The following is a 60,948-nucleotide window of genomic DNA, read 5'->3' as shown; positions in this document are numbered from 1 at the left end:
AGACCAAAGGAAACCAGGGCGTGGAATGGGGTGGTCTAACAAGGCAAAAAGGAAGAGACAGATTGGAAGGAGAATGAGTATTAGGAAGGAAAAATGCCAAATATTAAAAAAAAAGAGGGGAAAATAATCGAAAAAAAAAAGGTGCTAGGAGAAAAGGAAATAAGATAGCAGGGGAACAAAAGACAAAGAATAATGACTAATAGTCCCCAACAAAAGGTATCTACTGAATAAGGCAGAAAGTGTCATTCAGTCTGTTCTGATAAAATAAGCAGCACTGTGCAGTCCTTCCTGATACCCATTATTGTACCAGTGACAAGACATGACAAGAGCTGCTTTGTCTTCCCTGCCTGGTGCTGCCCTGCTGGGGCAGAGCTGGCCTTTGAGGAATGATGTGTATGAGGTCAGTGTTAGCAAATTTGCTTTTTATCCTTGGTCACACTTTCATCAACAAGGCTTTATTTATGCTGAGGTTTTTTTTCTATTTTACTATTCCCTAGCCCTGACAAGAATCATCAGTGCTAGTCCTGATGAAATCACTGCTGTAAATGGCCTTCTGGTATTTTTATCTCAGATTCATCAACATCTGACGTGAAAAGAGTAATAAATTTGTTTTGGAGAAGTCTCCCATAATGCTTTTACCACTGCAGTTACTGATTGACAGAGTTAAGACTACGGTGAGGCTGATATCCCAAAGCATTCCTATTGCCCTCCACAACCCACGAATTAAACCAGGCAGCATTAAAATTAAAAACCTGAGAAGCAACGTGAGAAAAGAATTCCCCTGTTTTCAGCTTTGATGTCACCAAAAAGGTTTTTCTCTTTTGGTTGTAATAATAAATTCTGTTACAATAAAGAATTTCATGCCAGTATTTTGTGCAAGTAAAACCCTTAGTCTGGGGCAAAGGTGAAGCAGGAAATTCTGTCTTTCTCTTAAAAAAAGACATATTAACAATTGGGAAGAATGATAAAAAAGGATTCTCTCAGAATATTCTCTGAAGTACTCCACGTTTCAGCTGGTTTATAAAGAAGAAGGGACTGAAGTTTAGGAAAAGAGATGAGTTCAATTGATTTAAATCCAGAGTAGATAGCTGAAATGCTGATTAGTCTGTGACTTATTTAGAAATATTTCTATGCATCCCTGTGAACCAGGGAAAGAGAAAACTTCTTTATAGGCTCTTTCCTGGACAATCCTATAGGAACTGTAGGAGAAGCAGTCTCCTTTTGCACCCTTTTTTAAAGAAGAATTTGTGTAGAGCAATGATTGCCTACATTCTGTTATAGAAATATGATGATTAGGTTAATAACAGTACACAATCCAAAGGAGAAGAAAACTTTCAAAAGGTTCAGAGCTCAGAATAAGTGAATTTTTCATATATGTACATGTATAATATATTCTTTCCCTTACAGCTTCTTGGCAGTATTTCATGGCACTGGTGAAAAATGAGGCTTTAGATAGTTCCACTCTCTGAATCAGTGTGGCTGCATATGGACATTAAGTCATTCATGGCAAACAAAGACAGTGTCTATAATGCCATGTAAATTAAATTTAAAAAGAAAGAATCTGATTCTTTCCAAGGGGAAGAAGTGTGATGAACTGCATTATAATATATATGCATACATATAGTCAGCATCTGGTGCAAAGAGGCCGGGATTTTTAAAACTATAGAGTGAACCTTTTCAGGATCCCTGCAGTCTGAAGAGAAATCCGCACATCCTTAATATTTGCATATCACCCCATTATGCTTTAGAATTCACAGAAGTCTATTCCACACTGAGAAGCAGGTATTTTTTTCCTTTTCTAATGGAAATTACTGTTCTTCAGAGTATCTAGAAGTTACTAGGCACACACTGTACTAAGCTATGTTTCTCTCTCTTTATATTATACATTTTCCCCTCTTTGTTCTTTTAATCCTACAGGTCACATCCTCTTCATGTTCCTAAAGAAATATGATCAGTTTGAGAGTTATCCTTTGCTGTAAAGTTATCTTTCTCCATAAGAGGTAAAAGGCCTCTATTGCTAACTGAGCTTTTTAGACAGGTTTTATAACATGGTTTTGAAGCCTTTTTCTCATTCACCCTTAATCTTCTGAAAACATTACACTTCAAAGTTCTAGCTTTATATAGAAATAAAAGGTAAATGTTGATTCACCTTTTAAAAATGTAATTATCTGCTCTGCCACCAAAAAAAAAAAAAAAAAAAAAAAGGCAGCTTGAAGGATCTGGTGCCTTAATATTGTTTCAGTTAGCAGCAGTAGAGAAAATTTAAATGAAGTATGTAAGGAAATAAAGTATTTTCATCTCAAAGATGAAACAAAAGGAGGAATCAATCCGTCAGTGACATACAGAAAAGTTAGTCCTACTGACCACAGTTTGTCTGCAAGATGCTGTATTTGAGCTTCACATGAACAGTACATGAGGTTGTTTGAAGGAAGTGAGAGTAATTAAGTGTAGAGAGGGAAGTCGAGAAACTTCTCAAAAATAAAAAAGTGCATGAGGAACAGTTCTTCACGCTTTTAAGAAAATACATACCAGCTAATGAAATATCAGAACTACAGCTCTTGTGTACAACGCCCGCCTCCATTGAATCACTCCATGATGAGTCATAAAGTACAGGTAGTACTATATGACACGATGCCATGGAGTGGAAAGCCTTTAGATCTCTGCAGTGATTCTCTGATAAAAGCCAAATATTTCTTAAATTGTGTGGCTTCTAGTTTTTCAGGGATATCACGCTCAAGCACAGAGGAACTGTTACTAGCTGGGTAATCCTCGGCCGAAAAGAATTCCTAAAAATATGTACATAGCACCACCTACTGACATTATGGGTCTTTGCAAGTGGATGTTTTTAAAAAAATCGGAAGACTTATGGGTTACAATAGTGTAGCGGAGTTCCCCTAACTGGCACAGAATCGGTTCCTCTTTCTACTTACAGCTCTGTAAACTCAGGAGAATGCTGATCCTTGCTTCAAGAGTTTAGCAGCTGAAGAAAACATGGAATCTGAACAGAAAAAATAAGGAAAAAAGAGAGGAAAAAGGAGCCCAAAAATGAGTAGCCGAATGAGTCAAAATGTGTCCAGGAGCAAAAGTTAGATGTTGTTAGTAAAGGGAATAATTTCTCAATATGTCATTTGAAAGCACCAAGACTATCCTTTCTTTTGGCCTCAAAGTCCTGCATCCTCCTTTGGGCTATCCATACAGTTTATCAGAGTCAATGGAACTCACTGTTAAAACAGTTTTCCCCTTCTTCATCCTATGTAATTTTTCTGCTGGCGAGACAGGTTGACAGGAGTCAGGACCAGCTGAAAACCAGAGTTGGTGTAGACAGCCAGGTGTGTGGAGGAGAGTAAGAATATGGCGGTACCAAAGGGCTGTCAGATTGCCTCAGTTACAACATGTAATTTCATTTTTCCTGGGTTATATTTAGTTCATTAACTTGGTTTATTATTGTTATGTAGACATAGAGGAGAACGTGCAAATAGCCAAGATGGAAACTCCTTAGGTGGGGTGAACTCACCTGTCAAAGGCAACTGTGATTCTGCAGCTGCTGAGCAGGTTTTTTAAGCTGAGTCTTGACAAAAGAACACTGAGAAGAGGTAGTGCTGTTCTCCTACCTACTAGCCAGGGTGTCCCCATGGCATATATGATCCGTGTCTCAGCTGCTGAAGCAGAAACAGCACGCAGCAAGTATTGCTCTGCCAGCAGGGAGGAGCATGGGGAGAAAAGTAGGGCAGGGCATGGAGCTGTGATAAGTTGATCAGGGCAGGGCGAAAGATTAATATCATGGATAGTATTGCTGCTTAGCAGTTTTGGTATCAACTTTTGTTATCAACTTTTGGAGCCACAGTACTGCTGATGCTTTGGAATATCATAGAATCAGAGAATCATAGAATGGCCTGGGTTGGAAGGTACCTTAACGATCATCTAATTCAAACCCCCTGCCATGGACAGGGACACTTTTCACTAGACCAGGACCATCATGAGGCTCCATGCTATCCAAAACATGACCAGACTGCTCCCAGAGCCACACTGGAAAGCCATAAAACATTTTTTGGTAGATGCAACTGAGATGGTCATTCTGCTGGATTCAGATCAGTCAACTGACCTACTTAGCTCTCCCTGGAAGAAAGAATTGTCTTTTTATTCCTTATGAAGCCTTTTCTCAACTCTTTGACCTGGGTTCTTTGGTCCTACTGAAATGCATCAACAATAAATAATACACATTGAAAAAGCAAACTCAATCTGTCACCAAATTTTATTTTTGTGGAATATTTTTATTTTTATTTTTCTCAACCCCAGTAATAAGTCAGATGTTGCATGTGTCTGTATAAAGACAGAGTACATACATGAAAATTGTTTTAAGAACAGCTTTTAAAATTATTTACTAAATGCATATTCAAATACCTCTTTCAGCAGCACTAAGAACAATTTCCAAGAGACAATTTCTGAATTCCAAAGCACACTGCTTAGAAAGCAGTACAGAGCTCAGAATGCTTTATCTTCACTTATCTTGAGGCTACATGAGCACCATTTCTCAAGGTGTAGTTTCCCGATTGGCTTAATTCCATCTAAATCCACAGTGCTACTGTGGCAAGTGGTAGTCCTGTCCCACTACTGCTTGTGTAACTAACTATGGGCTTGGCTGTGGAACAAACTAGGATGGAAACTGCAAATTTTTTGCAGGATTAATTTGCAGGCGGACTAGTGCCCTCCACTGTCTTGACCGCAGGCCCCTGGAAGTGCTGATGTCCATCTGCCCGCATCCCTCGGCAACGCCGAGATGAGATTATGCTGATCATGAAGCCCCACCCTGAGGCTGTTTCTTGGCCGTTCTAGCTCTGATTCACACAGAAATGCAGTCTCAGGCGTGGTCTCCCTACCCTCCACACTTCCACTTGTTTTAGTCTGTGGATGCTGACCTTTTCCACTATCATTAGACACAAGGGCATTTAAAGGCTCCATTCCGAAGTCTGAAATAGGCAGTTGTCAATCTTAGTCACGTAACTACCCATAAATCAAAGCCATATTATAAAACACTTAATTTCTCGCGCTGTGCCATTGCACAGTTTCACACACGCTGGTACAAACGTGTGGAGCGGGGCAGGGCCGGCGCAGCCAAGCCTATCTCCCACACGGACGCCGTGAGCAGCGCGGGGCAGGCAGATGCCTCTCGGCTGTGAAGGGAGCTCAGGCACAGCAGCAGCAGAGCTCTGCCCGCCGTGCGCGCTCCCGGTGCTCCGGGCAGCCCAGGGAACAAAGCCGCTCCCGAGCGCTCCTGCGCTCCGGGAACGCCCTGCGCCCTCCACACCCGCGGGCCGGTGCTCACCAGCCCCAACCCCGACACCAGAGCAGGAGGAAACCGAGGCGCTGCCACACACGCGGCCGCTATCGCCGCGTCCGGGGGCGCTCCCGCTCCTCTCCACCGCCCCGCAGCCGCCGCCGCACTCCGTCCCCCCTGCCGCGCCCGCTGCCCTCCCCGCTCGCTGCCCTCCCCGCTCGCTGCCCTCCCCGCTCGCTGCCCTCCCCGCTCGCTGCCCTCCCCGCTCGCTGCCCTCCCCGCTCGCTGCCCTCCCCTCCGCTCAGCGGCCGCTCCCTCGCGAGAGGCGCCGCTCGGCGCCGCCGCCCCGCCCCGCCCCGCCCCGCGCGCCGCAGCCCCGCCCGGCCGCGGCTCCGGCGGGCGCAGAGCGCCGCGAGCAGCCATGATGGTGGGTCTGGGGCGGCCGCGGGTTGGGCCGGGGCGGGCGGGCGGCGCGGCCGGTCATTAACCTGTGCGCTTTGTCTCCTCACACCCTCCCTGTCGCCGGCCTTGCCGCTCCGCGCCCCCCGGCCTGCGCCACCGCCTTCGCCTCGCCCCCAAGCAGGAAGGCTCGGACGACGGCCCAGATTTCCTCTCGGAGGAGGACCGAGGTGTAAGTGCCGCGGGGAGGCGTCGAGACCCCGGCGCCTGGGGCTGGGCGGGGGAGGGCAGGGTCGGTCCCTCCGCGGGGGCCTCCGGGCGCTGGCGGCCCGAGCCCGCCGCGTGGGTGCCGGGAGGGAGGCGGAATGCCGGGCGGCGGGGTCGCGGCTGCCTGTCCGCCCGCCGGGACCTGCGCCTGGCACAGCCGAAATCGGCGTCCGTGTGCAGCCTTGGCTGCTCATTGTTCTGTCACACAAGTTTTGGGAGGACAGTTCTTTCGTGCTCTCGTTGGAACGGCTCGGGAGGGGGTTGTGTGTGTGCCTGGGGATCGATGTTCTCTCTCTGCGGGCCCCTCCCGCCGCACGCTCCCGGCAAGGCCGGTACTGCCCAGGCTGACCAGCCCTGGGGAGCACCAGATTCCATCTCCAGCCGTGAGCCAGGGCCTGGGTGATGCAGTCCTGCCCCTCTTCTCCCTTCAGGCCTTAGGGACTCTCCCGTAGATAACAATGGGACATTTACATAGCAGGCACATGCTGCATAATAAACCCTTTATTGAAAAGAAGTTCTGTTGTTGGGACAGAATGCCACAGTTATGCTTCTTACTGAGAAAACCTTTTTCTCTGCCCTTCTGTTTCTTGCCTTCGTTTCTCTTTTGACTGTCACATCCATCTTTCCTTAACTTGCTGCCTCACTTAAGCAACAAATCAGCTAATACAGTATAATTCACTCACACCGATTACCCCTCTTGCTTATTATCTTAAAAAAGACCAACTGAGCAAGATAGAAGAGCAGCTTCAGGGTTGCTTAGGTTGCCTTGGCTGTTGTGGTTATTGAAGTGACTACATACAGTATATCAGTAAAAAATACAAAAATCTGAGAAACACTGTGTTGGTATAAACTTTAATCATGTATGTATGTTGTACTCAGGTGTCAAATACAATTTTAAGTACTAAATTAGTTTTGACTGTATGCATGCGGTAGGAACTCAGTGTTTCATGTTCCAGTTTATGACCAAAAATTAAAAACGGCATTCTAATATTGTATCGGGCCAATTCTGGCTACTAAAAGCTTTTGCCTTTAATTTTGCAGCTACTTTAGTAAGAATACTGGATAAAAAAGAGAGGAGGTGGAAATTGTTTTTGTCCTTTGAGTGTCTTCAGAAGAAGGACCAAAGAACTTGTTAGTTGTGGAATTGTATTTTACGTAGGTTCTCCCTGGTACTTAGGAACACACTCTGATATGCACAGTTAAGTTGTCTTTATCTGAAGGTGCAGGTAGAACACAACAATACAGATCTGACCTCCTTTGAAACTTGTTTGTTGGGTTGGTTAGTAGTTTTCCCTCTAAGGCTAGGTCTTCAGAGTTCACAAGGTAATTTGAAAACCTTAAGAAATCCCTTAGCAGTCTTGTTTGTACTGTTGTAAAACTTACATCATTTCAGTTGGCCAAGTCCAGTCTTTTTTTTTCCCTCCCCCATCTTCATCCAGCACTAAAGAATTAAACCAAAATAGTGTCCTTCTCGTTTCCCTAATTTTTTTTAGGTTTCTTTTTTTCAATCATCAGTCACTCTGGGGTTATTTTTTACTGCTGTGTAAATCCCTAGGGTTAAAACACAAGTTGTTAGCTGCATGATTTTGATTGTGATACAGGAAATTAATCAAAAGCAATATGGCAATCTGTTCATGAATGGGTTTGCTATGCTTTAATCTTCGAAACAGTATAATTTTTTTCTTAGTAGAATAGTAAAAATAGACATCTTTTCATAAAGTGATTCCCTGGTTCTGATTTGCAGTTACATTTCCTCTGTTTGCAATTAAAAAACGAGTAGGTCAAGCCTTTATTTGAAAGCATGGATGGCAACTTCTGGTTGGAGTAGTTGAGCTTTTAGTTTTGAAAATCAGTACTCTTGCCTCTGTGGAATTCAGATATTGCTATGACAACTGTACTTTTAATGCTGCAGGATCATGTTCATCAGCTACAGTTAAGTTTAACCTTGGGGTGATGGGATGAAAAGAGGGCTGGAGTTTATGCTGATGCCACATAGAACAGTAATTCTCAAACAATTGTGTTATACCATATGGAGCCTTTTCCAGAGAACTGTAAAACAGAGCACTGCGAATCATCTTTGAGGAAGTAGCTGTGGGTGGTCTGTAGAAGGAGCTTATTGTAAATGCTCTGCATAAAATGAACTTGTGGGAATTGCTTTTCTAAATTTCACTTAGGAAGATACTATTGAGTTTGCTTGGAGTAACACAGTTCCTGTTGGGATTTTTGTGCTCTCTCTAATGTAAACAGTATGTGCTTTGAAAAGTGGTACAGTATTGCTCTATTAGTACCATCTTGTGTATTTTATATAGATATAAACTTTAGCTGACTTGGCTAACACTCTTGTCTACTCATTCAGAGGAAATGAGCTATCCCTTAGAACAGGTCTGCTGGAAACATAATGCTGTGAAGGCACTTAGGAAGCTTTTGTTGTAAAGGTATTGTTTGTCCCCTTGCTCTGTCTTTTTATCTGCCTGTAAAGAACTCGCTGAAGGAAGGGTCCTTTTTCTCTAACATTTTTGAAAGACCTTAGAGCATAAAAGTTGGTGTTAATGGTTGCATTACCTAGGAATGTAGGGCTTAGTTGTTTTTCCCTTGCCTCTATCGGCTTCCTTCCATTATCATTTGAAGTATAATTGGTTCCTAAGCAAGAGCTTAGATGCTAAAATCCTCTCTTTGCATTGTGTTCTCTTTTAGTACTGTAACATCATTTAGCCAGAGTTTTGGCTTCTGGTATTTTCTAGACCCTTTGAATAAAACAGGGACTTTCTTAGTAAAGCATAGAAAACTGTATAAAGTAGCTAAAACAAATTAGTTTTTGTTTTGCAAGTTGTTCAGCATGGATGTAGAGTACGTATCTAAGCATGAAATTATTATGTGATTTGTATGTATTAGACTTGGAAAGGGGCAAGATAAAAAGGGACTGTATCTTACCTCTGTCTTTTCCATACTTTAAGGTACTTTCAGTTTTCATCCATATCAGACTTCTTTTAGTTTTTCATTTCCTACTTCCTTTATAACTAGAAAACCATCCATTGGTGGTAGTTTTCTTTTGTAGTGATGAAGAGTTTGCTTAAGTTTGTTGTGCAATGATGTTGTTGGTGAATTCAATTTCCAGTAATGCAAAGTGAACCTTGTGTCACATGAATACATTTAAAGTCCTTCAATTTTCTGATTGTCTTTGACACCTTTCATAAATGCTTCATTACCATTGCATACAAAAACGTTCCCCCTTGGCAGTCAGGCTACATAGCATAATTTAACATACGATTAAACTCTTCAAAACTGTTACAGGCTTAACTCAGTATAAATCAAACAGATACTCCTTTACAGTTGTATGCTGTGAGTGAAGTTGTCGTGTTTTGTTCTTAGTTTTCTTAGCATAGATAAGAGTTTTGTATCTAAAGTTGTGAATAGTGCATATGACCAGGGTGCCCTACATACGTTCTAGGGACAGACTCGATCGGCTGTTGTACTGAATCTTAGAATTTTGTGTAGTACCACTTTGTAAAAAAAAAAAAAGGAGGTGGAAAAGTATTTTGGTAGAAATATTTGTGACCTGTGAAAGATTACAAAAATGCCATTTAGATAATCCAGACTATTTGCTGAGATTACCATGTCTGTTAATGTATCCTGGGGGGACTGGAGAAAAACAAGCAGTACCCCAGACTGTGTAACCGCAAAAACCTTTTTTACACACTGAAAAATGTGGTGTCATGGCATACAGGAGACATTGGTATGTCATTATATTTTTCTTTCCTAAATTAGATACTAAGAACATTGTAAACTCAGTAGGAGCTAGGAGATTCTGCCTCTGTGAATTGATCTGCAAGGGACTGTTTCGTGATAATATGCCTTTGTACGAGGCAGTGACCCCCTAAACCTTGGGAAAACAAAACAAAACAAAAGTCAATGCCTTAATCAGGTGTGCGCATATGTTACTGGGTGGTCATTTTAATGATTTCCAACTTTGCTTTAAGGAAAAGCTGTTACTACTTGTGTAATAGCTATTGAACTCTTACATTTTGCTAGCCTAGCAGAATATGCTAGACTGCATGATTTTGGTTTACTTTAATACACTAATTCTAAGATACATTAGTCTGGTTGCTGCTACATAGACAACAGTTGTCCACACATTGAGGTTAGTTAGAGTGGGATCTGGCCATTGTGATTTAAGATAAAGATAACTGATGGAAAGCAAAATGTGGCAGTTGATGCTTCTCCCCTACTGCTGCTCCCGTGGCTTACAGAGCTACCTTCAAAATCTGCTCATGTGTAACCTTTGTACTGTGTGTTGTTGATACTTAAAGCATTTCTGTACTTAAGTATGGACTTCAAAATGCAATCCTGAAAAGATTTGCATGGAAAAAGGTCTATATCTTTGTAAGGCAAAACATTTTTATACTGTAGAACAGAATATTTGTAGAAAAAATGCAGCATGAAAAGAAGACACAGTGTCTCAGTAAAAAGTATGCTTCATGAGCATGACATTGAAATATTTTTTGACAATTATTTCAGAGAAGATTTCAGAGTTAGCCTTAGTACTTGTAAAAACATTCTGAATGTTGGTTGGTCATGATGAAATTGTCATGGAACAAATTCCTCTATAACAAGGGTGCAAGAGCGAGGGGACTTGAATTTCCAGTTGGAGTCTAGAAGCAGTTAGTTGCAGCAAGTACTGTTGAAGCGAGTTACTGCCAAATATTGTGGTGCTCAGATAATATTCCAGTTTTTCTATATTTGATCACTGTCTCATTTTTTTCGATATGACTTTGGAATTACTTTGTAAGAGAGTTTGGGTTTCATGTCTTGTAGAAAAAATATGCGTATTCCTTGCACTTTTGCCATTTTGAAGATACTGAAATCTTGGGTTTGAGTTTTTTGGTTGTGGGGGTTTCAGAAAAATATCCCTGAGAAGACTTAGTTCTGTAAAACTCAGGATATTATTTTTAAGCTTTTTAAATATATTATGAGAAACATTAAACAGAAAAATAGTGTAAGAAAATATGAGTAAATCAGGTCTTTAACAGCTCTTTCTTTGAAAGATAGGACCACATTTCTCCTTAAAAGTACCTTCCCAACTGTTAGTATCTTTATAATTACCTTCACAAGTACATTTACTTAGAGCAGGTTGTCAATTCAGAGGAGTGAGGGGAATGGAGAGAATAATGAAGGAAAAAACCTTCCAAACTTGCTGCTGTCTGTAAATGTACTTTGACTATCTCAATTACTAGCAAGGTAACAATACACAGAAATGAAAATAGTGCACTAACAAGGAGTACTGTAAAGGAGATTATTATTAGTATAGTTATTTGTGCTATAAGGAGTGCTACTGGGATTTCTTTTTTTACTGAGAATAATCTTTTAATGTTGGAGTTTTTTGTAATCTGTCTTCAGCATTGCAGGATCAGTATTCTCAGAGGAGAATAAAGGAAATATAATTAACTTTTTTTTTTTTAAATTAAGCTAAATAGATTTTTCTTTTTTAGCTTCGAGCAATAAATGTAGATCTCCAGACTGATGCTGCTCTGCAAGTGGATATCTCAGATGCACTCAGTGAGAGGGATAAAGTGAAATTCACTGTCCATACAAAGGTAAAAACTTGAATTTGTAAACTCAACACTTTCTTAATTATATACAAAAGAAAGTTTACTTAAACTGTTTATTGAAACAATCACTGCCCTAGTCCTGTAGGCCACATGATTTCTGCTACAAGCCAGAATGTCACTGGCCTTTTTGGCCACCTGGGCACACTGTGGCTCATGTTCAGCTGCTGTCAGCCAGCACTGCCAGGTCCTTTTCCACCAGGAAGCTTTCCAGCTGCTCTGCTCCCAGTCTGTAGCACTGCTTGGGGTTCTTAGGACCCAACGGCAGGACCTGTCACTTTGCCTTGTTGAACATCACAGAACTGGCCTCAGTCCAGGGATCCAGCCAGTTCAGATCCCTCTGTAGAGTCTTCCTGCCCTCCAGCAGATTGTCTCCACCCGACCTGGTGTCATATGCAAACTGACTGAGGATACACTCCATCCTCTCATCCAGATCACTGATAAAGATGCTAAACAGAATTCCAAGATTAAATGGATAAAATATGAAACGTATCTCCAAGGGCAGAGACTCCACAACCTTTTTGGACAACCTATTCCAATTGATTGCTGCACTAATTAAGATGAGGGTAATTACTGCTGAATGAACTTTTTTTTTTGTGTCAAATCCTTACTTGGATGATTCATTTATTTTTACAGGGACATTTCTGTTGTTCCTTTGAGGTGCTTCTCATACAGTAATGAAAAACACTGATTTTTTTTGTTGTGTTTTTTTTTTTTTTGCCCCACCCATAATTCTACCTCCTTTCCCCCCTCTAGAGTTCCTTACCAAATTTCAAACAAAATGAATTTTCTGTTGTCCGGCAACATGAAGAGTTTATTTGGCTTCACGATTCTTTTGTTGAGAATGAGGACTATGCTGGCTACATCGTAAGTACTGGTGTTCTTTTGGTTTATATGCAACATTTTCTGTGGGCTGTATCAAAAGTACTTGAGACTGCTTTTAAATGCCGTAGAAACAGCAGATGTTCATTCCTTCTAAAATCAGATCAGCTTCTCTAATACTTAACTTCATGCAATTACACAAATTTCATGGTTGAAGCAAGCTTGGAGAAAAGTTACAGTAGTTGTAATACTTTCTTCCCTTTTTCTCATAAGGAATGAGTAGTTTCATCTCTCTCCAAGTGCACGTTAGGCTACTGTGTTAAAAGTGTGAGAGATAGTTGAGCTGTGGTATTGTTTTTGCAAGCTAATGTTAGAAGTTTCATGTTGCTTTTGTTTTAGCTAGAATTGCAGAGTGAAATAATTAGACTTTTCCAGTTTTCATTATAAAGATCAGAATCTTTTTACCATAAATCAGAGTGGGGGAAACCAATATAAATATCATGTAGAACTACAGAGAACTTCAATACGCAATAACTTAAGGTTTGAAGTTTATTTCAAGCCTCCAGAGACAAGAGGTCTCAAAATAGTCACCTTATGATAGTGCATATTAAAAATGGATGCTGCTGTTCATACATTAATTGCAAATAGGAATATTTGTCATCTTGGTATGAAAGGTATTCATTTTGTGTTTCGGGGGTGTCTGCTGATGTAGAAGGTAAACAGATATTTCTAATTCATTAGGGGGTACATTATAATGAGTATAGTCTGTGATGTGTCATACCCTTCTTGAGCTAGTCTTTTCTTAGTCAGCAATGCTGTTTGAAGTAACTAGACCTTCAGTGTGTTAATAACTAGCTTCAGATAGTTGACTGTCTAGATGCTGGATTTTTTGTTTTTTGTAATGTGTTAATATAATGGGCCCATATCAGTAAACTAAAATTTAAGCATAGTTTAGGTTTGTTCTGTGTCCCTTTCCTGACAGCAATTCAGGATTAGTTTGACTGTGGTGTTTACTGTGTGCTTTGTTGTTTCAACAGATGCATCTTTAATGTCAGCAGTGCTGCAAGAAAGCGCTAGTGTGCAAACAACAGGGAATGGTTTTCTTGGTTTAAAGTCTCTGGGAGTTAAAAATGGATGGTGTGAAAACAGTTGTGTAATACCAAATAAGCTAAACCAAAACTCATTAGAAAATAATGATCTCAGGCTTTAATTCATCGTCATGGGAAAGCTAGGTATTATTTGGTTTCTGTTGTACTTAAACTGAAGCCATTAGTTCATACTTTAGTAATATTCAAGGACACTTGACCAAAATTGGTATAGTAATGTGGCACTTATAACTCATGAATGAGAGACTTCATCTAGAAATGCTATAATGAATGATGGAAGAGAGAGCCATATATTAAAAGGCTGCAGGCAACCTACAGTTCCTGTACTGAATGGCTGTTGTTTGATTGAGAAGATGAGAGATTAAAAAAAAATTGGATTCAATTCCAGATTCCACCAGCACCACCCAGGCCTGACTTTGATGCCTCCAGGGAGAAATTGCAGAAACTTGGAGAAGGGGAAGGATCGATGACTAAAGAAGAATTCACCAAGATGAAACAAGAACTGGAAGCGTATGTAGACTTGATTACTACTTTATATCTTTATTTATTTATATCCCAAAACTTTTAAAGCCGTTGGCTGTCCCATGTTTCCGATTTCAGCGTAACGGTTCTCTGTGAGATACAGGCTTGAGAATCCAGTTGCTACATAACCAGGGTTAATCTTAGTGATCATGATCAGTGCCATTAGGAAAATTGTAGAAATAATTTCATGGAAGATCTTCTGAAACAGGAAAAATAAATTGGCTTGTTCTTGTACATTCTTCTGTAAGAAAGAACCTAGTTAGATCCTTTTCTTCACAGAACATCTGCAAAGGGTAGAGATAACCTCTATCTATCTTAGTTTTGGTGTTCCACATTTTAAAAGCATAATGAGACTTTAAGTTTATACATGTAGGGATTGACGTAGGGAGTTTTGCATGTGATTGGTACTGGAAACATACATGCCAACCTTCTGTTCCCCAAGAAATACGAAGATTACTAGAAAATATTTTTTGACACTTTTTTTTTTTGTTGCTTTTGCACAAGGAGAATATACTTCCTGAAAATAGTGTTTTCCCTTACTATGAATTTAATTTATATTGAAATATCTGCTCTGAGGCTTCTTGTTCCATATTGAGTTACACAGTGAAGTTTCTCCTTGCTTCGTCCATTTTCCTTTTCATGCATTCACTTCTTTGATCTTTTTCCTGTCATTGGTTTCAGTTTTCAAGTGTATATTTACGCTGCTTCTAGACTGCTTCTATCAAGAGCTCTGAATTGGCAAGAAAAGTACATAGAACTCTTAGAACTGCTGCTTTCTCTCCGAACTTCAGCTGCTGTGAGCAAATGTCTTAAAAAGCTCTGTATTAGTGATATGTACAACATAATTTACAGCAGAGTAGATATACACTTCATATGCAGAAAACTGGAAATTAGCAAAACGCTATAGATTTTAAAGAATCTGGTTTTCCAGCGGCCCTGATCATGATTCTCTTGTGGTCTGGTTAGGGGTTGGATAACACAGAAAACTTTGGGTTTCTTCTACTGCCACCTCCATCCTCTGCATCCTCCTTTTTTGTCTTCACTGAATGACTACTACTCTCACTGAGATCAAACATCTCCCAACACTGGCCCTGCTGGTTTGCTGGTATGTAAATCTTAACCTCCTTGCACATAGTGGAAGGAAAAGTGTTGATTATAATTTCACTGTTTGACCTCAGAACGGGAAAAAGAGCCCTTCCTCATTTTTAGATGAGTTACATCTTATTCACTGAATTTGCAAAGCAAAATGAATTATAGCAAACTTGTATTGATAATAATGCCTTCCTCTTAATTAAATTGCAAGCGAGTAATTGCTTTGAAGTTGAGTTGGCTGAACTGGGCAACTATGTGATTGTTATGGTTAAATGCGATTTTTTTCGGTTGTACCTACCTCTTAATTTCACTTTTAGAATCACTATGAAGCAAGACATTAACGTAAGCTTCGGCTCAAAAAGGCTAGGGACTCTAATGTGAAATAAAAGACTATCTAAACAGCTAACAAAGCCACATGAACATTTAAATAATTAAGGAGGGTGCGAATGGGCATGGGGATGGAGATGGGGAGGAAGGAATTTGCACATCAGTACATAGTGCCTAGTGACTGTAGTCTGTACTTCAGTTTCTTGATTTTTTGGGGTGCTGGGGAAAGGACAATGGCATTAGGTTACACGTTCAGCAAACCAGTGTCTGTTAGCTAACTTTAAAAATCAGACTGTATTTGTTGACTCTTCATCCAAAGTCTCTCTGTAATGTGTTCAGGCTTCACATTTCTCACTAGCGTTATCATTGTACTATTTATTTATGTCTATATCAAATATTGGAGTGATAAACTCTATTACGTTGGCTTATAATTTTGTACCCTTACTGAGGATCTCTTAAAGCTGCTCACTAGGCTTATCTCAAACTTAATTGCTTCATATGAAGTTCTTATGTCTGTCTTATTTCTTGTTTTTAGTGAATATTTGGCAATATTCAAGAAGACAGTTGCAATGCATGAAGTGTTTTTGTGTCGTGTGGCAGCACATCCTATTTTGAGAAAGGATTTAAATTTCCATGTATTCTTGGAATATAATCAGGATGTGAGTATTGAAAACTGAATTGCTGGCAACAGAAATCAAGATATACTTTTATGGTAGGATGGAAAATTGATTAACAGGGCATTACCTCCTGGAGCAAATTACATCAGTTCCTTCATACCAGACATACTTGTATCGTAAAAGTTAGAAATTCATTTAGTCTGTAGGATTTCATTTTCTGCCATCTGTGGAACCAAATGCACTGTGCTCTAACCTCAGCATCAAAAATATTAATGGAAATCTAGTGTATTTTGAATTAAAAAGATGAGCTTTTGGTGGTGATTTCACATGACATTATACTTTTCCACTCTGACTGAAGTTTTTTCTGTTGTTGTGAGGAAGAATGATACAAGAAAGACGGAACACTAATTTTTAGGATCTGGAACTGTGGTATAAATTCTGCTGCCAACAAAACTAGAGAGAATTTCTAATTAAATGTTTGTGATGAGTAAAGCCTTTTTGTTAACAATGTAAGTGAAAATTTGGTTATTTTTTTTCTAAGTATTGGACTAGTGTGGCTACCCACATGTTACCTACTGAGTTGAGATAATGGAGAGGACTTTTTGGATTCATAACTCTGGTGGTGGAGTTGGTGGTTGCTAATATTCTGCAAACAGTTTTTAGTTACTTTTTAAAATTGCAGGAATCAACACTGAATGTTAAAGAAATCATTACAGAGAGTGGCTCAGCTGCGTACATACTGTAATCAAAATATGTTATGAGGTTCCTCTGTTGCTTGATGTAGAAATGCTTATTGCTTCAGGAAGTCAGTTACCTAAACTGGGCGAACTTAGATGGACAGGAGAAGTCTGAGGAGGCTGAAACCGGCATTAGCCTCTGGAAGTGAAAGATCTGTTATTCTACACTTAAGAGTGAGACGTGGTTATATTAAGTCAGCAGCTCTGTGCATGATACTGTATTATTGATTACTGAAGTGTACATCTTGTACATTTGGTATTACCTGTAAGTGCTAGAATGTTGCCGGTCTCTTTCTTTTTTTAATTTCTAGAACAGTATTTTAGGTGATAAAGAACAATCTAGTACATGAGGTAGTCTGTCATTCTGGATGCATGGTGCCCTGTCCCCATTAGTGCAGAGTATAACACTAAGCAGAGAGCAGGAGAACCAGTTTAGGTGTAGCGAATTATGGTATGCAGTTCTATTTAATTTTTTTTTAAAGCTTTTATTGTGACCAGAAAAGGAATGAACTTGATAAATGAATTTGTTTTTCAGTTGAGTGTTCGTGGGAAAAATAAGAAAGAGAAACTTGAAGACTTCTTCAAAAATATGGTTAAATCGGCAGATGGTGTCATTGTTTCAGGAGTAAAGGTGATTATTGCTTCACATATCAAGATTTAAAATGTATTAACATTGTTGTCACCTTTTTTTTTATGAAGCAGAATTTTACATAGGTACAAAAATGGGACTTTTATCGTGATATCTAACTTAAGCATTTGTGGCAGACCATGGGAAAGAAGTTGTGGCATGGGTGCAAGATAACTAAAAGTTGGCTTGTGTGAAAGAGGGCTTTCGGTGCTCTTTCCCCCTGTTTTATGAAACTAAGATTTTTTTTAATCTACAGATAATTGATAATCTGGGGGTTTTTTTGTTCCAACCTGCCATTTTATATAGTGGGAGGGGGAACTTGGTTTGACAACTGCTTCAGTTAAGAAGTTAATAACACAGTGTGAATTTTACCAGCCTAGTAGAATCCTTCTACTGTTTCAAAGCTAAGAGCAGCAGTGGAGGTGATATGATGTTTCCCACTAGATGCAAGAATGTAACTGAGACAAAAAAAAAAAAAGAAAAAAGAAAATTCAATTAATTTTGACTTTTCCAAAAGCTATAAGATCGGTTTTATAATAAGCATAAATTCTGCAGAGGATGGTTTTTGATCTCCTTTCTTTCTAGTGGTAACTTCCATTTGCTAGCAATTTCCAGGAGTTAAAGTTTCTAGTTTTAAAATCTTGAGTTTTGAAGCTGCTGGAAGGTGGATATAACCATGGATTAATTATGACTTGGAGAAAAATGTAAAGTCCAAATAATAAGCATTTTTTGTAAGAACGTTGTTCAAAGCCCATGTTGTAGGCATGGTATTGAGCCCATGGTATTGAGCATCTGTGTTATTTTAGAGGGTTTAAAAAAATTAATATAAACCAAGTATCTCAAACTATAATACAGAAAATAGTAAAATTTACCTGCATTTACCAAACTGAAAAAAGTCTGTCATTAAGATCAGTGCTCTGGGCTAGGAGTTCATATCATCTCTGCTGTAACCACAGCATCTGTGCAACTGGCTGACTTTCATCCTCTCTCCCTCTTTTCTAGGTAGATGTCCTTTTATTAAGTACTTGACATGTATTCTGTTTTTCTGTCACCCTTTGGTGACCCTTTAGAAGTTAGTAGTGAAATTATATCCTTCATGTGTAGTCATATAGACCTTTAAGATGCTTGTTACGAACTCTTAATTCTTATTAAATTCTTAGTAAAACTTCAGCTCATGATGTAAGTGGAAAAGAAGTCAGTTTACATAAATGGTGTTTTAGACAATAAAAATAGATTGCATTTGCATACAACGATGTGTAAATTTACTCTGCAATTGCTCTGTAGAGAGTGAGTGAATACTGGTTTTTTAATTGTTTTTTATTTTTTTGTAGGATGTGGATGACTTCTTTGAACATGAAAGAACATTCCTTGTAGAATATCACAACCGAGTCAAAGATGCCTCTGCCAAATCTGATAAAATGACAAAATCACATAAAAGTAAGTTTTTTTTTCCAGGGTGAAAACAGTACTAGTTAAAGTGGACAGAAGTTGTTCATGAGGAGAAGTAATTTTTTTTCTTTTTGCATGCAAAAAGTGAATTTATTTCTCCAAGTGTAGCCTTCAGATAGTCTAAATCTGAGTTTCAAAGTTTAGGCTTTGCTGTAGTAGACTAGATGGAGTAAAAACAGCCTAGTGTGACACTGAAGATACCTTGACTCTTCATTCTGTCTGCTTGAAGAGAAACATGTTACGTATTATTTTTTGAAGTCTGATTCTTAGTCATTAAGGTGTAGAGGTGGGTAATATAGCAGTCCATATGATTTTACACCTAGTGAAGTTGTTTTTGATTAGATGAGGTTGATTTCATCAGAGTGCAATTTCTTGGCACACTAGGCATTGCACTACTGTGCTAGCGAAGTCACCTTTGTTAGTAGCAAACTCCTACTTAGGAAATGAGTTCTAGGCTGGGTTTCCATTTTTCATCCATTTAGAGTGGAGGCTGGAATGTGTACATTCAGTAGCCTGGTTTGCAGGACCCCTTTTTTTTTTCTACTGAGACAAGATTTTTCCACTTGGCTATTGATTTCTGTTCCTGAGCTGAGTGCTGGCTAATGTGATTTATGAAAGCTCTGGATAGTCTTCTCAAGTGCAGTGCATTTATTTGAGAAAATGAAAAAGCTTTGAGTCAGGACTATTGTGTTTGGCTTAGGATTACTGTGTTTTGAGAAACTCAGAAAAAAATTACCTATGTTGCCCTTGACTGTAAGTTTTTGTGCCTAGATAAATCAAAATTGATCTACTAGATTCTGTCTACTTTCTTGAAGTTTGTGTTTGATTTACAGATTCTGTCTTTGCTATCTACAGTAATATAGTTCACACAAAAGCAGGTCACAAAATCATTTATGAATCTCCATTGATAAGACCTCTGAAGTGGATATTGAATGAGACATTAAACCAAGAATTTACTGAGTTCTTTTGATGCTTCTGTTATTGTTGTATGAAGGCTTAGTCTTGTAGTTTTAGTATCTCTGCTAGGAGACAGAGTGAGTGAGTTATGGCTTAATGAACTACTAAGGGCCCTGTGTCTGCATTCAGTTCCCACCTGAAGAGGTTTCTGGTGTTTTTGTTTGCTTTCTTAAAGTGAAAACTGAACTTCATTCATAGTAGTTAAGTGCCAAGATTTATCTACATAGTGAGGAGGCCTTTTACATTGGTTGTAGAACCAGGAAGATCATTTGAAATGAGGTTGTAGAGGAAAGGATTGATTAAACTCTTGACAGAGCTTCAGTGGTTTTCAAACTGAAGTCACATAGGATGTTTGTTGACAACTTTTATCAAACTGCAAATTGGGACAAATGGCACCTTTTGAAATTCTGGCCAGCAGAGTAAAGCAAAGACCTGGAAAGCCTGTTTTAGAAATGAGCAGTCTGTAGTTTATGGATAACTTATGATTGGCAGAGAGTTGCAGGGCTTGTAAAGACAGTGACTTGCTATTTCCAGCAGAAAATCTTATGTTTATGTTGAAATGGGAGGAATAGAAGGGGAGGTTAATAGCTTCCTAATACTGTTCTTCACTGTAACCAACTGCACTGATGATGTATGGAGTAATGAATTGGGTGGAAGTTGACCCACTCATAATGTTAAAACAAGGTTATGTTATTTAAAAAACCAAAATTCTGCTTAAAGGCACAAATAACAAGCAAATATATTTTTCCTGTTCATTGCTTGGATCTGCGAGAGTTTTCATCATCCACTGAGTTTATACTAAAAGCTCTTTATAAAAGTCATGTGTGCAGAAATTTGATTTTTATGATTACTATGTGGCAATACCTCACTAGTTAAATTATACAGCCTTCATACAAATACCACTTCTAATTTCATTGTTTAAAATGCTTTAACACTAATGCTACTTTACCTGTGACTGTTGATGAGGTAAGGGTTTCCTGAAAACTAGACAGTACTAGAAAGTATGTTGTGCACATAGCACTCTACTTCTGGTAGTTTGGAATTTGTAGTCAGTTTACTGCTCTCAAGCACACAGACTTTTTTTGTTGTTGTTAAACTGTGATTATTATTTTTTTTCAGATAGCTTTAAACTCAGATTTAAATTCAGACTTTAACCATTGAGTTTGTACATCTTCCACCAAAATGAAACCTAACAAAGTTTCACAATAAATTCAGCCAACAGGTTCTAATCGTGTAAAATATTCCTAGGTAAATTACAGGCTGTGCAATTTGGTGAGGGCACCATTTTTATTGTGCGAAGTTATCCTTCCTAAAAAGTGACGTGATTGCAATTTTATTTCTGCTTTTGTGTTAAAGTATGTCCTTTTAGAAAAACTCTTACTCTCGAAGGAAGAGAGGAACTTCAAAATTTTCAGAAAGAAGAAGAATGAAGTATTAAAACAAGTGCTTGTTTGTTTTTCTAGATGTGGCGGATGACTACAATAGAATTGGGTCTTCATTATATGCATTAGGAACGCAGGACTCCACAGATATATGCAAGTAAGATATTGTTAATAATTTATAGGGTAGTTTGATAAGTAGCAGTCTTAATGGTGACCTGCTGAGATTATTAGCTCTTGTTATAAGAAAACCACAGTTTATTACAGCTATATCACATTAACATATTTTTTCTCTAGTATTTCATTTCTGTAACAGGCTGCTTTTGATATTTTTGCTTAAATATTTGTTTGTAAAAATGCTGTTTTCTGCAGTTTGTAGAAAATTCCATAGTTGAGATGGAAAAGTCCTCATAGAATAAGAAAGAAACCCAATGCTTTCACAATTTTTTTAAAATAAGTGCTTTGACGTGTGCAGCAAGCACAGGTATCAGTCTGAGTATATAGATTTTTTTTGAGTGTTCTCTGTACTGTCTTGAAAAACAGTTGTGCTGTTCTGGCACATTTAGGCAAATAAAGGAATCTACAGAGATCCCCAGAACTTTGAAAATAGAAGAGGGTCTTTATGTACAGATGTTTGTCCTTTAATCTTTTAGTGATTTGCTTGAAGATGGAGTTTGGTGTATCTGCAAGTAAAACTTAGTTAACTAACTGAAAGATGTCAGCGTTGTGAATATGCATGCGTAGTTCATTAGTGTGATGTTAGTGTCACTGTGATGACAGGTAGGAGATGAATATGAAAGTTAAATTATTTTTATTAATTTACCTGAATTACAGTTATATACTTTCAAATGTGTTGATAGCTTACATATCAGTTACCTTGTTAAGAGTATTTATATTTGTTGTAGTCTGTTAGGGTCTGTCAGAAATCACATCTGTCTTCTGTCAAAATAGTATAATTTGACTGTAATTTAGTCTGCTGTTAGACTGAAGCCTTGTATTGTCTCCTGTGATGAAGATGTGCCCCATGTTTACTGTGTGAAGAAAAGTATATTCAACTTAAGTAAAGGACACCTGATAAAAGTGTAAGACAGTTAACCAGGGTGCTGGTGTTTGGGCTTTAATTCACAGAAGCATAAAGAATCCTTGAGAAGCTCTGCAATTACTCTTTAGTAAAACCCATCCATCTGTTACGCTTTGTTTGTCCTTTGCCTTTTCGTAGTTGCACAGTTCCTAGATGTTTGAAGTGCTACAGTTTGAAACTAGTGTGTTCTCTGAGTTCTGTGAATTACAATTCTAAGCTGTGCTTTTGCAGTCTTTTTTGCCAGACACAGACTGTATTGTGAGTTCTAGAAAGTAATTAGACTGTTCAAATTAATGTTGTAATATAAGCTATTTCCTTTGTGCAGGTTTTTTCTGAAGGTGTCAGAGTTATTTGACAAAACAAGGGTATGTACTGTGAAACTAATGTCGTGTGTCAATTAGACATTAATATGTGCATGTTTTATAGGTGCTTCTATATGAAGCATTTAAGCAATGTGTGGTAGGGAATGAGAAAGCATAAGATTTCATTCATCTGTTTTGTAAAATGATTTTGTAAAATGAACCTTAGGAATCTTCAGTCTGTTAAATATTTCTTGGCAGTCTTCCTGTAATCCACTAGTACAGCTTCTGTTCCTCTAAAATGCAGAAAGATCTTCCATAACTGTTACTGCGTATCACATGACTTGTTATGGATAAAAGAAATGAAGAAATGTAATCCTTAATCCAAAAAATGGTGGTCATGCTGCTTCCTTCTGGAGCCAAGATCTGTTTCTGCAGTTACTTGGGTTGGAAATACTACTGCTGATGCTTCTAAGCAGCTTTTCAAATATCTTCTCTCTTTTGCCTTATTTGTCTGGTTTACTAGAAAGCAGATGTATGCCATGTATCAGGAAAACTTTCAAATGAAAAATGTGTGCATTTCCTAATACACAATTGTATCTGCATAAATATGTACTTGAAAGAAAATTAACAGAAGTACTTGCTTTGACTCAATGTTGCATTTTAGAAATTATTTTTTTTAAATTAGGGTTTAAAAAATGCACCTATAAACTCTGTTTCTAAATTCATAGAAATATATGTTTCAAATACAAGCAAATTAATTTATTGGTCTTTTTAGAGGATTTAGTACAAGCAGTTACAAAACTAGTCCGGAAAGGTGCCTTAAAAATTGGTTTTCCTTTGATCTCAGCAACAACATAAAACTTCTTGTGCAACTCTTAATACAAGCTTTTGTTTCTCTGAGGTTTTTCTAGCATATGATCTATATAGTTGATATTGGGGGTAAAATAAAGCTGTGTGTAACATAGAAATCTAGTTGTCAATTACTGCTCACACAGTAGGTTATTGCTTACATTTTAATACAAAATCCTAATACTGCTTCTCCTTTTGCATGTTTTCTGTCAATAATGTCTGATCTTAGTTTTTGAAAAAGACAATCTGTCATGTACTGTATATTTTACATTGAATTTGTATCATACAAGTGAATACCCATGTTTTTAACTTGATGCTTTTACTTACTGTTTTTCTGTTTGGTGGTGGTGTTTTGTTTTGTTCTGTTTTTCCAGAAAATAGAGGCTCGGGTATCTGCTGATGAAGATCTTAAACTTTCTGATCTTCTGAAATATTACCTTAGGGAATCTCAAGCTGCTAAGGTGAATTTATGGGTCTTTGTTCAGTGGCATTGTGTTTCTTTGACATAAAAAAAAGAGAGAAAGTGATAAGGGATGATCTTGAGAAACACACAATATAGACAGGTTAAAATGCCGCCACCTCTAGCCTGTAATTTCTCCCTCAACTGTAAAACCTGTATATCTCTCTTGTATGTAAGGAGTAACAATGCAGTTGCTGACTGTGGGACTGACTGTGGAACTGTGTGAGGCACTTGTCGAGGCCAAATCATGCAGTATAACAAAAAAAAAACAGTCGAAGAGCTGTTTGTGAATTCTTTGTGTGTTTGCAGTGTGTTGTTTGGTGCTTGTAAGTGCAAGCAATGCTACCTTTCTTTAAATATTAAATTGGATACTCCATATGATCTACTAGTGCTGATACGAAAACACATGGGCCAAATTTGATACTCTGTGGCAACAGAAAATTTAATTCTTATTGTCGTTGGATGTAAGATGATGAAATAACATCACAGAGTGAGGAAGCATTGGATGAAAAATATCTCTAGATAAATGATCACAGCAATAACTATTGCGCAGCAAAACGTTACTGATGTTTCTTGGGCCTTCTGTGTATTTAAAATACGTAATCTAAATGTAGTTTGTTTCTAATCTAAGAAGCTGTGAAATTTCCTATAATTTGCCATTTTAGGCTTTTTGGAGTTTTGTCTAAGCCATCTGGTGCTAGCCTCTGTCAAACAAGATGGAGGCCAAACAGTATTATGTTGTGGGCCTTGCAGGATGAACTAAGTGAATGCAAATTATTTAGTAAGAACTGAAATACAGCAAGAAGAAATAAAATTAATTTGATTGTTTTTAATTACTTGGTATATAATGAAATCCTTGGGTAGAGTCTTGTAAACTCTAAACAAACTTTATGGGATTTTTTTATAGGATCTCCTATACAGAAGATCTAGGTCACTAGTGGATTATGAAAATGCTAATAAGGCATTGGATAAAGCAAGAGCAAAAAATAAAGATGTGCTGCAAGCTGAAACTACTCAACAAATATGCTGTCAGAAATTTGAGAAAATTTCTGAATCGGCAAAACAAGGTATTTGGGTGGTCCTTGATCCTATATTACTACTTGAAAATTAACAGATTTTAGGATGCTATTAATAAGAATACGTTTTCATAATGTTTCCTAAGGAAGGCTATTATTTTTTAATCACTATTTACTTATTTTAGAAAGTTCAAATTATACTTTTCTTTGGTTCCTCAAAGCTCCATTAGGCAGAGCTAAGTCTAGGTGCAAACTACTTGTTAACTTTTTTTTTTCATATGCATAAGCAGTGAAACAAAATAGTAAGTGCCAGCAGTAATGGCAGTCAAATCTTTTAAAGTGTTGTTGAAATTCCCCTTTTGGTTTTATGCATTATTCTGTGAGGCACCAGTCTGTCTCATATATGATACTACATTAGAGAAGGGAGAAATAATGAAATGAGATTTCACTGAAACTTACTGTCTTTTTTTAGGTTAATACTTTTGTGAGTTAGTAGTCATCTAACTCATCGTTTGGGGCAGAATTGTTCAAGGTTTAAACACATGTTCTTCTGTTTTTATCATTTAAGGGTTGTTTGAGCCAGTAAATCTGGTTGGTGATTGCTGTAAATGAGACAGTGGAGAATGAGTGATCCTGTTAGCCACAAAGCTATATGAAAAAAGCATGGTGTAGTTCATTCTAGTTTTAGCTTAGTATATTCCCTAAAGACTTTCACATATCAGCCTTGAAAGAACAGTGCAGGTGGAATAAGAGAATTAAATGTTAAAAGCAGTCTGTTTTCAAAAGAGCTTTTTGTCCACAAAAGGCTACCTAGAGGTGAGGAACTGCAATGGTAGTTTGCTTTCATCCAACTGTGTAGCAGTATTTTTGAGCCTGGAATGTGCTGAGATTAAACTTGAGTTTTTTCCTTTTGCTTTCTCTCACCCTTTACCTCTTCCATCCTGAAGGAAAGTCTGTTAACAGCTGAGGCCACTAGCAAGGATACTGTTAATGAGTCCACTTTTATTTTCTTTAGAACTGATAGACTTTAAGACAAGAAGAGTTGCAGCATTCAGGAAAAATCTGGTGGAACTAGCAGAACTGGAATTAAAGCATGCTAAGGTAAGTGTGATCTTTTTTGGCCTATGTTTCAACTCATTTTTCATATTGTATGCTTGATTAACCAAAATGGCTATATTTGTTGTGTGAACACTTCATGTTCAGGAAGGGGCATTTGAATTTAAGCATCATCCAGAAAGGTGAACTTTCTTCAATAATAGAGAAAAAAAAAAAAAGGTGAAATACTTCTGAGAGATTGGTATGCTTGAGGTGCCTTTGGAAAGCTCATCTCTTCAAAGACACTTTTGGCTTCAGTTTTATGCTTCTTTAGCTGTTTGATATTTATAGCTGCAGAGTTTGAAAACCTGCCTATTTTTAAAACCTCATCTTACCATTTTACCATGGGACAGGAAGTGGTTTCTCCTGTTATCCAGATGTTGGGACTTGATGTACAGGATAGGTTAACTATTAAGCATGAGATCACACAGACCTGAACTCAGATCAATATGATTAGTATGCTTTTTGAACCTTTTTGCCTTCAAATTCTAAAGTGTTAACAAGAGAGGAATGTTGCAGATAGCCTTTTCAGGGAAATTAATTTCTGTAGGAAAAAAGCTTTAAGAGGCCTGTAATGTCCTTAAATTTCACAATGTATTTGATTCTTTTAATCCATATAAAAATATGGTTAGCTGCTCTGATTTCATAGACAAGTACAACAGTCCTAGGAGGCAGCTTTCTTTTAAAAATCAGCTCTTTAGCATTTCTCATTCTTATCACAAATCTGAAACTGCACTGGTTATGAAGCTGTGAATTAACTTAAAAGGTATCTGTTGAAAGGACTAGTTACAAGGTGTATTGCTGCTTTACAGTCTTTCAGTAGTGTTGAGGGTGTCATTCTTCATTCTGCTAAACCCTTTGTTTGTAAAACTAATGAAACTAATGTACTGTAAAAAGGGTTGTTTGGGGGACTTTTCTTTTTCTTTTTTTTTTTTTAACCTTTGTAGGTATAAGTTCAGCTTAATGGGATATTTAGCTGGTAAAGCAATCAACAAGATATGGAAAACTTGACTCCTTTTTCAGATGAATAGTGCTTACTTTAAATAGTCCTAACAGTCATTAGTTGCAATAGTTTTTATTGATTTGCCATATCATGCTTTTAATAAGGGAATGAATCCACAGGCTTCTGTCCTGCTTCAGTCACTGACTCTTCATCATCTCTTGTAACTGACCCTTGCTGAAGACCCCACATGCCTTGGAGTGGAATGTTTAAACAGTGTCTCTATCCTCTAAAGTATCCTTAAAGAATCATTTCTATTAACTATAAAAGTCACTATCTTATAGTAATATTCTCTTGAATTTTGACATCTAATAACTGTGGAAGGGAGGGGGAAGATGCTTAATTTATGTAGCTTTCAACTTACTTGATTTGTTGCTTGGTGTCCTCAGTTTACCTGGAAGAGCTTGAAGTTTTTTAGCTGTTGTCCCCACAGCTTGTGTTTAGGACTTAGTTCTTCAGATAGTCTCTGATTTACCTTGTCTTAGTGAATTTACTAAAAAGGAGCATATAAAGCTGTAATAGAAGCTTTGAATTGTAGTTCTGTTTCTGAAGGTGAATTGCTGCTGACCCTTTTCACTTACTTCATCATAGAGCACAACATTCACTAGATAGTTTTGAGTATTTAAAGCTTTACAATATAAAAGGCCATTTTGACTAAGGGTGACAATTCTCAAAATGTTAACAAATATTGCGACCTGTTGAAGGAAAGGATATTTTGTTTCTCATGAGGTTTGAAAGTTCTCTTTTTTTCAAAGCCAGTGTTTCATATTTAAAAAAAGGTAAGCCACTACAGTTTCTTTGTGCCTCTGCACCTACTGGAGGCAGGCATGTGAAGTTTTAGCAACAACGAAATGGCTATTGCTTGGTCAATAGCGCGTGGAGCACACCACTTGCAAACTTTGAAACACGACCTGTTATTCAGGTCTAAGTGTTTTTTTCCAGCAAAAATGTTAAGTGGGGAGGAGGTCTGTGAACAACAGACACCACTGCTGCAGGCTGTTGCTAAAAGTCTGCTGTTGTGGGTTTTCTTTTGCTGTAATGCGTGTGTCCAGACTAGATGTCATGCAGATGCGTCTGTCTCTGAATCAGTCTCTCCATGTATCTTCTGGACTTGGAGCTGCCTGGCACAGAAGACAAGGAGGTGAAATACGATGTAGCTGTGGGTGCTGGAACTCTCAGCCTGAGAGGCTGTCTTTTGGAGGAATTCGGCCATAAGGAAGGCTGCTGCATGACTTACTGTTAAAAGTTATTTGCTCTGTGTGGAAATAAAAACACAAATCCCAATACAGAGGTCGCTGCTCTGAAAAAGTCAGAATGACCAAAGTATTGAGAGAAGGTTCTGAGACATGGCTTGCGTTTTGTGAGCTGTATCTGGCTGTGTAGCTCTAGAAGACTGGATGGCGATAGGGAAATAAACTTTGAGTAAATCAAGGACACTATATATACAAATACTAAGTGAACCCTCACTGCCCAGTTACAGTTATACTACTTCCCTATAAAATACTTCTTTAAATCTGCTGATATCCTCTGATCGTTTCCTGATTGCAAATCAAGACTTCTGAAAAAAGCTAAAAATCAGACTGTGGGTTGAGATTGCTTTAAGTTGATGAAAGTGCAGGCTCTTTCCAGGAAGTATGATGATGCATGACTGTTTCTTTCTTGTATGTTGGCACAATTATATGTGCAGCTGCATAGTAAGACAGAGCTTAACATTGCTCTGGGTTTTTCGAAGATTTACTTTAAGTCTTGTTTTCACAGCATCACTTGTATACACAGATTCGACTGGGAAGGTCTGGCAATAAAAGAGAGCTGCCTTCTTATCAGCAGCATGTACCCTAGATTTACTTAGAATAGCTGCTGAGCTGCAGCTTTAGATTCTCCTTGGTCTCTGACCTGTACTAAACAGATTGATGTTTCTTTTTGTACGGCCATTCCGGCTGATTATCCCCCTCGGTAGTGCTTCTGTTTTGCTGGTGCTGTGTTTCTTCATGACTTCATGCAGCTGAAGCTAATTTGAGATCTGATTAAGCGTTTGGCCATTTTAATGCAAAAGCTGCATTTGGTGTACTATTCAGTATTTTAAACAGTTGGATTTTGCAGTGTTCCTGTGTTGGACTTCATGTCCAAGAAGGGAGGTTTGATAGCTGGTGAAACTGTTAAGGTTATAATCATATACTTAGAGCATTTGTAGCCTTGGCTGTAGTTTTAGAGTCTTTTGACATATGAATTGTAACTAAGATAGCCACTCCCTTCAAATAAAAACAAATAAAAAACTAGAAACGTATTTTCCCCACAAATATTAATATATCTGCTCTTGCCTCTCTGTTTTTTTTTTTTTTAAATAATTTCTTGTGTTACTAGCAACAAAAGTCTGTTTGGAACTGACAGAAGGAAGTAAGCAAAATGCAGTGCTAAGGGATTTGATGAAATGTTTTGTCAGTAATTCTTTCTTTCCTGAAAAGGATGTTTCTGTCACTGTGGTTTTGCCAGTAATTTTAATATCTACAACTTAGGAGTCTGAGCTCACAAGAAACACTTTTCTGAATTTATCTGAATGTATAGGACTTTCTTGAGCTGTGCTTATATAGGTCAAGTGTGTCAGATATTGCAGTCAGAAAGAGTAATGCCCTTGATCTATTATAATTTAAATAAGGTGGTTCTTTTCAACTTTGTAAATTTGATCAAATGAAAATTAATTATATGTCTGTTTGGAAAATTTTAGTAGTCTGGCTGACTGACTTTGGAAATGACTGATGTGTAAAGGACGTTTTCATGGTTTCACCTTGGCTGGCAACTAGAAATCAGAGGAGTAAAAGTGAGAAAACTTGTGGGTTGAGATAAAGACAGTTTGAGAGGGAAAGCAAAAGCCGCACAAACAAGCAAAGGAAAACAAGAAATTAATTGAGTGCTTCGCATGGGCGGGCAGATGTTCAGCCATCTCCAGGAGAGCAGGGCTCCATCGTGCGTAGTGATTACTTGGGAAGACAACACTCTGAATGCCCCCAGTCTTCTTCTTTCCCCCACTTTATCTACTCAGCACAGTGTCATATGTTATGGAATATCCCTTTGGTCACTTGGAGTCATCTGTCCCGACTTGTCTCCTCCCAGCTCCCATGCACCCCTAGCCACCTTTCCAGCATGGCTGTATGAGAAGCAGAAAAGGCTGAGTAAGAGCTGCTTGGCAATAATATCATCATCTCAATATTATCAACATTGTTTTCAGCACAAATCCAAAACACATCCCCATATTAGCCACTGTGAAGGCAATTAACGCCCCCCCAGTAAAAACGACAACAGATGTATTGGTACTGTCTATTTAGATTGCTACACAATGGCCTGTAAATTGCCAATATACTTCATGCTGCTGTAAGAACATGGCCAAAAGACTCCTGTCACACTTTTGTTACCTGTAACATGTGCGGTTCACAAGTATACTTTGGACTGAAGTATTCCTTTTCATTCATTAGTTCATTACAGTCAATAATCAGCTTTTCAGTAACAGAGACCTTAGTTTATGAATTCTGTACACCACAAAGATGGGCCACGAAGTCCCCATGTATCTTCCTTATATAGAACTTGTTCATATCACAGAATTACAAGCCTTCTAAGAAATAGCTTGTGATGCTCCTTTGCCAATATAGCCATAAAAAGACAAGAAAACTGTTGAAGCTGTAACTGAAATTGCTGCCTTCTGGGATAAGACTGAGAAGGATTCAGTAGGCATAACTGGGAATCTTCTGCTTTGAAGCCTTTAAATCAGTTAATTGCTTAATCTGGATTATAAAACCCTTAATGGGGGATAGAATTATGATTTCTTACCTTTTTGGGATGAAGGATGTGTCCTTCTGCTTATCTACCACAGGTCATTTGGAATGCTTTTAACTGAAAAAGTAATTACAAATTCTTTAGTACTTCTGTGGACTGTTTATGAGGGGCATGCAAATCACAGCTACTCACATGTTTTTGTCTGTCTGAAGTTTTCTTTACATGTTTCTTTTTGGATCTAACATTTTTGATAGAAGTAAGCAGCTTTTCTCATGTTCATAACTGGGCATTCAGAAAACTGTGTGTTCTGCATTTTATCTGAATCTGACAGGAATTACTCTTAACACTGTCAACAGCCTGACATTTTTTTCTTACACAGAGATTTCAGATTTGGGAACAAATCTAGTCCAGCTATTTCATAGTGAATAGCTAGTAGTTTAAAATGATCTAAGTGTGAATGAATGCACAGAACAGTGTGAATATTGTGAATACCGTGTTGTTTTGGTGGTTTTTTTTCTGCAAAGTAAATCCTGGCTTGTCAATCATATTTGGTTCAATTCACAAAGGTGTCGGTTCTGTAAATTCATTCAGATACCTGAAAATCAGTCTGTTTATGGTATAATCAGAATGCTTTAAATAAGATTAAAAACTGTGTTTGGAAAGAAGGGCAGAGCTTGGTTTAGAGTTAAGCTGAGGTAATGTTCTGATAGTCACTTCTGTAGCTCCAGATGTTATTGCTGAACTCAACTTTGATGGCTAAATCACCTGGCTAAGCTGGCAAATCAGTCTGCTGTCTTTCAAACAAGGCCTGTCCTTGAACAGAGCTGTGAGCTGGGATGGCTGCTATAAGCAAGGAAATCCTGAATGCTATGAATTGTTTAATACTTGTTGATAAATCCAGTTCTGAGTGTAATATATGCATACTTACGCTTTGGGAATCATATTCTAGTCACAGACTAATGGTACTTGCTATATAAAAATTTAAAACTTTGCAACTATGAACTTCATTCCTGAGAGTGCTGTGCAGTTAATAGTTTTTGTGACTAGACCAGATCTTGAGGAGAAAACCTGAAAATGGTACTAAGTGCTTATTTTTGAATCTCAAGTTGGCTCCATTTAGTTCCATGACACAATATTCCTACATTCAAAAAACTCTTTTAGGATAAAAGTTTCCTACACAAGTATTTTTCCATATGCTTAAAACTTGTCTGTTCTGCTTTAGTGCTGGTATTGCTATTTAAAAAACATCTGTCACAAGCATAAAAGAAAGAAGAGAAATGTGGTGATATTTTTCTTTATTTTTACAGGGTAACTTACAGCTTCTGCAGAGCTGTCTGGCAGTGTTAAACGGTGACACATAAGCTACCGTCCGTCCTCCCACTAACAAGGGCTGCCCTCCTCTGGATTTTGTTTTCATAACTTTAAATAGGCATTTACAGTTCCCCGGAGAAAACATTTGACAAAGTGCACATAAGCAAGCTTCTTCTTTCAAAAGAATTAGAACAAACACCTGAAAGTAGCTCCAGACTATATGAACAGTATACTTGTTATACATACATATTCATGTTTATTTAATCATTATATGCTTTCATTGTTCAGAGAACAAATGCTCGGGTTTTGTGAAAATAGCCAATGTAATCATATTCATGTTATGAATACTATGATACAGCTGCAATCTTATTTACCTTTGTAAGTAATTTCTGAAGTTCACCATTCGAAACACATTGTTCAAATGGCCTAAATATTACCATTAGATATTTCAATATTGTTACTATAATGACATTGTATACACTGTCTTAGTTTTTTTCCATGTACTGATATCAAAATACTTATCTTTTTTTCAATTGTGAACATTTCTTAGAAATTTTGGAGAATTTTGTGTAACCTTTATAACTATGATTTAAAAAGAAAAGCAGATGCATTAGTATGTTTGCCTTAACTTGTAGACTAATCCAATTATTGTAAAATAAACCATGAAATCAATGATTTTTCTAAAATTATGCAGACATTGTATCATCTGTAAACTTTATATTTTCTAGTAAATTAGATTTTTTTTTTTTCTCTACTCATCACGTAAAAACCATTGACTAAGTACTGGATTGGTCTGACACTACTCGCCCGGTACTTTTTCACTTGCATTCTCAGGTTTTATCTCTTTGTCTGTGTCTTTCCTATCCAGTGTACTTAAATTGTTTCGAGCTTGGTGGCTGACTCTGCAATTTCTTTGGCAGAAATACTTTATAGAGAACTTCTTGGGGGTTTCTTTCCAGAAAAGTGAAGTAGTAGTGGAAGGGAGTTCAGAAAGTGCATAAAATATCTATGAAAGGTAATACTGCCCCACTGTGATAGAGATAAAAAGATTTGCTTCAGAAAAAAAAGTGAAGGCATCCCCTATGAAGGAATGTGTGAAAAAGATCTCATTCTGCTAACTGAACTTAGAACTATGAAGCCAGTTTTAATAGTTGTATTGATTTGTGTCTCTTACTTGAACCACAGATTTTTTCCAAGAGGTGCTGTTCTGTTGTGTAGTTTCAAGATGTTGTAAAATTAGGCTTTACTTGATGAATTGCTCTTCACAGTGGGATTGTTGCTTTATATGGGTTTGTAGGCCTTCAGTGGAGCAGCAGAATTTTGGGTGAATGGTATATTTGGAAGTGCAGATCAGTGTAAGTCAATGTCTCTGTGGTTACAGATGCCCTGTACCAGAGGTGAAAGATTTGTTTTGTTTTGTTTTTTTTCTCAAATAGGGTGAATTGCACAGTGTAGTATACTTATCCTGCTGCCTTGCACATCAGAACATTGCAGAGGAGTTTGCATTGTGTGTTGATTCGTGTACGCATCACCTCAGGCTTCGATGGCCATTGCCCAATGGCTCTTGGCAACTCGCCTAGTCCAGAGTATTCCCACCAATGCCTATTGCACTAATACTGTGCTGTTCATCTTCCAAATATAACAGGTATAATTCCTAAGGAACTCATCTATAAATAGACTATAAGGGACAAAGATGACAATGTATATACAGTTACCAAAATTGTAAATATTTTAAGTAGGTTGTGGGAACAGTTTTTAGGTTAGTTTTTGCTGTTCAGTGTTACTAGCTCATTAAACTTTTTTCAATCCTCTTGGTATTGGGTGTGTCTCTTAAAACCCTAATCCCGGCTCGGTAACGCCGGAGCAAAGCGCTTAAAACGTGACCCGAAGACTTGCAACTCCAAGGAGCAAAGGGAAAAGACCGGCGGGGCCGCCCAGGATCCGCGGGGCCGGGCCGAGGCGGCGGGGGCGGGGCCGGGGCCGGGCGGGCTCGGCCGCCGGAAGCTGCGGGGCCGCGCGGAAGGGGCGGGGCCGGGCCTGGCAGCGGGATTGTGGCGGATGCCGCCATGAGCCGCCTGCGGGAGGAGGACGATCCGTACGTGGTGGAGGAGCCCAGCGATGATGAGCGTGCTCTCAGCAGGTGCGGGCGAGCCCGGGGTGCCTGGAACTGCGGGCCGCGGGGTGGCTCGGGCCGGCGGCAGGGGCCCCGCTCTCGCCTGGCGTCTCCGGGCCCGGGCACTGGGCCAGGCCGCGCCTTGTGCGCCGGGGCTACCCCCGGCCCTGGGCCGCTCGCGGGGTGCAGGAGGATCGGCCTCGCAACAGCCGCGGGATTTCCTTCCCTGGAACCGGCGTATTCACGTTTCTGACCGCACCGATGGCGGTGTGTTAAAACGGCCCCTGCGCGGAGCGGGAGCTGCAGGGACACAGTCGGCTGAAGCTCCTTTGCGTTTAAACCAGAGTTTTAATATCACCAAGCTAATAAAGTCTTTTAATAAGTACGTTTTCCATAAAGATATGAGTAAATGTTTCCTAGTGAACCCACACAATTCAGGTGTTTGTTCTCCAAGTCACTGTGTCCGTGTTTTAAACTGTAACAATTAGGTGTGTAACGCTTAAATGTTTGTAGCTCAGAGGATGAGGTGGATGTGCTCCTACACGGCACTCCTGACCAGAAGCGGAAGCTGATACGAGAGTGCCTGACTGGGGAGAGCGAGTCTTCCAGTGATGATGAGTTCCAAAAGGAGATGGAAGCAGAACTGAACACCACCATGAAGACTATGGAAGGCAAATGGAAATCACCAGAAATGGGTAAATCATGCTTAACAGCTGCTTGCATATAAAAATCATGAGTTAAGTGAAGTTAATGTAGTATTCTCATGGCTAGGGAGGCTGTGTATGCAGTGGTAGTTGAGTTTTTTGAAGCCAAGGGAAAAGTCTTAAAATGGCTGATGGTGCCTGTGGAAATGATCACAAGGTGCTGTTTCAGTGAATGCTTTTTTTTTTTTTTTTCATTTTTTTAAGACTTCAGTTTTGGTGGTTTTGAACTTCTGATTACTTGCTTTAGTATGATTTCTTTCTGTTAGGTCAGACTCCTTTTTTCCAATATCTCTTTAAGTTCTTTCATGCGTGTTTAGAAGTCTCTTGAGCAGGTTGCAGTCTCTTGCACTTTATCTAGTGGTTCCGGATGGCTGTCAAGCTTTGGAGGCCTTTCTTGAAGAAAGGAATAGCATCTGGTATATTGAATCGGTTGGGGGAAACAGGAAAAATATTAATCGCTTCCTCCCTTACCCGCTCATAATTGTTGCAGCAAATAGTAAAACTGTATTGAAGATACCCGTGTTCTGGAATTTGTATATTATGGGTGCAAGAGATGGATGCTTTGGCATTTGACTAGCGTATATTTTTACTTATTACAAAACAACTTGCAAAGTGTTCTTAATGTCCTGGTGAATCAATGTAGTAGTCACATCAGTCTGGGGACTTCACTCTGCATTCAACGCGTTTATTAGTTTTATTTATGTTAGTGGCCAAATATGATTTTGTTCAGTTAAGAATATATAGCAATATTTACACCACCACATCCATACAGCACAGGATAGGAGTTTTGGTGCAGACAGGCCATGATGCATGTGTTTGGCAGTTTATCTAGGTCTTTTGTGAACTTCTGTGGCCCTGAAATTTTGGGGGACTTTTTTAGTGAATTTTATTGTAATCAAAGTTTGTGAAACAGTGTGCTACACCTATATTTCTTTCACATGACTAAAGATTTGTGGAGTGTCTTGTGTGCATTACATAGGACAGAGATAGGCATATTTGTTGTGGTGCTCTCTGTGCCTAAAGGGAGTGTACCTTGGGAGAAACCTTCCTTTAAACCTTCCTGAGGTTCATCTCAGAGGGAAGGAGTAGCTTTGCAGCTTTCACCTGCAAGTGAAATAACACAAGTGATGTGGATGATCAGGATATGGGAATAAATTGGGAGAGCTGTTACTTAACACACCCAGAGAGAGCAGAGCACTCTGGATAGAGTAACGAAAGTGAAGGTTTGTTCTGGGCTGTGTACTTGATGTCCTTTTGTTGGCGTGTTCCTGCCATTTCTTTCTCTAATTGCACCCACAGGTACTTCGTCAAGTACTGGGCAGACTGGACCTGCCACCACTTCAAAATACTATGATGATATTTACTTTGATTCTGATTCAGAGGATGAAGATAAAACAGGTAAATGACAGAGGAGAGAGGAGGGCATCTTTATGGTACTTCTCACTCTCAGACCCTGTAGAATTCTCTTGGGGGAGTCAAGAGGCTGTTCCTGAAGGAAGCCTTTTAGGGGGAATTACCAGCCTATATAATCTCAGTGTAGTTCCTGCAACTTGATGATTTATCCCAGTGTATGTAAGGTGTGTTAATGCTTTGGGGCTATCTATTTGGAGGAGAGATGAGCTAGACCTTTAAGTTTCAGTTTAAATTTATTGTGAGGATGGAAAAGGAAAATTGAAAAAATATTTTGATAATTTAAGTAGAGAATTATCATATGCCTGATGGATGTAACACATCCTTGCACAAATCTTTCCAGATACACACGATGTCCGGAAAAACAGAAAACATCAGCAACGTCGGATTCTTTCCAATGATGAACTGCTATATGACCCAGAGGAAGACAGTAGAGACCAAGAGTGGGTAGACTCACAGAGGAGAGGGTAAGAGACCATCCTTGGCTGCTTAATATCAACTGAGAATTTTAAATGAAAATGGTGAATGTAGAGAAAAAGCCAATGCTGTCAAGTCCATGCAGCGAAACTGTTTTTTATTTCTAACTTACAGCATATGAAATTTAGAAGCCCATAAAATGTTTAATGTGTATGTAATGGAAGTTGAGTAAAACTGCACAAAACTTGCAATTTTTAAAATCAAGATTTCCGACTTCTGTAAGCCAGTTTTGTCTGTAGATCTCATCTAAAGAACCATGCTGTGAGTTAAAAGTTGTAAGATAATTTGGTTGTTAATTAATATCTATTCCTACTAAATACTGTGTTTCTAGTTTTGGAAATTTTTGGAAATTTTTGGAAACTTTGAAGCCACAAAATGTTCAGATTAAATAAGAACAGCACAAATCTGCTTTACTGAGGGTTTTTTGAAGGGTAAAGTAGAAAAATGGTTGTTGCAGCTGAAGTAAAATTCTCCATGTATATCTTTTGAATAAGATAATATTAATGTATGTTGCCTGCAGAGACTGCACTTGAGATACCTTCTTTGTCAGAGGAGAGGGTTATCAGGCACAAATTCTCATGCCAATGTATTTGTCTCCCCAAATGAAAATTATCTATACAAAGTAAATGAAAAGATACTGGTATGTGCTTTCCCCGTGCTTTATTTATGGTGTATTTTAATGTAAAAAAGGTTTGACAGTTGACTTGATATGACCAACAGCAAGGGCCTGTAATTAATTTTTTGTCTCTCCTTCCTCCTTTCTTGCATTGGTAGGTACCGTAACCAAAGAAGAGCTCCACAACGGCAGCAGGCAAAACCTGCACCTGTCCCCAATAGTGATGCTGTTTTGAATTGCCCTGCTTGCATGACAACATTATGCCTGGACTGCCAGAGGTAACTAGTGAACAATAAGGGTCTTTTTGTAATGTCTTTTTTCAGTCAGGAGTATTTTTATTGTATTCAGTTTGATCAACGGATTTTATCAATTCTGTCTTGCAAAGTTCTGTCTTCGCTAATAAAGAGAAGGCAGGTAGGTGTGAATCAGGTTTAGAGTTGGATGCTGGTTTGTAAGAATGATGATCATTTTAACCTACAATGGGGAGATGTGGAAGAATAAGGTAGAACTTTACCAAAGTGGAAAAGGTAAACTTTAAAAAAAAAATAATAATTGTGGACTAAGCAGGTAGTTCAGGCAGATAGGGGTTTTTTTAGGTATATATCTGTACCTATTTGCTTGATATTCAGAGGCATGAAACTATTACAGGTTATTTTTGTGTAAAAGAGCCTTGTTAAAGGAGGATTAAGCAAAATCAAGATAGTGAATTCTTACTTGGTTTGAGTCTTAACAGTTGTGGTTTTCAGTTACATTTAAAAGTGCCAGGAAAGGATTTACATGAGAATCCATACTGTGTTTGCTGCTCTCCAGTATCTTCATCGCAAATCTAGTTAGTGCTGCCTACCCTATGCTAAGGAGAGGACTCTTGAACTGAGAGTAACAGGAGAAAAAAATCTTGTGAAATGAGGAATAAGCTACTTATTATTTACTGAGTATTTTTTATGATTGAAGATGAAATTCCACAGCAGCCTTAAATCATCTACTGGGTACTGTTTTCCTCTGTCTGCTTTGCTGGCACTGGTACTTCCTGACCCTGTTCTATAATTAAGTATTTCAGTTTGCTAAGCTGACAGAAAACTCTCAGTTTTTATTGCCAAACTGGTCTTTCCTCGGTTTAATCAACTGAAATAGCTCAGCACAACATTATACAAGTAGTAAAGCTAGCAGAAGTCAAGGTAGGACTTCTGCAGCCACTGTAATGTCGGTTTAAGCTGCTGCAAAACTGCACCCTAGGGACATTGTGTTAAATTGAACAAAAGCCCTGAGTTTTGCTACATACTCCAGATATACAGTTGTTAAGACTGATGACAGCTGAAAATGCATTTTATGTTTTATTATAGACTTGCTTTTTCTAGTGTGATGTCTTAATGCTTGTTATTTATAAATAAGGAATTGCAGACGTGCAAGACATTTTAGGATGTCAGTGCCAGTAGCTGAGTCATTTGCACTCCTGATCTTTTGCCTATTGCCAGCTATATGTAGCAATGCATAATTCTGCAGTACCAGTACCATTGTACTCCAGGCTGGTTATTTCAGCAACAGCCAGCATTTTTTTAAAAAATGCCTTAAAAACATAACAGGTGGCTGCAATTCTATGATTTTATTATTTTTGTAGTTGTGACTTCTGTTTATAGAATGTCATACTTATTTGGCTTTCACCTCTTTGTCATAGTACTTCGTATCTTTAATCCCATTTTCAGTGATGGTAACAGATTTTCTCCCCTTCTCCATAGACATGAATCTTACAAAACACAGTACAGAGCAATGTTTGTGATGAACTGCGTTGTTAACAAAGAGGAAATACTGAAATACAGAAAGAAGGTAAAGAGCAGAAGTAAGAAAATGAAGCACAGCAAAGAAACTAGCTCTGTACAATCAAATCAAGAAGAGGAGGAAGTATATCATCCAGTATTATGTACTGAATGCTCAACTGAAGTGGCAGTAATGGATAAAGATGAAGTTTTTCACTTCTTCAATGTTCTAGCCAGCCACTCCTAATGTGCAAATGCAGGGGGGAAAATTACTGCACTGTTTTAAGAATGTGGGAAGTGTCAGAAATGCAGGCATGTTAGCCTTTTTTAAACTGTGGTCTTGTAAATGTGCATTTTCATCAGAGAACTTTGTAATGGTTGGACTTTTGCAAACTTTAGGAAAGGAATACAGTTAACTGTGTGCATTTGAGAGCAATATTCTTTTTTACCGTCAGGTGGTTGCATCATTGGGGATTTAAAATTTTGTAAATATCATGTAAAATCTGTATATGATGATCATTCCCTGTATATATACTATCCATTATCTGAGTATGTATTAGAACTGCTCCTTGGAATAAATACTGGTTCTCTGTAGCTGCACGGATCATGTTTATGGCACGGGATAAACAACTCTAAGTCAGCATGTTGGGTGTCCTTAGGCTTGTGTTCTTGGTAGATTTGCACACAGGTAGGTTTGTGTTGTGGTTTAACCTCAGCTGGCACCTAAGCCACACAACTGCTTGATCACTTCCCCCCTCCCTCAGTGGGGAGGAAAATTTGGAAAAAAAGGTAAACCTCATGGGTTGAGATAAGAACAATTTAATAGCTGAAACCAAATATGATTATGATGATGATAATAGTAAGGGGAGGGAGAGAGAAAGTAAGCGATGTACTACTGCGTGGCCAGCTTTTGGTAGTGGTGATGGCTTCTGTGAGAAGCTGCTAGAAAATTCCTCCATATCTGACAGCCAGTGCCAGCTGTCCAGGATGGACCCACTGCTGGTCAAGGTTGGGCCAGTCAGAAATGGTGGTAATGCCTCTGTGATAACATATTTAAGAAAGAAAAAAAGTTACTGCACAGAAATAGTTGTGGCCAGAGAAGAGCAGAGTGAGAATATGTGAGAGGAACAACTCTGCAGACACCAAGGTCAGTGGAGGAGGAGGGGGAGGAGGTCTCCAGGCGCTGGAGCTGAGGTTCTGCAGCCCATGGTGAAGCAGCTGTCCCCCTGCAGCCCATGGAGGTCCACAGGGGTGCAAAGATGCAGCTGCAGCCCGTGGAGGAGCCCACGTCAGAGCAGGTGCCCAAAGGAGACTGTGACCCCATGGGAGGCCCATGCTGGAGCAGGGTCCTGGCAGGGACCTGTGGACCCATGGAAAGAGGAGCCCGCGCTGGAGCAGGTTTCCTGGAAGGACTTGTCACCCTCTGTGAGACCCATGCTGGAGCAGCTTGTGCCTGAAGGACTGCACCCTGTGGAAAAGTGACCCATGTTGCAGAAGTCTGTGGAGAACTGTTGCTTATGAGATGGACTCATATTGGAGAAGTTTGTGAAGGACTGTCTCCTGTGGGAGGGACCCCACACTGGAACAGGGAAAGGACTCTTCTCCCTGAACAGTGGCAGGAATGTGTGATGAACTGACTGTAACCCCCATTCCCCATCTCTCTGCAGCACTGGGTGGGAGGAGGTAGAGCCTAGGAAGGAGGGAGGGGTGGGGGGAAGGTTTTTTTAAGATCTAATTTACTTCTCATTATCCTGCTCTGATTTTATTAGTAATAAATTCAGTTAATATCTCCCAAGTTCAGTCTGTTTTGCCCATGACAGCGATGAGTGATCGCTCCTGATCCTTATCTCAACTCATGGATCTTTCCCTATGTTTTCTCTCCTGTCCACTTGCAGAGGTGAGTGATAGAGCGGCTTTGGTGGGTGCCTGGCATCCGGTCAGGGTCAGCCCACCCACAACACAACTCTCCTCCACCTGCTGACTGATACCCAGCTTGTCCCTGAGCAGCAGTCGCCCCCCTTCCATGTAACTCCCCCAGTTTATATACGGAGCCATGACATTCCATTGTACGGAATATTCCTTTGGCCAGTTTGGTCAGCTGTCCTGGCCATGCTCCCTCCCAGCTTTTTGTGTAGCTCTTCACTGGCAGAGCATGAAACACTGAAAAGTCCTTGACTTAGGATAAGTACCACTTAGCAACAACCAAAACATCAGAGTGTTCGTGAGAACATTTTTCTCATACTAAATCCACGCTACTGAGAAGACTATGAACTCTGTCCCAGCCAAAACCAGGACACTTTGTTAAAGAAGGAATTGTCACCGTATTTGGATTTTTCATTCATTAAGATCTCAAAAAGTTGAAACTTCCATTTATATAGAGTGGAAAATGAGCTTATATGGAGTTTGCTGGCATGGATTGTTCTGCAATGGATCATTTAAATCAGCATATTAATGTCTAATAATACAGCTGAGTGTTCTACATATAAATATGTATATGAAGAAACTACTGAACTTTATTGTCCTTTTCCTTATGATGACACATTTTAAGAAGAAATTTATGATCGGATGTATGAGCATAGAGCTAATTTGCATGCTTTTTCTGTTTCTTTAGTACATTTACATCTTCTTTATGGAAGCATAAAGAGCTTCTGCTACTTGATATTTATGAAGCCACTGCATAGTTAACAACGGATCCTTCCCTTTCTTCTTCCAGGTGTATGCCTTAGAGGTGAACTCTTGTTTTTTATAGTAAATCTCCTCTCTATAGCCTGATATGTTTTTAAGTTTACTTTGAACAATGGTCTGAAAAAAAATCTCATCTTTGTGCTTTTTGTTGTAATAGTACCAGGAATAATTTGTTATATGTGCTTTGAGAAATTGTCAGAAATATTTGAACTTAGGAGGCAAGAACCTGAAGAACATACTTCTTTTGTGCCTTAGATTATAATAAAATCTTGTGACTCTTTGGTTACCTTTTGTAGTCCCTGGTGTAGTATTTTACTAATGTACACACACTCGTTCTTCACTGTTGATGAGATTAGGAAGAAATAAACATGTTGGTTCTTCTGTCAGGATTACATGAGAAAAACATTGAATTACTATTTTCAAGTCAGCAGAAACTTATCTTCTGCTTGATGAAGTACAGAACTGTTGATGCAGCTGCTGAACACTTAATTGGTTGGCCAGTATGATGTGCCTTCCTCTGCATGTGCAACCTACAAATAAAATGGAGCCATGCAGGTTCTGAGGTTTGGGATATGCCTGAAACAAGATCTCAATCTCAGCTTTGCTACCTACTAGTCAGACTCCTTAGTAGAGTGTCCGACTTGCAGTATTAGATAGCTGTGGGATCATTTAAAGTGAGAGAAATTGTTACTGTGTGCCATGAGCCAGGAGGTGCATAAGGAAAATTTTGAATGTACGAAGAACTGTTGGTAGAAGTATGGAGGAACAGATGTGATACAGAGCATATGGTCTGTGCTTTCAGGCATGCTGGCCTCGATGTAGCTCTCTTCATGTTCCAGGTGAAGCATGAAGGCTCTCTAGGTTAAGGGTCTTGGCACTGACCTGCTGGAAACATGAGCACGTGGGAATGTAGTTCAAGGGCTCAAGAATTGATGTGGGTGGTATCAGGATTATTACTAAGTGATGACAGTCCCTAAGCAGGGGTAAAACGGAGCTGGTGAAGGAGGGGAAAATCTATACATAGGAATATTGTCCATTTTCTGAAGGGGCTAACTAGCAAAAAAACCTCTCATGAATATGCACCACAAAAAAGTGTAAGGGGCCACCCACCTGGGGTGTTAGGGCAGATGCAGTGGGGGATTTTGAAGACAGCACACCTCTAGATATTACCTTTCCTCTTATCCCAGGTCCTTTCTTGCTGCTGCGGTTTGTTTGCCTTACCACTTGAATTGCAGAGCTCCTTGTTAGGAATCATAGGAGCAGACAGGACTGGGACTTGTTTGCTCCATGTTGATAATGCTCTTGCAGCTTAGAATGGGAATAATGCTTTACTTGTGCTGAATACCCCACTTGTCCTTGAACTTTGGACATGTTTATACAGAAAGGCGCCTTTCATGATTACCACTGCCTTTTCAAGCAGCTACACCAACACAGGGCTCCTCCAGCAGCAATTGCAACAAGCAGTGGCAGTCTTGGGTAGGGGCAACAGCTCCTGTAGGCAGTTGTGTGGGGGTATTAACTGTGTGAGTGCTCTCATTTCTACTTGTCTTTTAATAAATCTGCAAACTGTGTCTAAATGTCTTCTGGGTGAATTAAATCCCTTTTCAGATTCCTGCCACATGAAATAGTACAGTCTTAAGTTCTGTCTGCCAGCTGCTCTTCTTTTTCACAGTAATCTCCTGGTCCTGTAGTTTTATTTTGCAGCTGTGTAAATAACTCATATGTGCATCCTCCTGTGGTTGTATTTCCTTGTTTTTCATTGTACAAACAGCACCGGTAGCGGTGGGGTGGCTGCAGGAACAGAATCACTGCTCAGTGACATAATTGCAAATTGATTTACCAAGCAGAGTGAGTATAGTGGATCGACTTCAGTTTCTAATCAGCGGCTACGGTGTGCACACTTGGCAAATGAGGTCCTGGCTGGTGACCTGGACCTGCTGCCTGGTGGTTGCAATGCATGCTCTGCTTAGTTAAGGTGCCTGATGATTGTGTACATCCCTTTCCAGCTGGCTTTCAACTCGTGCCTTCCAGAGTGGCAGTATAAACTGCCAAGAGCCTTCCTAATCATGTAGTCCCAAACTGTTATCTGGGAATTTCTTATTAGTCTTAGGCAAATTAGCAGTCAGGGCAGGGGTGTCCCACACCCTCTGGTTTCTGGTTCCAAGTGCCTTAGGGAAGTGAAAAGCTAGCAAGTGTCACAGTAAACAGTTGATCTATCACCTCTTTCTTTTTTCTATTCATACGGATCAATGTCATCACAGTTGGCCGATCTTAAGGTCGCATTTATCCGAGCCATGTTTTTGGGTGGGCTTTACCGTCTGACAACGAAACCGAAGGCCTGTGCAGAGCATTTTTAACATGCCTCCCGTGGGCCTTGCCGAGCACCGGCTTCGGGTCTGCCGCGATTCCCAGATCAAATTTGAACAGGAGGTGTGACTCGGGCTGGCAGGTTACCAGCTTCAGGGCCAGCCGCGTAATGTAATGAGATTGGGCCCGATGTGGGCGTTCCTCGGGGAGGGCCGAGGTACCGGTGTGCGGGGGGTGCCCCAGACGTTCTGTCGGGTGTGGGATCACCGGCACCGCCCCGACACAGGCCGCGGCCTCTCCGTGTCGGCGGGCGCGGGGCGGGGCCGGGGGAGGGCTGTCCCGGCTGCACCGCCCCGGCTGCGCTCGGCCTGGGCCCGGCGCGGTGCCGCTGGCGGCGGGGAGCGCCATGGCGCTGGTGTCGGCGCTGAAGCAGATGTCGTGGCTGTACTACCAGTACCTGCTGGTCACCGCGCTCTACATGCTGGAGCCCTGGGAACGCACCGTTTTCAGTATCCTTCTGGCGGAGTGTGTGTGTGCGCGGCGCTGGGGGCTGCCCACCGCCCCCGCTCTGCCCGGCGGCGGCTCTGGGGCTGCCCCGAGGCGGCCGGGCGGGTGTGGCGGCTCCGCCGGGCCGGCGGGCGCGGTGCCGGGGTTGCGCCTCGGCCGTGGCCATGCTGAGGGCGCTGCCCCGGCGGGGCTTGCTGGGCGTGGAGGAGAGTCGGGTCGGGCCGGGCCGGGAGGGGAGCGGCGCGGGGCCGGGGGCAGCCGGCCTGAGGCGCCGAGCGCGGCCGGAGCACGCAGTGGGCAGAGGAGCGGCAGCCTCCGCTTGGAACCGAGCCTTGTCCCCTCCTCACAGGCAGGGGTTCAGCTCCTCTCCCTCCCAAACTAATATGTTGCCCGATCTGGGAATAATCCTCATTCAGCTGTTTCGCATCCCGTGTCCGGGCGTCTGGCGACCTAGTTCGTTTCTCCTCCAGCACAAGTTTATATCTCTAGAGTTATGGCAGTTCCGGCTTTTGTACTGAAATCCCGAGCTTTTTTGTTAAGGTGTCTTTAGTGTTTTCTGTTGTATTTTTGCCTAGAGGAAAGTAAATGTGCACGCTGCAAAACCTTGCAAGCCTAGGTTTTCATGGTGCTTTGTCTTGTGGCTTTTCTTACATGGGTATTTAATCCTCGAATTGTTAAGTTTGTCTCTTTTGGAGTGGAAGAACTTGATAGATGCTCATGTAAAGGCATCTGTATCAAGACTATTTACAGGTTTTCTTCTTTACCTGGTCTTTTTTTAGCAGTAGTATATTTTCTCAAGTATTGTTATGGCGTTGCAAGTATTTCTCTCTGAAGCGTGGCTGTTTTGATCTTGACTTAAAACGATATTTCAGTGTGAATGACCCTGAGCCATCTCCAGTTAACGCTGAGGCAAAGAGAAATGAATGAAAACATTAACAAAGAGAAGGGTGTAAGTAGTAGTGAGAAGGTGCTTTTACTGACATACTGCTCAGTTCTGTAAAGAAACTCACTTTTGTTATGTAAGAGTGGTTGCCCAAGTTACAGTGGTGTGATCAGACATTTATTTTTTTCCTGTGTCAAGTCAGTAGAAATGGAGATTATAAAAACTTACTACTTTTCTAGTAGACTTACCATGCACAATTCTTTAGCTAGGGGTTCTTACCTTCAAAATGTATTCCTTGCTAACTAACCTTTCTCCTTTTGTGCCATTTATGTTTCACTGAGGAAACTTAATTTTTGTTTTCCCTGCAATTATATTAGTCGTGAGTATTTTTTTCCTTTTTAACTTAAGTGAAAGTGTATGCATATTTACTTTCATAAAATGCTCATATTGTAATTACCACATAACTGACAAATGTAATGAGTGGCACAAGTATCGCTTGTGATCTCAGATCAGCAAAATTTTTTTTTGTCCTTAGACCGGACTCTTTGGCCGTGGGTGAGCCATGTCTGCCAGGTGGTGTACGGCTGCAGCGCAGACACAACGGCCTTGGGAGCTAATGGTGTGTGGCTCTGCTGCGTGTCACACTGCTGCTTGTGCTCCAGCATCGGAGGAGAGCGCTGATACGGAAATGTGGATTTATGTGTTGACCTTCATTTTAGTATCTCTTACTGTCTTCCGGGACTATAAATACACTAAGCAGCTAGTATGCTCTAATAAGCACAGCTAATACCTCTGCTCTGCCATAGGGAAGTCAGTCATAGAGCGTTTGTTACGCTTGTGTGTGGTGACTTGATTTCACGAAGATGCAGAGCATGCACAGCTCCTCTGGTTTCACCTGCGGAAACTGAGTACTGCTGTCTGGGGTTATCACGCTTGTTAATCTCCAGTGCTTTTTATAGTGCTTTGGTCTAAGTTTACTGAATCTCTGCAGGTAGTTGGATGAAATCAACAGATTTTTATTAATTTCCATTATTTTTGAATTTCTGAAACCTTAAGCTTTCAGTGGTGTAATCTTTCAGTAATCTGATGTCTTTAGATAAAGCTTCAAGAGCCCTAGAGCTTGACAAAAGTCCAGTTGTACATATACTTATAAGCTATTGTCTCACTTCTGTTAGGCATGCAGCTAATAAAGTGGTCATCTTAAGATTTTTTAGATAATAGCTTCACGTAAAGTTTGTTTTGCAGTGTGATCTGCTATAGTAAAGTACTACTGATGGAGAAACGGACCAAATATTGTAGTGACTTAGAGCCCTAGAGGACATTGGAAGCTAGAAATGGATGTGAAGTTTCGTGACTATTATGCTAACAGTACAACTTTCACACCAGATGTGTTTTGTGCATCGTAAATTGAATTTCTTAGGTCATTCTATTCCAGGAAGTTGAGATCAGCATCTAATGCTGTCTGCTTAAAAATGAGGTCATCCACAAATAAGAATGGTAGTATTCAGTACAGCTATCATATTATTGTGGTTTTGTTTTGTTTTGGATTTTTGTGATGGTTGACTTTTTTCTGCTTGGCTGGATGGGGCTGGCTTCTGCAGAATTGCTCAACACCTAGGAAGATGCATGTAAAAACCTGTGTCTTCTAAGTGCCCATTTTTTGTTCTCCATCATGCTTCCTGTGCTCTGGCCTGTCCTCTTGTGTATGTGACAAGGCAGTGGATAACTTGCAAGGCATCCTTTGCAATTCAGCTAATTGCTTCTACCGGTGTTCTGGTTTTGGGTATTCAGTAGGTTCTTCCTATAGCTGTAATTTCTGAATGCAGTTGACCTTGTCTGATTGAAAAAGATAACATTATAAGATAGTAACCGGTAAAGTTTTAATGCTATAGTTTGTGATGTACTTCCTATTTCAAATGCTTTTTTCCTCAACTGTAATTCAGATTCCATGCTAGTTTCCATTGTTGGAATGGCACTCTACACAGGCTATGTGTTCATGCCTCAGCACATCATGGCAATATTGCACTACTTCGAAATTGTGCAGTGATGAAGAACCTATCTTCAAGAAGTAACTGGGCTTTGAAATCTGTTCTACAAAGAAGAATGAACCTCTTAGTTTTACCAAGATTTCTACCAATGTCCAAAAGACACGCTTATGACTCTGAAGACTAGGAAATGAGATATGTAGAGCAGGGACATGAGATGTGAGATGTCCCCTATGTTGTGTTCATTCCTTTTAATTTTACAAGATATGCTAGTTTTGTCTACTTTAACATTGTGATTGTACTTTGATATCAGTATTTTCTTAACTTTGTGACAGTTTCGATATTGCACTGTGAATGCTTTTCTTAATTGTAATTTTGAGTAAATCTTAATTGCCTTCTATTTTTAATCTGAAAGTCATCTTATTAAATGGGGCTTAAAGCTTTTGCTATTGTATGGTATGTATTTGCTTGGAGATTTCTATTAATGCGTTTTGTAAGAAAATACATCTAGATTCATATTAGAGACATGGATATATTCGTCTAACGCTATTTACAGAAGTTAGTTTGTATGACCGAACTCAGGTGTACTGTTTGCTGTCCAAACTTTGTTCAAACATATATTTGTGCATATCACCTAAATTTGGAATTGGCCATTATTTCAATCTTCTGTATTCTACCTGTTGGAGAAGACTGGGGGAGATGAGGCACTGAAGCGGAGTGAAGACTGCATTTGTTACGTTTCAAGTAGTGTTGTAGTTCTCGGCTTTATCTAGTGGGGGAAAATGGACTTTACTGGCATAGGCCCACATAAGGCTTTGGGTTAGCATTTTAAATCAACCCTGTTTTTCTAGCTGCCAATTCAATTGTAATTTTACAGGATACTTTATTATGTTCCAATGATTATGGTTTCTGCTAATTTTCACTCAGCAGTGTAACTATGTCTAGGTTTTAAAGGGGTTTTCTATTGCTGCTAGTATTCCAAACATGTTTTCGCTACAAACGACCAAAACACAAGGGTTTCAATGGACTTGAGTTACAACTACAGCAATAAGTAGCTGAATACTTGGCTGAAGTCCTGTCTTTTTTTTTAATAGGGATTTTTTTCAGTTTTGTATTCTGAAATGTAAGATGGTGACAACTTTCTTAAGTGGACAATTTTTTGTTGTTGTTGTTGTTTAAAAAATAAAGGTTTAAAAGCAGAGTTTTGATGCAAAACTTTCTTAGAGAAGTTAATATGTTTCTGAATGCTGCTTGCTTTTCTCAGAACTTTCCAAAAGGGGAACAGTGATACTTGACCAAAGTACTGTGATTTTAATGGCCCAGTAATAATATGTACTGCTATATCTTTTATGCAACTTCTGTTGAAATCAGAAATTATAGATGTACCTATAGAAATACTTGCCTTTTAGGTTTCTTTAATTTTCTCAAAATTTTTCTTATGAGAAAAGAGTGTTTTTCTCCTTTATTTAAAAACTTCATGTGTATTCGATTAAAAACCCTGTTGTTTTGGAAGCTATAAACAGTGAGCCTTAAACTTCTTAGGTGAACCTGAGCTTTCCTAAGTTGGTAGGAGTCTCCCTCTAAATTAGTGCTTTCACTTATTAGTAACTGGCTATCAAAACTTGGGTAGGTTTTTGGGGTGGTGTTTTTTTGTTATTGTTTGTGGTGCTTTTTTGTGGTTTTATTTAACTGTATCCAGAGTTGTGAGTGTTTTAAGCATATATGGAGTTAATGATAAGTTAACATACTCTTTTTGAAGTAACATAGTATAAATCTGATCTCTCTGAGGACTAAGTTGATGCTGTGATATTTCTTTGCAAACTACTACCATGATTGATAGCCCCTTTCTCAGCAGTAGATGTATTATTTGTATGAGGGGAAAAAGCCTTTCTGTGTGGTGGCATTAGAAATGTTAAGCATGATTTTTAATTGTTAAAGGTTTTATAAAAAAGCATTGATATACGGACTTTTGTTAACTGTCTGCTTTTTGTTGAGAATCACTTTCCAATCATTTGCGTTATGTTGGCTTGGGCGATATACTTGAATTCAATTTCTAATTTGAGTACAGTCTTTTTCAGCATTTCTTTTAGTATAAATCAAGAATCTCATAGTCCTGGACTGTTCTTTTTAGATTCTGGATACTTCGCTAAAGATGGAATAATTTAATTAATAAAATGCAAAGTGTTATTAGAGTTTGAATTTCTAGAAGAATGTTTCTGCAGTGTCTCCTTTTCTTAAGGTTGATGTAGTGAAGAGATGGTTCAAGTGGTGATAATTATGAAGCAGAGTAAGTTTTCTTTTTTTAAAGTAAGGGTATCGGTAGGGATTTAATTAATCATTACATTTGAATAATAAATGAATCATACGACTAACAAATTGTTTTCCCCAGTCTGTTTTATTGTCATATTAGCTGGGGGATCATGTCTTCTGTGATAGAGCCATAAGCTTTTTCTGTGCAAGCTGGAGGTCAAAGGCAGTTTAAATACCTTTTGGAGGCAGCTGGTCAATTTTACTTTTGTTTTTTGATAACAGTTAAGCCATTAGTAATTTAGATAAAGTTGAAAAAAAACAATTGTGAGAAATGAGAAAAAAAATCACCTGAGAAACCTGCAAGTTTATGTTAGTCTTTTAATAGCAATAGCTCTCGTGGTTTAGACCAAGTAATTAGAAATAAGCATTTAAAAATGCATTAAGTGTGTCATAACAGACACAGTTATCATAACTGATAATTCCAGCTACGTGGGCCAGCCCCCCTGCGGCAGGCAGACTCTATGCCAGGGCACCCCGCCCGTGCAGGGTGTCTTGCTGTGCTGGCAGCCCTGGGTCTCCCAGAGCTGGCTCTGCAGAGGCTCCTTGGCTGCCTCCAGGGCTGGGTACTGTAGAATAACTCATTAAAAACCTTTGCAGAAGGAGCTGCCGTAACCAAAACAGGCATAGTATTGCAGGAAGTCAGGGTGGAGCCAGAAACAGATCCAGGACCTGTGGGTATGTATGGCTTGAAATAGTTATATCTTTTAAAATAAATATATGCACAGACACTGTTTTTTTCTTTTATATGTATATAGATATACATAAACTGTTTATTTCTTATCGAAAGTTATTACATAGCAATTAGTTTGGAGACAGAGGCTGTCGGGTTTCTTTTCTCATTTCTTTACTCTGGGAAGGAAAACACCAGAGAATCCTAAAGTGAGACTTTCTTGAGAAAATTCAATAAGAAATCCATTTGTATATCCATCAGTATTAAAAATAAATAGATGTAAAAAGAGCATAGGAGCTGTAAAGGTGAATCTTGTGTGATAGATGGGCATTACGTTACTGCAAATTGGTGCAACTGTATATGCTTCACTGCTGTGAAGTGTTGCCCAGTTCCATTCAGGTGCAGTAATGAAGTGTGCATTGTAAATGCTGAAGAAGAGGTACCTGCTTTTGGCTAACAACAAATAAAGGTTATATTGAGGTGAAGAGACACAACTTGAAGAGATTGGGTACCATGGGATGAGTGGGCTGTGCACAAAGCTGTGGAGACAGCAGCCATCCTCTAAAATACCAGAGGAGCATACTCTGGAATTGGGACCTCTGTAAAGGTTTTCAGTGCCAGAAGTTCCTTTCAGCTGCTTATTTGCCCATGTTTTCTGCAACTGCTGTTGTAGGAAGACAGTTGCTTCCCCTCTTGTTGATGTGTTATCCTGATACCAGTGTAGTGCTTTTGTTGGTTTTTTTTTTACAGACAAAATCAACCTGAATATTTCATGCATGGTTTCTCTGTTTGATCTGTTAGACCCTCCCTAAACAGCAGTCATCACTGAGCACAAAAGCTGCTGTCTTTTCTGGCTTTTGTTTGTGTAGTGATGGTTTAAGAAGAAAATCTGGCATCATAGACCAGACCTGGATCCACCCTCCTCTTCTTGTAATGGGGAGAGATGAAACTCTAGATCTGTTCTAAATTTCAGCATGGAATTTTGGCAGAAACCTCTCTGCTTTTCATAAATCAGCAAATCATCACAAGATCCTCAATGCATCCCAACTAGCATTGCATGATGGAATAATAAGAAGTTATGAATATCCACTCTCTCTGAGAGTTTAGCTGGATAAGAGTTGAATAGGCCTTGAGAAAACCTGATTCAATTTCTTAAGGAAATACCGATTTCTTAAGTAAAGTAAAAGTTGAACTGTTTCTTCACAATAATTTTGCAATGGCAACCAGTGTCTTATCTCAAACACTACAAGTACTTACAATTAAATAAAAGGGAGAATTGCATTATGCAACACCTTATCACTAAATTTAACATTTATTATTTATTATTTATTATTAATTATTATTTATTATTTATTATTTAACATTTAACACAATGTTCAGTAGCTGGGAGGTGGCCTTGGCTGAAAGTCAGACTATGCTGCTGCACCTTTTGTGTTGCTCTTGTGGTGTCTCTGAGCTATCCGCCACATATGCTTAACAAAATACACCTTATTCATGAGTGGACTTCCCATTGTTTAAAAAAAAACCAAAAAACTGCAAAACCAAACTACCTTTAAGACACTGTCTAGCACTTTATTTTGTTGGTAGTACTGCTTATTTTATTAGTGAAAAAATGATACTATATATGTATAATTTATAAGCTGCATCTGTTTATGGATCAAATAGTTAGACTTTATAATATGAATTGAGGCATGCTTTATCTTGGAAAGAGCCCTATTAAGTATTGGAGACTCTTAATTTACACTTAGAACAGTTCCCTGTGTTTTGCTGTTGCAAAGGTTTATGGCCGCAGAAACATGTAACTCCTTGACTATTTGGAACCTAATAAAGAGATTCTACTTTCCTATGTGGAGAAGACCCTCTGTTAATAGCATTCTTAATTCAGGAGGAATTTTTTTATTCTAATCTAAAATTGCTTCATTATGTGAAATCAAAGGGAAGGTTCATACAGTGAAATATTGATACCAAAGATGAGAGACTGAAAATGAAAATTGTGTCTTTGGACAGTGAAAGGATGAACTGAGGGATGAAAATTCTTTTACAAAACTTCTGGTTTTTGTGAAACTTAAACCTATATGAAATATTTTTTCCTGATGTTTTGAAAAAAGTAGGAGTTATTTCCCTAAATAGAAAGTGTAGCCTTGTTTTGAAATCTGAAGCTGATACCTGCGCTAAACCCCCAAACTACTAGCAGTAAATATTTTATGTAAATATAGCAGTTACCAAGCTAGGAGCTACCTTACATTACAGAACAGTTGGTATAAGGGGTGATAGTACCTCATGGTTAGACTGTGTGGTTGTAATGTGTGGACCTATGGATTCACCTGGGTTAGAGATCCTTCGTGTCATAAAGGCAACCCCTAGTACCAGTAGGATGTGACTGATTTGTTCATTTAGAGGTTTGTAGTGATGGCGTTTGGTATTAAAGACTAAATAATCATTCTAAAGGCTTTACTGTTAGATCTCGTGGTTCAGAAACAGAAGTTTTGATTAAATAAATTAATGGGAAAACCAGGAATAATAAATTAATGGGAAAACCTCAACACCTGTCATAAGCTAGATAGATAATTGTGGAGCAGTAATCACTAAATTGGATATAGGACATGCCAGTTGCAGACAGATAATCATGCAGCAGTAAGCACTAAATTGGATATAGGATGTGCCATTTCTAGGTACAACCCAAACATTAAAAATCTTGGAATAGGCTGTGTATCTATGCAGGAAGCAGCTATCCTCTGTGTTGGTGATCATGGTGGTGATTTTCTGTCACAGCCTATTACTGGCTGAAATGTGCTTTTACAGGTTAACAGGAGACTCTTTCGTTGATCTTCTGTTGCTCTTTCTTAACCTTGAAGGGTGTGTTCTGTATATGATATCAATCTTGTCACTGCAATAAGTTTCATTAGCCTGGATTTATGTTGTGGGCATTTTAATGGTGAAAAGGTGACTGATTTTTGTAGGTGTCTCTTTTAGGCTTTACTGCTTGAGGTTTGGAAATGAAGCATATGATTGATAAACTGCTTACTACTATCATCCCACAAAAAAAGAAAAAAAAAAGAATCATAATGTTTCTTTTACCTTTTAAAGAAGGTATCCAGATAATGAGATGTTTGAGGAAGAAGCCTGAGATTCAATTTATAGTCATAGCTGGTTGCTTTTTTATTGAAACTGATAGTTCTTGGATATGACTTCCTAAACCTGAATGTTCCTGTACAAGCTCCTTGACCTATCTCATAGTTGGAAATAACAGGTAATCAACACTTTGCTAATATTCACACAGTTACAAGCATCATGTCTGACATATCTGGTTTTTATTCATGCCTATGTCTGCAGGTGGAATTCTCTTGGCATATTTTGCATTTTGTGTTCTCTGCAGTTTGAGATGGACAGCGTATTTCTGGCCCGTGTTTCACAATGGCAAGACGACACACTAGCCCCCAAAGAACTTTTTTGGGAAAAAAATTATATTGGCAATGATTGATATTTTTTGTCTTTTCTGTGAAATTTGTTTGTGTCTACTGAGGCAGAAAAGCTGAGTTTTTATGATCACGTAAGAATTTAAACCAAAAATCTTCTATCCAAGGTTTATCTTCCTTTCCTGCTTTTGTAATGATCGGTTGTTGTCCTCTCTTCCTTTTGGATTGTTTTTTCTTTGAGATGTTCTTGCTTCATATACTGCAAAAAGAAAGAAATGAATGCCTCAGAACATATTTTTTAGTGATGCTATTTAATACACGCTGGTAAGGTTATGAAAGTCTGAAAGATGTCTTTGAATAAAATAGTCTTTCTGGCATAACAGGATTGTGCTGTCAGATCATCTATGGGGCAATCCAAAGGCATGCATGGTCTGAATTTGAGTATCTAGTTACATGTGCTAGACTACTGACAGCTTATTTTGCTTATGTTATGTTAGCAGCTCAAAACAAACATTTTTGAGAGAAAGCCTCCTGTGATGCATCCCAGGGCTCAAGAAGTTTATATGCTTGGGTAGTACTTTGACTTTTAATCAGAATAAGCACATAGTTCCCAAACTCAGGATTGAATTAGTGGGTGATTATATGAACTGGAGTATGCGTTAAAAAAATATTTTCAAAACACCTGTGTTGTTTTACAGTATTTCGGTAAGCTAGACAAAAAAGTAATGCTCAGCTCGGAGGGACTGAGGATAAAATGTGCATTCTGTTTGTCTTAGACAAACAGGGACTTCTGAACTGGTGTCTGATCAAATGGACAGGTGGGCTCCACTGGAAAGGAATCAAGGGGTTATCTGTATCCAGAGAATAGGAGACAACTTCTGCAGATATGAGGCTTTCTGGGTCAGGACACAGCTGCACAGTCTGCTTGCACAATGTGATGCTGCCTAATGCTGAGATCAGAAGTACCCTGCCGAAAGACTTGTGTCACTTCTCTGCATTTCCTTGGAGAAAGAGTTATATTAAGCCATTGAAAAGATTGCAAGTGTTTGAACAAGCTGAAATAGAGCACACAGAGACACCACTTCTGGTCTCTGTTTTGTGCTGTGTGGTGTGAACCAGACAGTCTCTAGGTATCTGCATGACATCTGGGGTTTCAGTACTGCTTCTGCTCAATGTCTTGTGCATATGTGAGCACAAATGTTCTGTCTTGTGCCTTTTGAAAAATCTTAGGGCTGGTTCAGAGGAGTGGCAAGAGTAGTTCAACTCTTTTGTTCCTCCTCTGGCTGGTGACTGCAACCTGGGGAATGGATACTACACTGATTGATAATCTCTAATTTGATTGATGATGGTAGTATTCATTCCTTTTAAAGCCAACATGTATGCATCCCATGATATACCAGTGTTATGGATGTCTCCACCTGCTGCAAGAAGCAGTCTTGCTGGAAAACCCCCTTTTGTATGATGTTCAGCAACACTGGGACTCTCCATAAACTACTGATAAATCCTTGTATTGTGCATTATACTGGTTTCAACCACTGTATGCTTTCTCAAATAGCGTCAGGCCTAGACAGGACAGTAGACATAAGAGGAAACATGGGTAAGAGAAACAGAAATCGATTCATGTCTATTTTATTTCACCTGCTGAGTTACCAGTTGTGTTTTGACAGTTGGAGATTGGAATTACCAAGGATAAAGCACTGAATCAGATGACTTTATATGATCAAATGACTTGTTATGTGGATGAGAGCAGTGGCAGATATTCTCATGTGTTGACTTTAGAATGGCTTTTGACATGATCTCCCACAGTGTTTGCAGCTGGGCCAGAGGAAATTTGAGTAAAGTGAGGGGACTGTTTGGTGGTTTTAACTGGCTGGATCACTGTACTCAAATTAGTTGCTCAATGTTAATTTATAAGGTGGCTAAAAGTGGAGTGTTCTGTAAGGTGATACTGGGGCTGATGTTCAGTATCTTCATAGAAGACCCTGATTATTCAACCAATGTTCCTCTATGGGGGAGGGAGTTAATATGATAGAGCCTGGCCTCAGAATTTGGCTGACAGAAGCCTGTTTGACAAGGAGAAGTGCAGAATTCTCAGCTTTGCTGAGAGAGATCCTGAGAATTAATGGTGTATGCTGAACATGAGCCAACAGTGAGTTCACAACATAAATATGGCAGCATACATGCGAGGCTACAGTAGGAGAATGTGGCCACCAAGTCAAGAGAAATCTTTATCCTCATCCTGCTGCTGAGGCAGCTGCTGCAATAGTGTGTCTGGTTTTGGGCTCCTTGCTTCCAGAAGGATGGAGAGAAACTATCCAGAAGAGGCTGTAAGATGGTTGGCAGTTAAGAACATGTTTCCCAGGGAGGTTGCGAAACCCCTGTCCTTGAAGGTTTTCAAGACTGCTCTGGACAAAGCTATGACTAACCTGATTGGAACTAGTGCTGGCATTAGTCCTGCTTTTAGTGGGAGGTTGGACTAGGTGATCTCTACATGCACCTTTGAAACAGCTTTTCTGTTGTTCTTTATAGACCAAGGAAGAAGTCAGGCGAAGGAGCAATACAAAAAAATTTACATGGATCATAGTAGCAACTGAAGCAGTAGGCATTAGAAGAATTACACAGAATCCAAAGTGCTAGAAATGCATAGGGTGACAGAGTGAAAGTAGAGGGAAGGTGCTGAGATGACAGTGGTCCCAATATGATCTTTACAGCAACATTGCATTTCCCTCAATGCTATTTTTAAGTCAATAAAATGTTTTCATTAATAACACTGAAACCAACAACGGAAAGCACTATTTTCTGAGCTTGAAATGAGAAAAAGAATCAAGAGAGGCATCTACTGCAATAATTTGCAAGTATGTTTCCTGTAAAACTGAACAGCTTGCAAGCTGAGCACAGTTATTTACCTTCTCATTAGCTCTGTTTTCAGTCTGTCTCATGGACTTGCCCTATACTTTGTTGTTGTTTTTCACTTGGAATACGTGCCCTGAATTGTCTTCTGGGCTTTCACATTGATTCATCCTTATTCACATTTGGGGACTTTTGTGCTTGAGACTTCACATGTCACAGCCTTGAATGACTCTGCTGTTAAAAAATCAAAATATCTCCTCTCCATTTTCTGTAATGAAGAGAACGAAAAGAGGAATCTAATTTCCACTAATTCAGTTTGGAACTTGAAAATAGCTTATTTATGGGAGCTGGTTCTTTTCGTGAAAGGCCCAAAACCATAAACCAGAGAAGACAACCCTGTTTTTTCAGTCAGTATTTATGGGGTAATTTTTTTTCTTTTTTGGTTATTATAGAACTGCTGTTGATGTTCTTTTGTGAATTCCTGACCGATATGTGGTTAAGAAGAATTGTTAAAAAGGAATGCTGTCTTGTTTCCCAGCACTGGATCTTCAACAATAAGAAAAAAAGTACTTTGTAAAGAACTTTTTTTTGTAGGGCTCAGAACATTTAAAAAATACCACTTAGGTGCCTTCAGTCAGAGACCAGACCTTTATTTTGTATCTTTTTGCAGTAGTTGAAAAGGGAAGGAACTTCTCTTGTTAAGCTGATTTTTAGTTTCTTTGGACTATAAGGTCTCTGAGATATTGGCAAAATCAGGGATCCATGTAACTTGAATTCCTCTTGTCACTATGTCCAGTTTAATGGGTATGGGATGTGGTTACCCTTTCTAGCTGAAGTTAATGCCAGCTTTACTTATGTACCTAAAATGCAGTAGTATGGTCACTCACCATACTACTGGTATGGGGAACCCAGCTTCCAGTCCTTGCTTTCACATCCAGATAAATTTAGGAGAGTATCAGGGGTATGATAGCATCCTTCTTAGCATGTGTCCAGGCTAGATATCCCTTGACCACAGTGTGTTTGGCCTCAAGTACATTAGCTTCCAGCTTTTCTTTACACCTGATTGAGAATTTCACTCGGAACGAGATAGATTTTTCATTGACAACTCAATAGATAATGTCAGGGCACCTACACCTGATCCCTGCAATTTCCCTGGAAACAACTCTAAATGCAGTGACTTGTTTTGAATGACAGGAATCAAGGAGTTAAAGCTCACCTCTACCATGTGAGTGAAGCTTGTGAAAATAGTCCCTGCTCTCCATTTAATTAGCCTGTTTGTCATACCAGCTTGATGTGCTGGTATAACAAGCCAGGACGTCAAGTGGATTACAATCATCAAACAGCTGCTATGCTTCTAAATGAGCTGTAAATTTAAGGTCTCTGGTCAAACCAACCTCCCAAAGCCTCAGTAAATGACAAGCCCCTAAGAATTACCCTTTAACAAGGATGCTGTCAGTGAGCGGGGAAGTTTACACTGGTGAAAAGGAAATGGCACATGTCTGTTTCCAAGTGGCTGATTCCCCAGCTGTTCCCAGCTCTGTGCTTTTGCAGAGCTCTGTTCCACTTAGGGATTAATTTTGGGGAGGACTGCTAGTACAGCGAAAAGCAGTGCATGGTTTTGAAGAGAAGGGAGTCTATTTTCATGATCAGCGTGGTCATCTGCAGTTTTGGGAGCCAGAAGGTGGTCTGATTGTTCTTGTCCTTATGTGTCTTTTTAGGATGCTTTTTATGTGGATCATATGCTTGTAAAAATAAAGGAACAAATCAGGTAATCTGTTGTGGGGTGAGGCTGCTACCCTGCTGATTATAAAGATTTTCCTTATTTCTAACCATAATCCTACTTCCATCTAAACCTATTGCTACCTGTCCTGTCTGCCATGTGCAAAGATGAATGATTGTTCCTTTGCAACAAGTTTCTTTATACTTCGAGGCTGGAGGGACAACACGAGAAATTAACAATCTTCTATAAGTTAAATTGCCTGAAGTCTTTTCTGAAACTGGATGTTTTCCCCTCCAAGGCCTTATCAGTGCCAACTAAAGTAGAAAAATGGTATCCTGAAAGACATGAAATAATCCTGTTTATACATCCCTTTCTGATGTTTCCCTTTTCATAGTGGCATTATATTGACTTACCTTTTGCTTCGTATCTGTTGCCTTCCCATCCTCTTAAGAGCTGTTATCTTGCCAACCATTTCCTGCTCCAAATTCATTAATTTCTGTTGTTGATATTAATTGTATTAACCATCTGCATACTGCTGACTTTTTAAGTAAAGACTCCTGCGTGATGACATTAAATATTGCGGACTTGTGCCCTTTTTTTATATTTTTCTTCTTTTCTGAATTCCTATTCTGAATTTTCTATTCTTCTAGCTGTTTTTGTCCCTAGGCGCTCCTGCTATTTTTTTATACTCACTTTAGTAGTAAGACCTAGATTGATTTCTGTATACTTCCCTGTTTTTATCTGAGGTCAATAAAGAGCTTTTGTGTAATTTCTTTGAGGAACTGGCACCCTAATTCCTCCCTTTTTTTAAATTTCCTTAACACAGAATAAGAGTTTGTAACAAGCATTTTTTTTAAATTTACCTTGTATTGAAGGTAATTTTCTTAACACCTTTTACTCAGCCTTCCAAAGGATCACTGAGTCTATCATAACTTGGTTGCTGTCATCTTTGCTTTTCCAGTTGATCCCTCCTTATATTTAGTACCAAATCTAGCAAAACTTCCTCACGTTGCTGTACCTTTTGTGTCAGAAAGAATTTCTGTTATCACCATCCACAGGGCTACGTCCCGCTGTGCTCCCCTCCCAAAAGCAGCCTGGGGAGGTAGTTCCCTGCTGTTACTGCTTTCTGTGTGACGTTGCTGAGTAAGGGGGGGGCATGTTCGTGGGACGCCTTGTCCACGTCCCTTTCCTCAGTCCTTGGTATGACATCTTCATGTTTCTTTTTGTCTTCAGTCACCACTGTTACCACAGGGCAGATTTGACACCTGATGTAGTCCAGACCTCATGGCATTCTCAAAAGACAACAACTTTTCTTTTTAGCTTACCTGTCCTTCCAGAAGAAACCGCCCATTCACGTGTATGTGATAGAGCAAGCCATATGGCCCATGGACCAGTACCTCTCCCTAGATGCCATGCAGTCCACTCTGTGCTCCTGGGGAGCCATGTACAGCTCTTGCAGGCAATGTTGGCCCATACCAGATGATGGGAGGAGTACTAGATAGGGAAGAGATGCATATCAGTTATTAAGGAGGGGAGGATTTGTGTTGCCAGGCCACTGAATATGCAGCAAGTAGATCATGTGACGTAGTCAATTACAAAGCTTGATCATTTCTGGTGCTCAGCACTGCAGCCACTGAGGTTTCAAATATTGACTAGCACCCTTTTTCCCACCCTGGGATGCTGCTTAAGCATCTTAGCAAACACCTTGTACTAAATTCTGAGGAAAAATAATGCAACTTTAAAAATTTTTGCAGATTGCATACAGAGTTAGTAAAGTGTCTGCATTGTTACAGAAAGGGAGATCTTCAGAGGTATGATGCTTCCTGTGCCACTTCACTCTCCTTTCAAAGGGAGATGCAATATGTCAGTCATGAAAGAAAGAATGACAGGAGCCCTGAATTAAGCCAGTATTTTTCAAAATGGAAGTTTGAGTGACTACGAAGTATGTTTGAGAAGAGAAAATAAACACAACCCATCCTCCCCCCAAGGAAAATGCTCCCCTTTTCTTCCCCAAAATGTTGCCCTCCCTGGCAGCTGTAAGAAGTGTGCAACCTTAACTTTGAGCTGGTGAAGCCAGCTGGTGAGCCAAGGCTGAGATCTCCAGAGGCTGGATGTGTTCTTTGTGGAGCAGGGGAAAACTGGAGATCCAAAGTAGTGGGAGGAAGATAAGGAGGTGAGAGGTGAGTGCTGGTGAGAAATCCTGAGCTAAACACATTCTCTCTAGCGCTCATCTTGACCTGAGTAAATGAGGCAGTTTAGTGTTACTTAATGCAAGCACATCTATCCAAGGCTACCTGATACAGGTAATGAAGCTGAAAGGAGATGAGGGGCACAGAATGTTGATAGAGCTAGTCTCTGAAGTGGAGAGCAGAGCTTTGCATACTGAGGCTGGAAAAATTGTCAGATTGTCATGAGAACTTCAAAACCCAACAAATTCCACAGAAACCCTGGGTGGATTTCTGATGCTTACTGGTGAAAATCCCCC

General features: G+C 39.4%; 3 protein-coding genes across 3 annotated transcripts; all 3 read left to right on the top strand.

Moving 5' to 3' along the window:
• The first annotated feature begins 5,674 nt into the window (after nucleotides 1-5,674).
• Nucleotides 5,675-33,874, top strand: SNX6 (sorting nexin 6). Its single transcript, XM_027726800.2, has 14 exons — nucleotides 5,675-5,702; nucleotides 5,859-5,906; nucleotides 11,428-11,532; nucleotides 12,301-12,411; nucleotides 13,861-13,982; nucleotides 15,949-16,072; nucleotides 17,303-17,398; nucleotides 18,727-18,832; nucleotides 21,265-21,340; nucleotides 22,587-22,626; nucleotides 23,787-23,873; nucleotides 24,780-24,939; nucleotides 25,904-25,989; nucleotides 32,056-33,874. Exons 1-14 carry the CDS (start codon nucleotides 5,697-5,699, stop codon nucleotides 32,107-32,109), a joined length of 1,221 nt encoding a protein of 406 aa, XP_027582601.1. The 5' UTR covers nucleotides 5,675-5,696; the 3' UTR covers nucleotides 32,110-33,874.
• Nucleotides 33,875-34,089: 215 nt separating this feature from the next.
• LOC113990927 (E2F associated phosphoprotein) lies at nucleotides 34,090-39,724 on the top strand. The gene is made up of 6 exons (XM_027726802.2): nucleotides 34,090-34,199; nucleotides 34,686-34,867; nucleotides 36,176-36,274; nucleotides 36,630-36,753; nucleotides 37,538-37,657; nucleotides 39,113-39,724. Exons 1-6 carry the CDS (start codon nucleotides 34,126-34,128, stop codon nucleotides 39,375-39,377), a joined length of 864 nt encoding a protein of 287 aa, XP_027582603.1. The 5' UTR covers nucleotides 34,090-34,125; the 3' UTR covers nucleotides 39,378-39,724.
• Nucleotides 39,725-44,393: 4,669 nt separating this feature from the next.
• SPTSSA (serine palmitoyltransferase small subunit A) lies at nucleotides 44,394-49,696 on the top strand. Its single transcript, XM_027726803.2, has 2 exons — nucleotides 44,394-44,631; nucleotides 47,456-49,696. Exons 1-2 carry the CDS (start codon nucleotides 44,529-44,531, stop codon nucleotides 47,557-47,559), a joined length of 207 nt encoding a protein of 68 aa, XP_027582604.1. The 5' UTR covers nucleotides 44,394-44,528; the 3' UTR covers nucleotides 47,560-49,696.
• The last annotated feature ends 11,252 nt before the right edge of the window (nucleotides 49,697-60,948 follow it).

The sequence above is a fragment of the Pipra filicauda genome, unplaced genomic scaffold (genome assembly GCF_003945595.2).
Source record: "Pipra filicauda isolate LSUMZ 115617 unplaced genomic scaffold, ASM394559v2 scaffold11_size5308982_pilon, whole genome shotgun sequence".
Classification (NCBI taxonomy): Eukaryota; Metazoa; Chordata; class Aves; order Passeriformes; family Pipridae; genus Pipra; species Pipra filicauda.
Note: the sequence above shows the minus strand (reverse complement) of the source record. Positions and strands in the feature narration are given on the sequence as shown.

Excerpts from the sequence above, each read along its gene's own strand:
- SNX6 (XM_027726800.2), top strand. Across the intron at positions 23,874-24,779 it reads GGGAATCTCAAGCTGCTAAG|GATCTCCTATACAGAAGATC; the intron begins GTGAATTTATGG and ends ATTTTTTTATAG. Across the intron at positions 25,990-32,055 it reads TGGAATTAAAGCATGCTAAG|GGTAACTTACAGCTTCTGCA; the intron begins GTAAGTGTGATC and ends TTATTTTTACAG.
- LOC113990927 (XM_027726802.2), top strand. The coding sequence starts at position 34,126 with ATGAGCCGCCTGCGGGAGGAGGACGATCCGTACGTGGTGGAGGAGCCC. Across the intron at positions 36,754-37,537 it reads GTAGACTCACAGAGGAGAGG|GTACCGTAACCAAAGAAGAG; the intron begins GTAAGAGACCAT and ends TTGCATTGGTAG. Across the intron at positions 37,658-39,112 it reads TTATGCCTGGACTGCCAGAG|ACATGAATCTTACAAAACAC; the intron begins GTAACTAGTGAA and ends CCTTCTCCATAG.
- SPTSSA (XM_027726803.2), top strand. The coding sequence starts at position 44,529 with ATGGCGCTGGTGTCGGCGCTGAAGCAGATGTCGTGGCTGTACTACCAG. Across the intron at positions 44,632-47,455 it reads CTGGGAACGCACCGTTTTCA|ATTCCATGCTAGTTTCCATT; the intron begins GTATCCTTCTGG and ends ACTGTAATTCAG.